General features: G+C 34.7%; 5 protein-coding genes across 5 annotated transcripts; 3 read left to right on the top strand and 2 right to left on the bottom strand.

Annotated features, from left to right (window-relative positions):
- Positions 1–21,426: 21,426 nt before the first annotated feature.
- On the top strand, positions 21,427–31,608 carry LOC133332462 (phosphatidylinositol phosphatase PTPRQ). The gene is made up of 18 exons (XM_061540864.1): positions 21,427–21,556; positions 21,614–21,755; positions 21,815–21,927; positions 22,245–22,520; positions 22,588–22,770; positions 25,890–26,045; positions 26,333–26,617; positions 26,690–27,117; positions 27,354–27,510; positions 27,575–27,892; positions 27,964–28,302; positions 28,368–28,525; positions 28,627–28,879; positions 28,944–29,127; positions 29,195–29,394; positions 30,600–30,670; positions 30,753–30,887; positions 30,958–31,608. Exons 1-18 carry the CDS (start codon positions 21,427–21,429, stop codon positions 31,606–31,608), a joined length of 4,179 nt encoding a protein of 1,392 aa, XP_061396848.1.
- A 4,028-nt stretch (positions 31,609–35,636) lies between these two features.
- On the top strand, positions 35,637–36,764 carry LOC133332461 (splicing factor YJU2). Its single transcript, XM_061540863.1, has 3 exons — positions 35,637–35,660; positions 35,719–36,287; positions 36,350–36,764. Exons 1-3 carry the CDS (start codon positions 35,637–35,639, stop codon positions 36,762–36,764), a joined length of 1,008 nt encoding a protein of 335 aa, XP_061396847.1.
- A 99-nt stretch (positions 36,765–36,863) lies between these two features.
- Positions 36,864–42,810, bottom strand: LOC133332453 (DNA-directed RNA polymerase I subunit RPA1). The gene is made up of 15 exons (XM_061540855.1): positions 42,468–42,810; positions 42,024–42,390; positions 41,609–41,963; positions 41,190–41,548; positions 40,788–41,128; positions 40,502–40,725; positions 40,318–40,401; positions 40,086–40,256; positions 39,693–40,018; positions 39,344–39,629; positions 38,334–39,279; positions 38,056–38,254; positions 37,761–37,987; positions 37,489–37,694; positions 36,864–37,430 (listed from the first exon to the last, which is right to left on the bottom strand). Exons 1-15 carry the CDS (start codon positions 42,808–42,810, stop codon positions 36,870–36,872), a joined length of 4,995 nt encoding a protein of 1,664 aa, XP_061396839.1. The 3' UTR covers positions 36,864–36,869.
- A 1,234-nt stretch (positions 42,811–44,044) lies between these two features.
- LOC133332454 (uridine-cytidine kinase-like 1) lies at positions 44,045–45,896 on the top strand. Its single transcript, XM_061540856.1, has one exon. The coding sequence runs from the start codon at positions 44,076–44,078 to the stop codon at positions 45,768–45,770; it is 1,695 nt and encodes a 564-aa protein (XP_061396840.1). The 5' UTR covers positions 44,045–44,075; the 3' UTR covers positions 45,771–45,896.
- Positions 45,897–55,902: 10,006 nt separating this feature from the next.
- LOC133332460 (pyrethroid hydrolase Ces2e) lies at positions 55,903–58,817 on the bottom strand. Its single transcript, XM_061540862.1, has 4 exons — positions 58,686–58,817; positions 58,533–58,625; positions 58,296–58,463; positions 55,903–57,633 (listed from the first exon to the last, which is right to left on the bottom strand). Exons 1-4 carry the CDS (start codon positions 58,815–58,817, stop codon positions 55,903–55,905), a joined length of 2,124 nt encoding a protein of 707 aa, XP_061396846.1.
- Positions 58,818–72,089: the final 13,272 nt, after the last annotated feature.

The following is a 72,089-nucleotide window of genomic DNA, read 5'->3' as shown; positions in this document are numbered from 1 at the left end:
TCAAAAAAAAATTTTTTGTTTATTCTTCAAACAATAAATTTGACAGTCAATGAAGACTTCGAATTCGCCTTCCTGTTAACCTTTGGTCTGTTCCCGTACTGCAAGAATCTACTCGACGTTACTATTTTCATCGATATCATAAAGGAAAAAAGTGTTTTCGGAGTAAAAAATAGTAGATTCTTGCAGTACGGGAACAGACCACTTATGAATAAACCTTGAGCTATAAGAAAATTGCTCAATAATAAACACATTAAATTCTGAAAAATGCATAAAATATTTATCTGAATCAATGGAATATGGGCCCAATGGTAGGTTTTTGATGCAACAAACATTGGAAGCAGCAAGACCTTTCAAATTTCGTTCGGATGTTTATAATCAAACCTGCAAAGTATGAGAGGAATCGGTTCAGATATAGATATAGCCAGTTCAGTTCGATTTAGAATCAGATACGGAAAATTTGGTCCTGATAGGCTCACATAAATACAGTGTCGGCATAAAAAAAAAGAAAAAACAAGCTTAACAATTATAACATGGCATAATTATACAAGGTAGTCTCATGTAGTCATATGTTACAAAATTTTTTATAAATTTGCCATTAACAGCATTCAGCTTTAAAAATTTAAATGAAAATATCTTCCTTCGAAATGTACGCATATCATATGTTCAGTACGCATATCATATGTTCATATCATATGGTTGTTGAATTTATTGAAAATGTGCCAATCGACACAAATAACATTTTTTCCATATTAAATAGGGTTGCCAATATCAATTTTTCAAATGAAACTACCTTCCATAATTATGCCATGGGTAGGCCCTAGCATGGTATACTTATTACAAGGTAGGGCACATCTACCAACTGATTACAATTTTTTCTCAAGGTGGCTTGTTCAATCAAATCAAAATACGTATTTTGTGTATGTGTGTGTATTGTTTGGAATACAATGTCAAATAAATTCAAAATAAATTGAAATATATTAAAATTTAATTGAAATGAAAATGATATTTTTAACACGTTCGTCTGAAAGTGCTGACTTTGTTATGGATGAAACAAACATTTTATGGTATTCCCTACTGGATTTTGGGAAGAAATTATAACATTTCATTCATTTTTCGCGTTTTTAGTTTTGTGTTGAAAAATGTCAAATAAACACAAACACTTGTTGCGTATATTTATTTTATTTTTGGCATAAGAGGCCACACGTGCATAGTTGCTTTTTTGTTATTCACCTGGAGCTGCCCTACCTTGTATTATTGTACCATGGGCCCTAGCAAATTATAAATTACAATTTTCGTTCATTTTGTGGCTTGTTATGAAAAATTCGTATACAAAATGTATGACTGTGTGTAAAGTTTTAAAAAATATATATTCTAAAATCCATTTGTTTACAGATGAATTTTACAACATTGGTAAAAAGAATTTTATGATTTGTGAATGAATCAATATTTAAATCATATTCCCAACTCGATTTTGAAAAGAAATTTTTTTTCGCATTTTTAAGTAGAATTTTAAATCTATGCCAAATAAACAGAAGGACTTTGCATTTGTTCTTATTTATTCTGACGTTATAGCCCACAACATAGAGGTTATTTTTTCTTTGTTGACAAAAGATATCCTACCTTGTAAAATGTGCCATGGTAGTAGAACTGCGAGATATCTACAGTTGTCCGAAGACGATTTTTAGTACTCAAAGTTCGTTCCTTTTAATATACAAAATATTAGCCAAAATTTACCATAAATAGAACTAGTAGAAATAAATACATTTTTTATTAAACCAAATGGTATCTTTGACGGCTCAGTGTGACATGATGAGGCGTTGCCATGTTGAAATGATTTTATTTTTGAGTGGTCCAAAGTGTGAATATAACTCCTTTATTATTTTATTTAAATATATGACGTCAAAAATTGACATTTTGTCTCAGAAGCCTGTCATTGTTAATATATGATAATTATTTCATGCAAATGTTGGCCGTGATTGCACCTCAAATGGTTCATACCATAGTCCAATGTTTCCATATAAAGTGGATATTCGCCCAAGATTCCAAGAGCACGTTAACCAAAAATGCTGCATTGCAAATTATAAAGGAGTATCAGAGTTATACTGTACTGCCGTTCTCCTTTATTCTTTTACATTTTACAAATGCAACTTAAAAAGCATGCCATAAGTATTTATTGCATAGCGTTAAGGTCCTGTAATAAAAAAATATACAACAATACCACTTTAGGAACAAACTTTATATATATATATATATAAATCCAAATACATAAGAAAATATAACCGTGTTAACCTACGTTACAAGGATTTATTTCACATATTTGCAGTGGAATTGAAAATTTAAACCCATCAGGTTAACGAAATCCAGTACAATGTAAACGTGTTATAACACACATAAACAAATTTGTCTGAAGATGTTTATCTCTACAAAAAATCCTGCACCAAATCGCAAAATGTGTACGACCGACGAGGAATGCTGTATAATAGTTACTTCGGTGGAAAACACGTCTAATACCTTAAAAACTCCTATATAATATGGTAGTTGTCAAAACAAGAACCTTTACTTAAATTTTGTTGCAATGCAGTTTTTCACTCATCAAACCCTGTGAGGCAAATTACAACAACATTGTGTGGAAAACACGCCGTGGAACTAACGGATTAATTAAATCTAGTAGTTCTAAATTTTCAATTCCATTACATATATGTCAAATAAATCCTCATAAGGGAGGTTTAACCGGTCAAAGTACATTAATAGAGCTGGTGGCTATTACAAAATAGGGACCTCTATTCAATAATCAACGTAGGTGGTCTATTTGTCATTCTGCAAACGGAATGACAAATTTATTATACCCTTCACCTCATGTTGGTGTTTTGTCATTCCTGCCCATCCGCATAGTCTTTATTCTATATGTAGTAAAAAATATGAATTTTGTTTTAGAGTATCACATCATCGGCCACTTCCGACATTATCCTAGGAACTATCATTGTTAGTATTTCATTCATACGATCGCCGCAGCACTTTGCAATTTCTCTGTTCCGATATTTTGCCGATGTACTAATCAATTTAGTTACGACTATAATCAATATAATCTTCGAATATGATAACCACTTAAAATAAATCCAGAGCATGTAAAGCTTAACAAAGGGCTCTCGCCACTCTGTGTGTGTGCGTGCTTGTGTGTGAATTTATCTCAGCCGCAAATAAATTGAATTTCTTATCATTATTGTTCTCTTCTATAAATGCAACGATACCATTCGGCAGTTCGGTTGCTCGAACTTTGCTACGTTCATGCGTTGCTTGGTCTCGATTTGTGTTTTACGAATTACTCACCATCATCGACAATCAGTAAAATGGGAGTAGTTATGCAGAGAGATTGACGAAAACAAGAGGGAGCGAACGAGCGAGCGAGCGGAGAGAGAGATACAGAACATGGGCCAAGATTATTTTTTCAAGACCTCATTTCAGTTCGCGGACATTTCTCAACGGATACGGTTGATATAGGTGGCCGGAAAACGCTGACAGAACGAAGGAAACGTAACTACCGTTACATATTGAAATTGAATTTCGAAATCGGAAATCGGTAGATGCAATTGTAATCGCGTGTAAATTAAACGACTACAACAACCAAACACCAACAACAATTTAAAATTACAGTGAAGTGTAAGTGCGGTTGGTAAACAGGCCAAAGAATCGAAGAATAAAATATGGATAAGCACTAAAATTATATTGAGATCAACAACATGTGCGCAATGGGATCAAATATTTGTTGTAAAGAAGAAGAAGTGTAAAAAAACGAATATTTAATTATTTCAAATTTGACGCGTACCTATTTGAGTTTTGCACTAAGTGTGAATAAAATATATACATATGTATTGGAATAAAACGAAGAAGTGCAAAATTTCAAGATCGCTCCAATAGACCCATTGTGATAACAAAAAGAAACCTTGATAGCAAATTTTTGATTTTGATTGATAAGTGACACAACAAGTGTGCGATATGGTGGTGTTGACGATATGTCGGATACTGTCCGTGTTCTCGTGTCGTCTTGTAAGCAATTAAAGTGGAACGACTAAAAAAACAAGAAAAGAAAAAACAACAAATGGATGTAAATATTTGGCTAACAAACAACCACTAAAAACAATTGTTCCTATCTGACATTTCACCAACTTACGAATATCACTTCGATAGCTCTCAATACTATCAATGGAATGGATGTTAATAAATCAAAATTTCGCTTCAACTGTTGAAAGTTTCATTGTTCCTGTAACTACTTTTGAAATGTTTTGTTTTAATCATTGGTACTAAGTTTTCTACCACTTGGAACAGTAGAAAGAGTTATCAACAAATTATAAATTGATAAAAAGAAAATAAACAAAATTATTTAATCGACATGAAGAAGTCGTAACCAGCAATCTGACATTAGTCAATGTTACGCAGTGGCATTTGTCAAATACCAATTTCTCAAAACTCTCAAGTGGCTGATTTGTCAAGTCTACTAGACGATAACAGCGCCATAAACATGGTTTGGTTGCCCCATCTAACATCGAAAATGAGCATTGGTTAACTGATGCGAATAAGAAGAATCGTTCGATGGACTATATGAAAATTGTAAAGGCTTTCAGGATTTCAGACATGGCATGGTTTGTTGACATTGTTTAATTGTTTATAAATTGGCATTTAATACAATGCATTTAAAGAGGCATGCCTGAAATCCTCGTATGTGTTTCCACCTTGAAATTGGAAACGTCGAAAATATCATCGAAAAGAAGGACGAACGACGTCTGATGTATTCAAGGAAATCCAGTTTTTAGTTTTCTATTGCATTCGTAACTCTTCATGTCTCACTTGAGCTGTTTATGAGATGGTCGAAATGATTTCTGTCTGCGAACTCTCTCAAATGATCATTCGAATTGATATTTCAAATATTTTTAATAGGCTATCGAACTAACGGATTTATTAAATCCAGTAGAACTAAATTGTCAATCCCATTACATATATGTCAAATAAATCCTCATAGAGAAGGTAGCCCGGAAAAAAATTCTAATGTAAATGCCATTTAACTTTACATTTGGTCTGTTCCAATACTTTTAGTAAACACTACCTTGTATAGTTATGCCATCAGTCTACCCATGGTCCAATTACAGAAGGTAGTCTCATTTGAGAATTTTATGATGGCAACCCTTTTTAATTTGGAACTCATCTATCAATTTTAAATAATGTGAAAAGTAAATTCCATAAAATTGTATGCCATTAAACAAAATATATTTCGTAAAGCTGAACATTGCTCTCAAGATTTAACCATGGTTGTTACATCTTATATCTACCTTGGCAGGAACAGTTTTCGAGTAAAAAGTTGCAAAACTTGTAAAATTAGTAGATTCTTTTAGGTTCTGGAACGGAACTATTTATGGCAATTATGTCAAAAACGCCAGGCCGGTTCCGGGATTACATACTCCAGTGGTTGTGTTTATTTCACATTTAACTAAAAACGCGAAAAAAATAATGAGAATTTATGATTTCTGCTCATAATCCAGTAGAGAATACCATGAACAGTTATAGTACGTTTACATCAGTGTTGGGCAAAATTAAATTGAGAGCAAGTGTGTGCGAGCGTAACTGAGAATTCACCATTAAAAACGGCTGACGTAAGGAGAAAGAAAGAGAAAATGTGTTTACCCATCGACCCTCAGTTACGGTAGCGTATATGGGTAAGCATGCCTGGTTTACATTGTCCCGGATTTTGTTAAGCCAGTGTGTTTAAATTGCCAATTCCTTTGTATATATGTCAAATAAATCCTTATAAAATAGTTTAACACAGTAAAAAGTTCTAATGTAAATACCGTTTTAGTTTCAACCATAACAAAGTAATTACCGAAAAATAAATCTTCGTTTCAATTAAATGTTAATATATTTCAATTTAATTTCACATAAAAAAAAGGATTACAACAATGGAAAGAACTACAATTGGAAAGTAACAACAAACACGAAAATACGAAAATCTCTATAAATATTTTTTATCTCTTTAAAAACTGGAGGTACGTCCACTCCTCCAGCTAGTCCACCTTTTATTAGAATAGAAGGTATAGGACCACACACCATATGAACGAGATTTTCTTATATTTTTTAGTTTAGTTCGATAAAACACGTGGCAAGTTAAGCGAACACTTAACACAGCACCATTTTGTAGTTTTTAAGCCCGTAGGCGTGATTAACTTTTTAAATACGTATTTCTTTTGAGCCGTCCGAAGACGAACTGTAAATAATTTTTATTTTCCTTTGATATTTCATTTTTGTATTTGACAACCGTTAAATTTAAAAACACACAACATATGAAAACTGTTGTAAATTTTGGTACATTGTGAGAGAGTTGTATTTTTTTCGTACAAAAACCGCATTGCGTCTCATGATTATCATGATTTCGATCATGATTTAAAATAAACCCTGCCGCACGATGATTTGAATTTGTATGATAAATCATGGTAAATTTAGCCTGATTAATTAAATGCTTAGATGTTATATTTAATCCGCTTTTAGGGTGTATTTCTGTAAATATGTACCTATACCTTTATATATACATTAAAACTTTTTACGGGGTGACCCATGGTATAATTATTACAAGTTAGGGCACAGCTACCAACAGATTACAATAGTTTCTCAAGGTGGCTTGTTCCCTCAAATCAAAATGTATGTGTGTGTATTGTTTTAAATACTATGTCAAATAAATTCAAAATAAACTGAAGCAAGGTGTATTTAATAAGGTGTATGCATCAGCTACAACAACTAACATTTTACAAAAACAACATTGCTGTTATAGAAATTAAATTGTCATGTTGACAATTAGTTTTTGGCAAAAATAAACAAAAACAATTATCCATTTATGATTATTAATTTTTGTCAAGAACTATTCTTTGATGAATAATTTGTTTATTCTTGGATTTTTGGCAATTTTAGGTTAGGGAGTAAAGATTAAGACCCGGCCACGAATTATTTTGTAAAGTTTCCAACGTGTAGCCCTTGGTTCCTGGTAATGTTGCTTATATTGTAAATTACAATTTTTTTTCGAAGAATTGCCTTCAAATTTCGCCTCCTTAAAGAAAGTTTGGTGGACATAAATCCCCGGCCAAAGACTACATCAAGGAAGTTGTGTTGCCCTTGTGCAATCTGGATTGATTTTTGGGGATACCAATAGGCAGATTGCAATATAGGCTACGTATGTGTTGCTAGGATTTATAAACAAATTTCAACACGGGATACAAAACATATACTATTTGGATCAAATCAGCAAACGGTTTTAAAACTGATTTAAGCCCTTTTCGTCCGTCTCTATGAACATTTTTTTTCAAAATCCTAAATTTAAAGACAATTTTGTAAATCGTAATTAATTGTTGAAAATGTTTTTGACAATTTACTTATATTCCAATTTTATTGAAATGAAAATGATTTTTTAACACGTCCGTCTGGAAGTAATTACTTTGTTATAGTACGTTTACATTTAACCGGATTTCGTTAACCCTGTGGGTTTCAATTGTCAATTCCTTTGCATATATGTCAAATAAATTCCCATAAATTAGGTTAACCCGGTAAAAAGTTCTAATGTATATGCCGTTTTACAAACGATTTTCTGATATAAACATTTAAACCAATACATGTATATATTTGCCAATTGTATAGTGACAGTCTCGAATTTTTCAAAGACCGTAATCCTGGACAATTTATGACAATTAAAAGCAAAAGAATAAACAAATAGTTTAAAATATAAAAGAATAATAGTACGTTTACATTTAATCGGATTTCGTTAACCCATTGGGTTTCAATTGTCAGTCCATATGCATATATATCAAATAAATCCTCATAAAGTAGGTTAACCCGGTAAAAAGTTCTAACGTATATGCCGTTTAAGCCGAAATGCATTGAACATTAAAGTATAATTCTATTGTCAGAATTATTTTTCAAATTGTCTGAACGACTACGTGACATAGACAATTTTTAATTTTTTTGACAATTAATAATTGAACTCAATTGTTTTCGACTGTCCTGTTGCTTGTAAACAATGTTGCTTGTAACATTTTATAGGAAGCTCTCCTATAGGAAGAAGACAAATAAAATAACAAACATAATAGTACGTTTACATTGTACCGGATTTATTAAATCCGGTAAATCTAAATAGTCAATTTAATTACACACACGTCAAATAAATCCTCAGAAAATAAGTAAATGCCGTTTAAGACTTATATCCGCAATAGTAGTGCAGTTTGTATAATTCCGTACGAATTTTGATTGAATTGTTTTTTGTTTTTAATTTTTATTTGTATTCAGGGAACTTCTTAATATCAGGAAAATTCTATAAATGTTTTCGGGTTAATTTGTGGTTTTATCGTCCACTTCTCTCTTTGTCTAATTGTATACAGTTGTCGTTTATTTGTTATTTTATTTTTTGTCGTTCAGATAAGACAACGTGAAGTGGCGTAAAATCAGGTGTAAACTGATAATTATTTGGCAGTAGGGAAAATAAATTATTGATTGCAATGTGATTGAATGAAGTAAATACATAAATAATAAGAGACAGTATGTAAAGTGATCGAACAAATATAGACAAAATGTTCCGGGAGAAAGGGAGAGGTTCCACAATTATATTGTATTGCATGTGTATGTCGTGGAATGTACTATATATGTGATTGAACCAGACAAACGTCATTATAAATAAAATTTGGTCGAAATTTCATGTCGAAGGGGCAGATATGACATACAGTTCGGCACATTTCATGGTATGCCCTACTGGAGGAAATCATTTTTCACATTTTTAGTTATGACTTGAAAATTTTTCAAAAACACAGTAATAACATACTAGACAGATTTTGAGTTTTTGTATACATGTTTCTACCGCCACCTAATTCTCGACTGTTTCAAGTAAGACTAATAAGTTCCTAAGGTTGAAGGTGGTCTAACAGTATGATCGGCCATAGTTGTGTCTGGTTGCTTTCCCTGTAACATTTACTCAGTACGGTCTATTTCAGAGAGTAATCCGTTTTCTCTTTTGCAAGGACAAAAACTCAAAATATCTTTCAAAAAACGTAACGATAGTAATGTGCACATATATTTTGGTTCGAATAAAAATATCTTTTGTTTATTTATTCTTCAAACAATAAATTTGACAGTCAATGAAGACTTCGAATTCTTCTCCCAGTTAATCTTATGAATAAACCTTGGTTTAAAGAATAGGTTATTTTAAAGAGTGCCAGATGGATTGACTACAGTTTTACATTGTTTTTATAGGTTGAAACTCCATCTTTACTTCCCGTCACATTCCTTGAATATCTAAAGAAGTTTGGTTAGCACCTGCTCCGCTTCGTTTTCAAGTGGTATATTCCAGTACTTTTTTAATAGTAAAGCTAGTAAAAGGGACACATTTTTCGAGTAAAAAGTTTACAAAGAGAACGCCATTTTGTTTTGTGCTCTCCTTGATTCAATTCAATTGATTCAATGTTTTACCAGTTTGGTGGGTTCAGGAACGGGTTTCGAGAAAAAAAGTTGCAAAACTTGTAAAATTAGTAGATTCTTTTAGGTTCTGGAACGGAACTAAGATCGTAATTTGGTAAACCGTCTAGTTCCGCAGATTTATACGTATTGGATAGTTAAATAACCCCTCTGTCTGAGATTAATCCTCCATGCTCGAGAGTGATGCCTCAAGATATTGACCTTGCTCAAGCTTCTGTGTTCATGAACGAATCTAAACAATAAACCATGGTATAATTATAGAAGGTAACAGCAAGTGTTGTTGTGCAACAAACGATACAACAACCGCATTGAAATTTGTTGTTGTAAGTTATATTAGTGTCAACGTCATTTGACAGAAAAATGTAAACAAACAAAATATCAACAAATTTTATTTATTTTCATGGTATAATAATAGAAGGTAACAGCAAGTGTTGTTGTACAAAAAACGATACAACAACCATATGGAAATTTGTTGTTGTAAGTTCTACTAGTGTCAACTCATTTGACAGAAAAATGTAAATAAACAAACAAATTATCATCAAATTATTTTTATTTTGAAAATGAAATATTTTCGAATCCTCAAAATAAAAATTGAAAAACATGAATGAAAATCTATCAAATTTATATTTCTATCTATTCCACATCTTTCCTATAATTGAGCCATTGCCATATATATGTGTAACACATATGAAAATGCTGGGAATAGCGAGTTATTCCTTGAAGAAAGCTTTGCTTCCTCAAACTTTCCCAGCAGGCAGATTGAGTAAATTGAAAACAGGAACACATTTAATACAGAACAATTTCAAATTGTATGGGTTCCCAATTTTCCTGTTGGGTGATTTTTAAAAACATAATTTGTCAAATTCATATTGACACTAGTATTACGTTGGAATCAAATCAGCTGGGATTTGCTGTTACCTTTTATAATTGTACCATGATTTATTTTGAAAATGTAGTATTTTCGATTCCTCAAAATAAAATTGAAAATCTATCAAATTTATATTTCTATCGCTTCCACATATTTTCTATAATTGAGCCATTGCAACTTATATGTGTAACGCATATGAAAATGCTGGAAATTTCGAGTTATTCTGTGAAGAAAGATTTGCTTCCTTAAACTTTCCCAGCAAGCAGATTGAGTAAATTGAATACATTTAATAAAGAACAATTTCGAATTGTATGCGTTCCCAATTTTCCTGTTGGGTGATTTTTAAGAACATAATTTGTCACATTCATATTGACACTAGTATTACGTTGGAATCAAATCAGCTGGGTTTTGCTGTTGCATTTTTTTAATTGTACCATGACAATAAACATTCAATCATAATTTTAGATTATGCACATCAAAATTGTTCTAATAAAACGTGTCAATTCCCCATACTTTTACGTTTTCAGGAAATCAAATCATTTTAGAGTTATGACATTCTTCCATAAATAGTCGTTAAAGTTATAAATATTGTTAGCGTAAATCATTTAATCCAATGAAACTGTCAACAGTATTTAGAGTGACAGCCATAAAACATCAACATCATCAATTAATTTCTGTTATCAATTTCAGTTCAAACACCTTCTTTTAATGTTCAAAGCCTTCAACGACTTTGGTGACACCATCGCTGGGACAATTTATTAACAAATGTATCACTGAATCAAACTAGCGTTGAGTATGTTGATTTATTTTAAATGATTACCCACATAGATATCGTGGAGTTTAACAGTTAACATTGTTGACAATTAAATTCCTACAATGATAATAATGACAATTATTATAAAATGCATTATTACAATAATTTTGAAGTTAATAGGCATTAAATATAAAAACCCCAAGTAATACCCCTTGATGAGTGTGTTTTCTAACCGCATTTTGTGGGTTTAGATAGATGTCAATAAATGGCCCATGGTGGTGGGGAGAATGCTATTAAAGTTATAAATACAAGTTTTTTTGAGAACGTGCTTCTTTCACATGAAAATGAAAGCTATCTGAATATAAATATAAAATTATTTTAAGTACGCATCTTAAAAAAAAATTATTTAAATCACAGAGTTCTCTAGTTTTTTCTTTGTTACATACAAACCGCTAAACAGACTTTTAATTTCAGTTGATTCCGAAGCTCAGATCATTTAGATATTTTTTAAATTAATGTTATGATGGATATATACACATCTTGAAATACATTAATAAGCTAAGGATAAATTTTGCACACAATATGTTCTACGGAAATCAAATTTAAATTATGTATCATAATATTATATGATAATTTTGACGTTAAATACGGCGATATAGACCTAAACTATTTTGTTAAGGATCGATTTTCGGGTTTGACTCAAACCTATAATTTACCCTTAACAGATGGAACGTGTTTTCTAATTATCTTAATTTTATTGAAGTGTAGCTAATAAACCATCAATAAAAAAAATAACAACAACGAGAACAAAACATACCCAATGACGAACGCCATTGATAACAACTAATGAAATAATTATTTATATATCCTAAAATAAATTACAGAATAAATCTCTTTGTTTGCCATGGAGATGGGCATTGGGTTCGGTTGTGTGTATCCTCGTTTTATGTTTCATTACAGTCACATTCGACGATAATTTTATAGGCAGTCAGTCAGGCCGGTCGGTATGTCTGCCTGTCCACAAAACCATCTCATATTGATAAGCGTACAATAAAACTTGCAATTATCTTCATTCGCAGATATAGCATTGAATGACAGGGAGAGAGTGAATGTGATAAAAAAAGTGAAATTCTTACACTGTATTCACACTGAGCGAATTTGCTAGATATAATTTATATTAATTCATGATATAAATTACAACATTGATATGGAACACTGTATTTATGTAACACCATAAATTTACCAACACTATAAATTTATCATACAATTTTTAATTATTTTGTGGCAGGTTTTAATAAAATGTAGCGCCATATATATATATATATATATATATATATTTGGTACAAATTAAAAATGTTGCATTTATACAAACATCATCTGAAATAATTCCAAATACAACACTGTTTTTTGTACTAAATAATACATCACCAGTACCTGTTGAATTTTAGTGCTAACAAATCGTAAAACGCGATTCCGTATCAAATTGTTTTAAGAAAATGGAGAATAACCTAAAGTAATTTGGTTATCTTGATATTGAACTCGAACTTGAGCTTTTCCAGAAAGAAATTTTGATCATATTCTATTTACGACAGTTGCATTAAATCTGTGCACAGAAAATCGTTCTATGGTCACGGAAAAAAAATCGTTGCTAAAAGATCTTTATCCGCGAGATGTTCAAAAATTTGGTTGCCCAATACATATACATATATCAAATTACTCACAAGTGCAACAATCCTATTTTCAGAAATTTCTAAAAATTCCTGAAAATAGAAGAAAAATGCAAAAGAAACAAAATTAATCCATCTTAAAAATATCAGCGACATTTAATGTTATATGTAGATTAATGTTCGAAAAATCAGCAAAATTGACATAATCCTAATTTTTAGGCTTCTATTTTAACTGTGACACAATTGGTAGTATTGCCCATATACATGTAACTTCATTCTTGTATATATTTACATGTTGCTCCTACCTGCAATAAACTCTTTTGGAATTTGTCTATATACATGGATAACGTAATCGAAAATCTGAAAACAGCACGAGAAATGTTAAATTTAGCAAATATTTTTATGTATGTACGTCGTCTGGTTGTTCAACACTAATGACATTCGAATTATAAAAAAAGAATGTCAAAATACTCCATGTACTCGAACTTCGATAAGATAATAACGGTAGTTGATTAAAAATCGAAAACAAGAAATCATAACATTCTTAAATTTCAAATTACCACAGCTCAGCTGGATTGATTCATCGAAGAGTGGCAAGTGAAATTACCCAACGGTCTGGCGTTGTTGGTTCGACGATTTGTTGGTGTATTATTTATTTGGTGTATTGTTTACTAGCATATACCCGCTACTTCGTCAGCGAATGTGGGAAGTATTTAAAACCCAATACCAACCAATATTAACACTTTTAAAACCGTTTAGTACCAATGTTCTCTTATAGTACTCAATATAAATTGTCATAACTTCCTACATTAACATACGAATTTCCAACACTTCCCACATACCCCAATCTTAATTTCAAATTTCAGGATTCTATCGGTTCACCTAAATTCAATTTGTTTCAAATTTAGTACCATTTAATACACATAGGTACAAATTTGCATTACTACCTACATCATGCAATCCAATGAAAATCTTATTACTCAATTTCAAGATTTCAGCTCTATCGGTTAAATTTTAATCCAAACAGTGCCAAATCTAGTGCCATTTAGTACACATTAGTAGACATTTCCAAAACTTCCTACATACCCCATTCGAACCCCCCAACAGTGATCCTAACCACCATTTGGTACCATTTAGTAAACATTATTACGAATGTCCAAAACTTTCTACATAGCCCAATACTACACCCCGACAGTGATCCTAACTTCAAATTTCAAGATTCTATCTCTATCGGTTTACTCAAATCCACATTTGGTACTATTTTGAAACTGTAACCCAAACTGTAACCCTAACTCCAAATTTCAGGATTCCAGCTGTATTGGTGCACCAAATATTTAAATTGTACAAAATTTAGTACACATTTGTACGAATTTTTAAAACTTCCTACATACCCCAATCCTACACCCCCACAATGATGCTAAATCCAAGTTTCAAGATACCATTTCTATCGTTTCGACCACAATTCAAACTATACAAAATTTAGTACAAAGTAATAAAAAATTTCAACACTTCCTACATACCCCGGTCCTACACCCGCACAGTGATGCTAAATCCATGTTTTAGGATTCAAACTCTATCAGTTCACTCACAATTCAAATTGTACCAAATTTAGTACACAGTAGTACTAATTTCCAAACTTCTTGCATACCCCAATCCTACCCCCCACACTGATCCTAAATCCAAGTTTCAGGATTCCAACTCTATTGGTTCACCCACTATTTAAATTGTACCAAATTTAGTACACATTAGTACAAATTTTTAAAGCTCCCTACATATCTCAATCTTACACCTCAACAATGATCCTGACTCCAAATTTCTGATTCTAGCTCCATTGGTCCGCCTAAAATTCAAATTGTACAAAATTTAGTACCATTTAGTACGTATTTCAAAAACGTCCAACTTAACCCAAAGCAACACCCCCACAGTGTTCCAAAATCTAAATTTCAGGATTCGAACTCTATCGGTTCACCCATAATTCAAATTGTACCAAATTTAGTACACAGTTGTACGAATTTCCAAAACTTCGTACTTAACTCAAACCAACACCCCCACAGTGATCCTAAATCCAAGTTTGAGGATTTCAATTCCATTGGTTCACCCACAATTTAAATTGTACCAAATTTAGTACACATTAGTACAAAATTTTAAAACTTCCTACATTTCTCAATCTTACACTCCCACAGTGATCCTAAATCTAAGTTTCAGGATTCCAATTCCATCGGTTCAACCACAATTCAAATTGTACCAAATTTGGTACACATAAGTACAAAATTTTAAAACTTCCTGCATATCTCAATCTTACACCTCGACAGTGATCCTGACTCCAAATTTTATGATTCTAGCTCAATTGGTTCACCTAAAATTCAAATTGCACCAAATTTAGTACCATTTAGTACCCATAAGTAATAATGTCTTAAACTGAGTCCTGATCCCAATCCTACACCCCTAAAATGATCCTAACTCCAAATTTCATTGTTTCAGCTCTATCGGTTCACCCAACTCCAAATTGTACCAATTATAGTACGATTTAGTACTTTTCGTACACATAAGTAAGAAATTTCCAAAACTACGTACATATCACAATCCTATACTCCGACGGTAATGTTACTTTCAATTTTCAGGATTCTAGCTCCATTTGTACCTGCAAATCAAATTTGTACCAAATATAGTACCATATAGTACTTTTCGTACACATGAGTACACGGTTTCAAAACCATCTCCTTATATCGACCCTACTTCCCAACCCTAATTCGCATTCCAAATTTCAAGTTTTTAGCTCTATCCGTTCTCATGCTACAGAATTGTACCAAATTTAGTACATTTTCGTACATTTTGGATAGTTGTAGTTCGAATTTCCAAAAACCCTTTGGTACATCTATCCTACACTCCATAAGTGACCCTCAATCCAAATTTCAGAGTTCTAGCTCTACTGGTTCGCCAAATACAAATGATATCATATTTAGTACTTTTTAGTACTTTTCGTACCCTTCTAGTACGAATTTCCAAAAACCCAGCCTTATCTGTCACATTTGGGCCAAGAGTGACCCTCACCCAAAATTTCAAGATTCTAGCTTCAGCCGTTTCGTCTGGGCGTTGATGAATCGTTAAATCAGTCAGTCAGTCAGTCAATCACTTTACTCTTTTATTAGTATAGATATTTCAACTAAAACAAGTAACGATTATTATTAATATTATTATTGGCACGATCAAATAGAGGGATCGATGGGAATGAAAACTAAATCAAGTATTTATTATCTGATGAAGTATTTACATTACTTGTAATGTAATGATTTTGAAAAAAATTAAAATATTTATAGATTTCTCCAACTATAAATATTTTAAGCAGACCTAATTAGTGTAATATGGGCTGATATTTTATTTCTAAAGATCGCAAGTACTACTACTCATCCATCAACCAGATCCAAATCGGCGTGATTTATACTTGGGCAACCACAAGTTATAAGATATAGCATAAAGTCGAATTGTTTCCTATTTCATTAAGGGACCCCCCCATTCTCGGTGTCAAAAATTGTTATTTGGTATTTCGAATCTATAAATCTCAAGAACTCTTAAAGGTATAGTCGATTTATTGTGACAGCATCAAGTGAAAGCAAGAGTGATTCTCAAACTTCAGTAGTGTTTGGCGGGTTATTTGGGATACCATTTGTATTTTGTTTTTGCAAAATAGTCAGGCTTAATCCCAGTTTGTTGATTTTATAAAAAAACCAACTATTTATTAGTGGGGAATGTATGGCATTGTCCGCCGAGGGGTAAGGCAGGGAAGACTATAGTTTAGACGAGGCACGGTCATACTGTTTGGTTTATTGCTTTAACTAGCAATACCAATAACAACGTTATGTGCATTCGTCACAAAGTGACGACACATAGCAGTGGGAAATGTATTGTAGTTGTCTGTAAATGCCTTGTTGACCACGAAGTCAGGCGCAAACGAAACGAACTTTTCATTAGGGTCGTATCGCTGGTAACGTAAGAACTTCGAATTGTCACAAGAGACATTTGGGTTTGAAAGGTTTTTTGTAAAGAAGCTATTAATAGCTTCTGGTTAGAATATCCCAAGGGAACTGATGAGGATCAGTGGCGAGATCCGAAACTATAGTCTTCCCTGCCTTACCCCTAGGCAGACAATGCCATACATTCCCCACTAATAAATAGTTGGTTTTTTTTATAAAATCAACAAACTGGGGTTAAGCCTGACTATTTTGCAAAAACAAAAAGTGATTCTCAAACTCTAAACGTATTTTTCTCGAAACAGTGTTTTACGAATGGCGGGCACGATAACTCAAAACCTAATAATACAATCAGTTCCAAATTTTGACACGTTTCTCTGAGTGTATAGCTATCGTATGAACTAGGATAAAGCCAATCGATGAAGAATTTCCTTTTTTTAACATAGTTTGTGATCAAACTATGAAAATGAAAATCTTGAAAATGTAAACTCGAAAATGGGGTGGAATTATTTTTACTATTTTTAAAAAATAAAGACCTTTCCAATGTGGCCTTGAAATCATTACACTAATCATCGAATTGTCGCTGTTAATATATTCCGCAAACTCAACATTTTAACGAGGTGCACGAACTAGGAACGTCCGCGGTCTCGGTGCTAACTTTAATCGTAATTCTCGCCCCAGTAGACAGCAAAGTCTATACTATGATACCCTTCACCACTTTGAGTATATACAACAGATGCATTCCAAAAGACATCGCATTTTTTAACTAAAATATGTGATTTTTATCCAAATGTGAACCGACTTAGAACAATCGAAAACATGTCATTCTGCAACCTATACTAAATTTCATTTGGTCAGATATAGAGTCGTTTGCTTACAATGCGGCAAAATTGTGTAAATAGATTTAAAGCAAATCTCAATCGAACATCCATTGATCATTTGGAGCTCAATTAACATGAAGTCGATTGTATATATATATATATATATATATCGACGTCTCCGAACCATAGTATGCTAAGTCGGCTTAACATGATTTAAAGTTCTTTACGTTTTTAGATACTACGGTCCTTAATTTAAATTCTCTGAAATTTTGGTAATCATCGGCCAATCCAAACCAAAGTTATAAGTTATGGAAAAAATAGTCGACTTATAAAGAACGAAAATTTTTACATTTTTACAAATGATATGAGTTCGATTGCGCGAAAAAAGCTGATATTGGCACAAAATATGTCAAAAGGTAATAGTTATTTATATTTAGTTTTATATTATGTTATTAATCTGTTTCGCTTCTAAAAAGGAGCAATAATAACTACAGAGACCATGCTAAGTAACAAAGAAGAAAATAAAGGTCAGCAATTTAAGATGAAATTAGTTCTCGCCTTTGTAAAATATTATATCTTTGTGTATATGTTTGTAACAGGCAAAAGGAAACGAGATAGACACATTACTCATTTTGAGAATATGCATTAAATCACTTTCTGAGTCGATTTATACATGTCCGTCCGTCCATCAAAACGAAATTTCGGTGCCGGTTCCTTAATGGTCTTGGGAGAATTTTATAGCGACGGAATGCTTGATTTGGCATTTCCTAGTTAATTCAATGGAGTACGTTCAAGTCTTTGAAGACAAATTATTGCCATTTTGGGAAAGCAGCTACGATGAAGGACTCGTTTTTCAGCAGGACAACGCGCCATTTCATAAAAGTTGCCATACTTTAGAATGGTTAAAAATATTTAAAAAAAATATTTAAAGTATGAACTGGTCCGCATGTTCTTTCGACCAGAATGTGATCGAGAACATAGGGGGAATCTTAACTCGTCGTATCTATGCGGTAAACCGCCAATACCAGACCGCTTTTAACCTCAAAGAAGTAATAATCAATAAATGGCGATCAATCGACAATGATTTGCAAAAAAATTGATAGAGAGAATGATGAATAGAATTTTTGATCTTATTCAAAATAAGGGAGGCCCTACCCATTATTGATTAATGTTATGCTATTTTATTTAAGGTTTTAAAAATAATTATATCTAATTTTGTAAAAGTTGTGCAACATCAATAAATTTAAGATTGCAGAATTAGGCGAAACCATAAAGAATAAATCAATTATTTTTTGTTGAATAATATGTGTTTTTGGTCATTTTGCTGTGTACAATAACTTGTTTAATAAGTTTGTTCCAATCCAAAACATGCTATGTATACTTAGACGACTAATCAGAGTAGAAAGGTCCGTAACAAAATATGCTAAGTCGACTTAGCCGACTTATTATGAAATGTTTGTCCATGCTAAAGTATTCTAAATCGTTTTTAGCTATAATCTGCTAGAAAAATGTTAAATTTAGACGTGCTACCAAAATTATATTTCAATTTCGTTAAAATCCGTAAAACACTTAATGTTCTACCTCACACCGCTCCCGAGATAACGCCCGTAAACTTTGAGAGCTTCTCCTGAAAAACTCACTTTTCAGACTTAGCATACTATTCTTCGGAGGCGTCGATATATCGTTAGCTAAAATGCAAAAAGGCGTAACTAACAAAAGCATAATTGTGTAGGAGAAGCAAAAAACTGTTTTGAATGAAAACAATAAACATGTCAAATGACGATTTTTCTAAGTTCACTTTTAATACACTGACAGATGTATACCTAAATAAAACAAAATTGTTTTTCAATTATTATATTATTATTATTATAAACCCACTTGTAGTTACGTATTTTTGTTTTTTGTTAATAGAAGCTCCTTTTTTGACCGCAGACGTGTAAAACTTTGTCAACACATGTAGTTTATTGACATTCACAATATTCATTCAAAAAGTCAATTTTAAATTTTTTATTAGTTACGCCTTTTTGCATTTTAGCTAACGATATATATATTAGGTTCTGGTAACTTTAGTACGTTGTGCAAATTTTTGCGGCAATCGGGTCTTTGGTGCACCATTTACATAAAATCGGACGAATCTATATATGGGAGCTATATTTAAATCTGAACCGATTTTTCCCAATTTCAATAGGGTTTGTCCTAAGGCCACATAAATGAGATGTGAAAAATTTCATTTTAACAAGGACAGGCAGACTGACTTACGGGCATGCAGAAATCGACTCAGAAAGTATCCTCAAAAGGAACAATTTGCCTATATCTTTCCCTTTTGCTTGTTACAAACATATGCACAAAGACATAATACCCTGTAGAAAAGTCTGGTAGGGGTATAACAACAACTAAAAAACGACATTTTCCCTACTATCAGGAGCACATACACAAAAAATTTCGGATATTTGATTTTTTTTTGGAAAATCGCCAATTTTTGGCCACAAACGAAGATAAAAAACCAGTAAGGAAAGTAGTAAAGTCGGACGGGGCCGACTATATGATACCCTTCACCACTATGAGTATATATGAAATTGGATAAAATAAAATATGTGATATTTATCTAAATGTGAATCTACTTAGATCTATCCATATACATGTCATTCGATTGTTACAATGGGACAAAAGTATGTAAATCGACTTCAAAGAAATATCAATAGGTCATCAATATGTCTGTACTTCTAGAAAACGCAACTAAGTAAATCTATGCTCAATTTTGTACGTTGTGCAAAATTTGATGTCAATCTGACTAACATGAGGAGTCTGATGTCCAATTTACCTAAAATCGGGCGAAAATATATATGGAAGTTATATCGTCATATGAACCGATTTAAACGAAACTTGTCACAGGTTAGGTAATACTAATTTCAGTACGTTTTGTTCATATCAGCCATATATTGGATCCTTGGTGCGTCAATTACTTAAAATCAATTTTTAATATAACGGAGCTATATCTAAATCTCAACCGATTTTCACGAAACATGGCACACATCAGTCTGGACTAAATTCAGTGCGCTATGCCAAATTTCGTGCAAATCGAAGGCTATTTAGGGACTTTGGTGCACCATTTACCTTAAATCGGACGAAACTATATATGGGAGCTATATCTAAATCTGGACCGATTTTTCCCAATTTCAATAGGGTTCGTCCTTGAGCCAAATGAATCAGCTGTGCCAAATTTCATCCAATTCGAATAATAAATGCGGCCTGTACATTGTTTACAATTTAACATGGACAGACGGACGGACGGACGGACAGACGGACATGTGTAAATCGACTTAGAAAGTATTGGATTTATCCTTGTTCATACGATACCTATATATGTACAGAACAACGTGTTAAAATTTGGAACCGGTTGGATTATAGATTTTGAGTTATCGTGCCCGCCATTCGTAAAAACACAGTTTGGAGAAAAACGCGTTTGAAGATTGAGAATTACTCTAGCCCTCATTTGATGCTAACACAATAAATCGGCTATAACTTCAAGAATTGTAGAGATTTTCACATGGAAACTCATAGGGACTTTCTGGAATTAGTGTTGTTTAGAATTAAATAAAAAAAAAGATTTGGGGGTCCCATTAAATCAAAAACAGTACAAAAAACATAATTCCTAGAAAAAACACAAAAATACTATAGAAAATAAGAAAAATCTTACTGGTTTAAATTTAATGCACTATAATAGCAATTCTGGAACAAAATCCGATAATTATCTAATGTTTTTATTGGCTCTATTGCAGATTTTTCTAAATAATGTTGCAGAATTACAACGTTTAATTTTTGTAGAGTATTGAAAATTGAATATGAAAATATCGATATGACTAAGAAATTTCATTCGAGAAGACGTTGGAAACCACCGTTCCCAACATGGCAGCTTTCCATCATCATCATTTTGTCTAGCTTAGTATTATATATCTCAGCTGAAGGAAGTGGTGAAGATGTTTCAGGTATGATAAACCTGATTTGAAATAATCCAACTTGTGTTTCACTGTTTTTGTTTACAGATAAAATAAAGATAAATGTGGAAAAGACTCCATTTAGTCTAAAATTTTCTATTGTCGATATGGAAAATTATGAGCTGCAAAATGTCACATGTAAAAATAATAAAAACAATGTTGAAATTGTTGCAAATGAGGAATTTGTTTGGTAAATAATGCAATTTTAAGCATCTGATTTTTTATTCAAATATTATTTGTTTAATGCAGTGAAAACTTGGACCCTTGTTCATCATATTTTGCCGTACTTACCGTAAAGCAGCTGAACGAGGAGGCGCAAACATTGGTAGAAATAACCAAAGAGGAAAGTACGGAATACACAGGTAATAATAATAATAGAAATACAAAGGAAATAGAAATACAAATGAGTCGTTTATTTTGAAAGTGATTTAAGTCCATTTTAGGTTCTGATACAAACCTAGAAAAACATTTACAAAACATAATACGTTATATCAACTATCATGTTTACGGGCACATTAATTTGTCAATAAAATGAAAAATGGACTTCAACCACTTTCAAAATAAAGGACTCAAATATAGTTAAGAAAAAATCAAAGGAGTAGTTTTTTATCAATTATCTCTTATAACAACTATTGTACAAATTACGACCAACTAATAATCTTTTTTTTTCTCCTTTCAGAGCCATCTACAAAAATTGAAAACATAGATCCCTCACCGGATTCAATAAATATGACCTGGCATTCGGAACATCGAACGTGTATTTTAAATTTCCTGATCGAAGCCAAATCGCTTGACAATTCGTTAATTTTTAAGTGGACAGTCACGAATGATATTGCCTTCCTAAAAATGGAGGGTTTAAATCCCTGTCAGGACTATGTCATTCAATTGAAGACCTTCGACATCAGTAATAATTTAATTGATACCAGTCCAGCTAATGCCCGTACTGAATATATGGGTTAGTTATAAAAATTTGATTCTATTTTCCCAACTATTAATAAGTATGTATGTGTTTCATCACCTAGAACCGGGCAATGTGTCGTTGTTAATCACCAATAACACCAACGCCGAGACGAAGGTAACATGGGAACTGGAATCTCCAACTACATGCGTAAATTTTTACTACCTCAAATGGACACTGTTGGACTGTGTTCCTGGTGAAGCGGACAACTTGGTTGAAGTTACAACGGTAATTCCAGAAGCTGGTAGTAAGTATGATGAGGAAAAATAAAGTTATTTTAAAATTTATAGAACGTAAATGAATGAAACATTGGGAGATTTTAAAAATGCAAAAAACCATTATGATGATATTGAATAATTTGAACTTGATTCAAATTTCTTTTCGAAAAATGGACGGTACTGCAAAGTAGTTTTTTTTTTGCAAATTACAGACACCCATGTTGAAAATGCGTTTAAATCTTTTAAAATACCGCAAATGTGTTCGGTTATATGGAATACATCTAGGACCATAAAAATAACTAAATACGGAGCTAACTTAATGTGGACATTAGGGCGAGCCAATTTATATAGTGCCGAAAAACGTGATTAAATCCAGCCCCTAGGATGATTCTATGAACAATTCTCAGCAACTTTGTTGAAGGATCCATAGGCTTATCGCGATTTTCGGATATCTCACTTTTCATAAAATGACTTTTTTCCTATAACATAATTTTGATTCAAAATTCAATTTTTTATCAATTTTACCGAAAAACTGTATTTTTTCTCAGAAAAGAGACGAAAAATAGTTAAAATGTGTATGATCAGAGATGAATTTCTCGACCATAATATAACGATGAATAAAGAAATTGAATTTTGAATTAAAATTATGTTATAGGGAAAAATTAATTTTTTGAAAAGTGGGAGACTCGAAAATCGAGATAGACCTATGGTTCCTTCACCAAAGTTGCTTAGAAGTGTCCATAGAATCATCCTAGGGGCTGAATTTAATCGACAAACAAATTGGCCCGCCCTAATAGACATATATGTATAATTTTCTGAAAATATATTTTTGATCCTCCAGCAACTCGAAATACCAAACCCGAAAAATCACTATTGTTTAAAGAGTTAATATAAGAAACCAGTAAGGAATGTAGTAAAGTCGGACTGGGCCGACTATATGATACCCTTCACCCCTTTGGGTATATTCTAAATAGTCTCCTAACAGACGTCGCATTTTTTCAGGAAACTTGGCAGACATCACTCTAGGCTCAATTCAGCACGTTATGCCGAATTCCGTGCAAATCGAAAGATATTTAGGGACTTTGGCGCACCACTTACCTTAAATCGGACGAAAATATATATTGGAGCTATAGCTAAATCTGAAGCAATTTTCACGAAACTTAGCGCAGATCATTATAGACTCAACTCAGTAAGCTATGCCAAATTTCGTGAATATCGAAATGTATTTAAGGTCTTTGGCGCACCATTTACCTTAAATCGGACGAAAATATATATGGGAGCTATATCTAAATCTGAACCAATTTTCGCGAAACTTGACACACACCCTTATAGACTTAATTCAATATACTGTGCCAAATTTCGTGCAAATCGAAAGATATATAGGGACTTTGGTGCACCATTTATCTTAAATCGGACGAAATTATATATGGGAGCTATATCTAAATCTGAACCGATTTTCACGAAACTTAGCACACATCACTCTAGACTTTATTTAGTACGATATGCCAAATTTCGTGCAAATCGAAAGTTAAATAGGTACTTTGGTGCACCATTTACCTTAAATCGGACGAAAATAAATATGGGAGCTATACCTAAATCTGATGCGATTTTCCCAATTTCAATATGGTTCGTCCTTGGGCCAAATAAGTGACTTGTGCCAAGTTTCATCGAAATCGGATCATAAATGCGACATGTACTTTGTTTACAATTTAACATCTACAGACGCACGGACGGATATGCATAAATCGACTCAGAAAGTGATTCAATGCATATTCTCAAAAGGAACCATGTGACTATCTAGTTTCCTTTTGCCTGTTACAAACATATGCACAAAGACATAATAGCCTGTACCACAGTCTGGTGAAGGGTATAAAAAGTTCTGGGAAAATTGATATGTTTTGAATTTTACGTTCTAATATATACTGATTTCTCTTGTTCATTGACATATACTAAAATTTGATGGAGACTACCTTTGTCCTTTATATAATCCTTCTAAAACGACATCTAGTGGGCAAAATTGGTAAAACTCTGATTAAGATCGGGTTTAACACTAAAATGAGTTTTCATATTTTTAAGATTTTTGACGTTTAGGCTTATTTTTGAGTCTATTCTGAGACTCATAGTAAAACTTTATAACGAATATTATAGAATATTCTGGCCTGATATAAACCCGTTTTAAATGGGGGTTCAATCATTTCTGGAAAAGGGGATCGAAAAGACCTCTTTAGAGAGTCGACTGATCTATCTATCATAATTTGTTTGGAATTTCCCGATAATTTTGTTTTTGCAAAATAGTCAGGCTGAATCCCAGTTTGTTGTTTTTATAAAAAACAACTATTTATTAGTGGGGAATGTATGGCATTGTTTGCCGAGGGGTAAGGCAGGGAATCCTCATCAGTTCCCTTAGTTTTTTGTTGGGATATTCTCCCCAGAAGCTATTGCTTCTATACAAAAAACCTTTCATACCCAAATGTCTCTTGTCGCCAACACTACTGAAGTTGTAGACGCAGGCACGGTTAAACTGTTTGGTTTGTTGCTGTACACTAGCAACACCAACAAAGTCGTTGTGTGCATTTGTCGCGATGTGACAACACACAACAGTGGGAAAGGTGTGGTAGTGTTTGTAAATGCCTTGTTAACCTCGAAGTGAGGCTCCAGCGAAATTCTCATGCAGTTTATGTCGTTGGTCAGCTAAGTACTTCGCTTTGTTACAAGAGACATTTGGGTATGAAAGGTTTTTTGTATAGAAGCAATAGCTTCTGGGGAGAATATCCCAACAAAAAACTAAGGGTCAGTGGCGTGATCCGAAACTATAGTCTTCCCTGCCTTACCCCTCGGCAAACAATGCCATACATTCCCCACTAATAAATAGTTGTTTTTTATAAAAACAACAAACTGGGACTCAGCCTGACTATTTTGCAAAAACAAAATACAAATGGTATCCCAAATAAACCGCCAACACTACTGAATTTCCCGATAATTACTTTTTTTGCTTTCCACAGTATTATAAATCCACTAATCGTTTTTAGTTGTGACCACGAACTTTATAAAAATTCCCTAGCGTTTGCAATATGATTAGTTAATTTCAATTCTTTTTTATTTTAATAATCTTCAATTCCAAATAATTACATTACATTTTTGTTTAAAGTTAACAAGTGTGAAGCTGATCAAAATATTACTGATCCAACGGCCAAAGAATTCACAATTACTGGACTTCAGGGTTGCGAACTTTACGATGTTGAGTTTTTCATAAACAATGTGGACACGCCAAAAACTCAAATGCAATTCATGTCATCGGAAAAGGGTATGTAACAAATAACATGCATAAGCATTTTTAATTTCATATTTTATTTTATAATTTTCTTAAGTCCCTGTCCACGCTATCGTAATTTTATGACTTCCTCAGTGAACTCATAATTTCATGTAATTTGTTTCATTAAATTTCTATAGTGTGGACTAAGACTAAGTAAATTTCGAAATATGTACTGATATTTCATCGTTCATCATTGCGTATACGTGACAACAACAATAATACGCATCGATGTTTCATATTATTTTGCAAAAATGTTAAGTATTCGTATTTCATTTTAGTTCCCGGTGCCGTTACAATTAGTTCAACAGATACTGGAAGTACCACTGCCAATCTCTATTGGAATCCTCCGGTACAAAATCCCAAATGTGTAGACTATTATATTGTAGAGTTTATTGGACCAATTGTTCGACCCATATCATATGGACCATTTTATGTTGCCGACACAGTGGCCAATTTTGATGGCCTGGAACCATGTGGAGAATATAATTATACCATTGTGCCCAAGTCTTTAAATGGTTCGCATGGTGAAGAGTTTAGTAAAAACTTTAATACCTTGGAAGGAAGTATGTATGCAATAAATATATTTTATTTAAAAATACCAATTGACTCCCTCTAAATCTGCACGTGCATTCCAGGACCAACTGTTGTACGTAAAAAAGATGTTGTCGCCCATCCATTCTCCTTGGATATCTCCTGGGATCCACCGGAATTTGCCGATTTATGCGTAACTGGCTATCGTTTGTCCGGTTGGGACGATGAGGATAATGAAGTTTCTGCTTTTGATAAGAAAACGACAAATACCAGCATAACCATTGAGGGTTTAAAGGCCTGCGTTACATATACTATTCAGATTATACCCACCACCAAGTCCATGAATGATGGTGAATTATTGCACATTGAATCGGAAACTAAATCGAAGGCAGCCGATGCACCGGAAGTCGATGTATTGGCCGTATATCCTGATCGTTTTGCCATTAGTGCCCGTGAATCGGATAAGAATAATAAATGTGAGACAATTTTTGCACGAATTGTTTGTGAAGCACGTAGTGATGCTCCGATAAAGGTAAGTATTGGCAAATTGTGGAAGTTTTTTATGTCAACGTGGACCTAATTTTATTCTGATCAAGAAATTATAGTGGAATATATAAAAAAGTTGTAACACCGACAATATATAGCTCAGGGTGGCGTATGAAAATAAAACATACGCCACCTTAAACGTAGAATAAACTACACTGAAATGTATTTGAATTATATTATTTTTTATGTTAAAATATACCTATGTACATATATACATTTTAGAAAGCCGAAAAATATGTCAAAGGCCAACTGGTAATACTATTCAATACGGATATCGGTCCACTGTCACCCTACACCGATTATTATTGCAATGCTGCACTTTACAACATTGGTGGTTGGTCGGCAAATAAGACATTTGTCAAGAAAACTGAGGCCTATTGTAAGTATAAATTATTTTCTGTCCTGCTAAGCACGAATCACATTTGAATACCCCCACATTTCAGTTCCTGATAAACCGGAAAATGTAACGGTAACAACCCAAACCAATAGTACATTGAAATTTACATGGAATGCTCCCAGATATCCGAATGGCAACATCAACATGTACATCACCTATTTCAAACGTGTCGAAGCCTCCTACTTCATACCCAAGGATTGTGGCACGACCAGCTCAGATATGGTACCGCGTGAAACATCCCGGCTGGAACTGGCATTCGACGACCTGCAACCGTATACAAGATACAGCATTCAAGTGGCAGCTAAAAATGAGTTCGGCATCAGTGAAACTACCGCGCCCACCATGATTTCCACCATGCCATGGAGTATGTTTGTGACACACACACTATTTAATGCAGGCAATTTTTTCATGTTATTTCATTTCGTCCTCTCCTAGTTTCGGAACGTATTCAAAGGGTAACTGCCACGGCGGAGGGTCCTTTGGAAACCGATTTGGAGTATAAGGCAAAAGCAATGATCTCTTGGAGTTCGCCATGTAAATCGAATGGCGATATTGAATATTTCCTACTGGACTTCACCGGAAAACGTGAGGGTTACGAGAACCAGCATATTGTGCGTGAAATAAAACCGGACTATTCCAATGACGGCCTTATTACTTACAACGAAACTGAGCTAAAGCCCGAATATCGTTATACCGTGAGTGCATCGGTGAAGACATTTGGTGTGGAATATTTAAGTGAAAATGCCTATGCAACATTTGATGCTCCCGCTGGAAGTGAGTTTCATTAGAAATCCACTGGATGGATGTGAATTTTGAATTGAATTGTGTTGATTTTTTAGTTCCTCAACGATTGGATACTGAGGCCATGAGAAAAGCTCGTGTTGAGGCTTATGAAAGCAGTAACCCCTCAAAAATCGCCGTTGTACGTTTTCCAGCTGATATTTTACAATCGGAATATGGAACCATATTATATGTGGCATTACTGCTATCCGAGAAAGTGGGTATTAATTGAATTTTAACCAGGGACCTTGGAAATATATTGGTTCATATCTTTGCAATGCAAAATGATTACAAATTTATTATATCGTTTAATTTCAGGACTGTGATCGTGACTCAATGCAATTAAGATACGGTGCCATGGATACGAGTGTTAACTGGCCTACGGTAAAGACCTGGAGTGAAGTATATGGTGATAAAAATGTCGAATGTATTGCTCAGTATCAAACGACACCGATACGTTGGAAGCCTCCGGATCCCCGAGGACAATCATCAAGTGAAATTGAGTATGTGATTGGGACAGAAGATTGTGTCAGTGAGACGAACCGCTACTGTAATGGACCCCTTAAACCTGGTAGGGAAAATAATTAACGATAGCATTACAAAAATAACTTAGATTTTTGTAAACCTTTTTTCAGATACTGAATACAATTTGATAATACGACTTTTTACCAAATCGGGTTATAACGATGCCGCCCTGCTGGAGTTTAGAACAGAGGCTCTAATTGAACTAACCATAATTTTGGCTGGTGTCTCCAGTTGTTTGCTTTTGGCCTTTATAGCCGGTTTCGTTTATCTTTGGATCACGAAACGTATAAAGTGGTAGGCATTTCATTTGTGGGTAATTCATGAGCTAATTATACAAAACAACAACATTGTTCGGTTACAGGCAACGTGAATCGTGTCATGGCATAGAGGATTCGTTTGGTGATATTGCCTCGAAGAAATTTGCTATGTATTATCGTGAATTATCGAAACCGGATAAAATCGCACGTGAATTTAAAGAATTGACAGCAGTGGCGCTGGATTTAAGTTATTCAGCATCGGAAATGGGTTATAATAAAAATCGATATGCCGACATTTTTCCATGTAAGTATTTTGGAATAACATAAAAAATGAGGTCATGAGTGAAAACAATGTCGAACAATTCTTTGTCAACAACTCATCTTAACGCCCACCACGAACATCGCCTCTACCTAAATAAGCCCTAAGGGCTTGAGAAATCCAATATTTATTCTTCAAAAACCTACCAATTCTCAACGTGTTTAGTTGGTTTGGTTTATAGTCCGTCGGGATCATTGGACCTCAATTTTTCGAAAATGAGATTGGACTATGAAATAATCCGAGAGGCTATCGAATATATAATTCTGGATGTATTGAATAATTTACATTTTTCTTCTTGAATCTTGCGTTTTTATCAAATATGGACCATACGAAATAAGTCCCCAAACAGAACATTAAATATGTTCCCAAATTTGGGACTCTATTTCATTATGTAATAAATTCCCATAAAGTAATATGAAATAACTCCCCCCTCCAAAAAAAAAGAAAATAAGTCACTAAAAGTGGAAAAGTCGGAAAATTAAATAAATCCCCAAATAAATTGTTTTATAGCATATAGTTTTTATTTTATTTTTAAGAAAGAAGTGTCCGTTTTTTATACCCTTCACTTATTTGGCCCAAGGACGAACCATAATGAAATTGGGAAAAATCGGTTCAGATTTAGATATAGCTCCCATATATAGTTTCGGCCGATTTTATGTAAATGGTGCACCAAAGTCCCTATAGATCTTTTAATTTGCACGAAATTTGGCCCATGTCTAAAAAGATGTGTGTTAATTTTCGTGAAAATCGGTTCAGATTTAGATATAGCTCCATTATATATTGTTTCGTCCGATTTTATGTAAATTGTGCAATAAAGTCTCTATATATCCTTGAATTTGCACGAAATTTGGCATAGCGTAATGTGTGCTAAGTTTCGTAGAAATCGGTTCAGATTTAGATATAGTTAATAGGTGCATCAATGTCCCTATATATCTTTCGATTTGCACGCAATTTGGTATAGCGTACAGAATTGAGCCTAGAATGCTGTGTGTTTAATTTCGTGAATATCGGTTCAGATTTAGATATAGGCCCAAAGTTTGTACGATTGACATATAATTTTGTTGAAAACGATTCAGATTTAGATAAAGCTCCCTCCCCATTTGTCTGTTCGTTGTTCTGGATTCCATTCTGTAAATGAGATTTTGTTTTACCTTCTGCATTCAAAAACCATCGAAATTTCTTCTTTGTAGATGATAAAAATCGTGTTATTCTGGATATTGATGCCGATGGTTCTGACTATATTAATGCATCTTTTATTGATGTAAGTATCAAAGGCACCTACATATGAAAATATTTACAAAAAAGTTTTTATAAATTAATTTCAATTATGTTCAAATCCAAAGGGTTATCGCAGACGTAAGGAATATATTGCAACCCAGGGGCCAAAACCAGAAAGTACCACCGATTTTTGGCGTATGGTATTACAGCATAATGTTCGCGTCATTGTTATGGTAACACAATTTCGAGAAGGCGATGTGGTAAGAACTTGTTTTATTTCAAAGCATTGCCCAAAATTCCCTCTTCTTAACATTTGATACTATCCTACAGATCAAATGCCACGAGTATTATCCGTACAAATCGAAGGGCATTAACGTCACCGAAAAGAAAAAGGAAACTTTCGATCTTTACGACCGCACAGAATTGTCCGTTGTCCATGAAATGTTCGGTCTGAAACAGAAAGTGGTACATTTCTATTTTAAGAAATGGCCAGATTATGGTGTACCCACCGATCCCATGCATTTGATAACATTTGTGCGTAAAGTTAAGGCCGAAAAGATTCCCAGCTATTCGCCAATAGTGGTGCATTGCAGCGCCGGAGTGGGCCGTACTGGTACCTTCATTGGTCTAGACATTATCATGCAACGACTTAAGAATGAATCGAAAGTAAATATATACGAAACGGTCAAGAAGTTGCGTTTCCAGCGCATGAAAATGGTTCAGAGTCTGGCCCAATACACATTCCTCTACACATGTACCTATGAGTTGGTCAAACACAAGAATCCGCAACGGACCAATGAAAAGCCTGACACGCGTAGGAGACCCATCACCGAAAGTGATGCAGAAAATGCCAGCAGTACCTCAGCAAATGGCATTAACTCCGTTCGTAATGCTGCCGATATGAGCTCGCTGAGTGATAATCGCCAGCAAACCTTAGATAGGTCATCAAATGTCCATGAAAACAACGAGAGTTTTATGTAGAGAAGTAGTAACTAAATTCAAACTATAGACACATAAGTATTACACACAAGTGATAATGGTATACACACATACATATGTACATACAACCAAACAATAGACCAAATATGAACATGATTATAATAAATATTGTATATAATACCGTATATTTATTGAAATTTATATGAATGGAGTAAAATATATAAATACGAAAAAATTGCAAAGCAAATCTTGCTAATTGATTGTGATACTCACTTTTTAAAAAAAAATGGGCTGGGACATTGAATATAATGAAAGGAACCTAGGTCCCGGAATCTCAAATTACAGTCACTTATATATACTTATTAGAAAAAGTTTTCATACACTTCAATATTCAATTTTGAAGTGCTTATAAAAACACAAAAGTTTGATTATTAATTTAATGCCATCGATTTGTCGGATAATTTACTTTATATTTGATTGTATTTTATTGACCGCAAATCTTGATTAAAAAATAAGTATGTTTGTACATATCAGGTAAATTTATATGCAATTATGAATAGAATTGTCCATCTTAAAATCTGTAGAAATTTTTTTTTGAATATGCCAATAGACATGCATACAATAGCGTGTGACCATGTGCAGTAAGTAGTATCTAACAGTTTACAGTTCCACTTTCCATAAAAAACCCTACGCCCCTATTCTCATAAATTTTCTTCGGAATTTACTTTTCTGTCCATGGCATAATTACAAAAGATACTCTCATTTGAGAAATTAATAATGGCAACCATTTTTAATTTGTAACTCATCTATCAATTTCAAATTGTTTGAAAAACAAAACGGCATATACATTAGAACCTTTTACCGGGTTAACCTACTTTATGAGGATTTATTTGACATATATGCAAAGGAAATGACAATTGAAACCCACTGGGTTAACGAAATCCGGTTAAATGTAAATGTACTCCAAGTTCCGTAAAATTTTATGTATGTCGATTGGCATCCCTGCAAGCATTTGGAAGTAACAACGTTACCCATGGTACAATTATAAAAGGTAACAGCAAATCCCAGCTGATTTGATTCCAACGTAATACTAGTGTCAATATGAATTTGACAAATTATGTTTTTAAAAATCACCCAACAGGAAAATTGGGAACGCATACAATTTGAAATTGTTCTTTATTAAATGTGCTCCTGTATTCAATTTACTCAATCTGCCTGCTGGGAAAGTTTGAGGAAGCAAATCTTTATTCAAGGAATAACTCGCTATTCCCAGCATTTTCATATGTGTTACACATATATATGACAATGGCTCAATTATAGGAAAGATGTGGAAGCCATAGAAATATAAATTTGATAGATTTTCATTCATGTTTTTCAATTTTTATTTTGAGGATTCGAAAATATTTCATTTTCAAAATAAAAATAATTTGTTTATTTGTTTACATTTTTCTGTCAAATGAGTTGACACTAGTAGAACTTACAAAAACAAATTTCCATGTGGTTGTTGTATCGTTTTTTGTACAACAACACTTGCTGTTACCTTCTTTTATTATACCCAAGGTGTATTTAATAAGGTGTATGCATCAGATACAACAACAAATATTTTACAAAAACAACATTGTTGTTATAGAAATTAAATTGTCATGCTGACAATAAGTTTTTGACAAAAATAAACAAAAACAATTATTAATTTATTTTTGTCAAGATCTATTCTTTGAGGAATAATTCATGAATTTGTGTATTCTTGGGTTATTGGCGGTTTTAGGTCACTGAAAAATAAAGTTTAAGACCTAATTAGCCCATAGCTCCTCGTGATGTTTTTTATATTGTGGATTACAATCTATTTTTTCTATGGAGTGGCTTCAAATCTTGCATTCTTAAAGAAAATTGAAGGATATAAATCCCCGGCCAAAGACTAAATCATGGAAATTGTGTTGACCGTATAAAATCTTTCCATAGGCGTATTTAACCTTCGTCGAGAATTGTGACAAGCACCAAGGGGCCGATTCCAATATAGGCTAACATAATTTCCACGATTTTATGAGTAGCCGAGATTTCTGGAGAGATTTCCACACATAACATAAAATATGTGGACCAATCGGCGAACGGGGTTATAACTGAGCCTACGTTTCCTTTTCGCCCCCCTCTATGAATGTAGTTTTCTTGAATTTCTATTTTGAATTTTTATTATAAATTTAAATACCATTTTTGAATTCGAAATGTAATATTAGAAATATTTTTGACAATTTACTTTACAAACAATAAAGAAAAAAGTTTGAAACCATATGATTGTCACTTACACCTTATTAAATACACCTTGATTATACCATGAACGTTACCTAACAGCCTTATAGTAAGTTTACATTTAACCGGATTTCGTTAACCCAGTGGGTTTCAATTGTCATTTCCTTTGCATATATGCAAGTTCAAAAGAGAACGATAAAAATTGACGCAAGTAAACTCGCCTAATATAAATCAGGACTTTCTGCCACCGTTCAGATTCAAATTTATTACAGAAAATATTAACAAATCGTGTTGGGGGGAAAGAAATGTAATCATTTGTTAAATAAGCAATTAAAGCTGTTATAAGTGATTAAATAGCAATTGAAATGACATGACGTGGATCTAACAAAAACCCAGTTTTCAGCTATTTACTACATATAGTATAATAAGAGGCAAGTCAGCTAACTTTTGTGTTAATTTGAAATTTATAAACATTAATTTTTACAGATATGTGCCATCTAAAATTTTCCCAGACGTCGTTGTTGGACTTAAACAAAGTTTGTCTACAACATATTTTACACGCTCGGGATAGAATACAAAAAAAAAACAAGACTGTAAATCAATAAATTTGTTGAAAATTTAACTATTATTACATCTTAAACGTATCTTCTTAGTGAAATATGAAAGTAACTAAGGCGATAATATTTAAGGTAACAAAACAGTGTCATTTTATTAACTTCAAATTTTGACGAAGAAGATACTTTTTAAAGTAACGAGTGCGTGGTTCATTTCTTCCCAAACGGTATAACTTATTTGTTAAAAATACGATATCGTCTACGAGTGTTTTCATCTCCTGGTAGTAACTTTTTGGATATTTTTTGGATAGAAAATGCTTGCTGGGATATTTTCAATAAATTAAAGGGGCCCACACACCATAGAGCATGCATGACAGCATTTGAAGTAGTATTAGTAATTGTGTGCCAGTTTGAGAATGTTTGTGTGAGAATTTCATGCAGTACGAAAATCAAAATAGTTTTACAGCCTGTTTTTGTAAAATTCCAAACGAACGAATTCGAGTGACTTACGACCAAACCTTTATTTATGTTTGAAAATGAACCCCTTTCAATCAGATGAATTTCAGTAATTTTCAAATTTGTCAGAAACAAATTTTGGGGTAAAAAAACAAATAATTGTGATGAAATAAAGTAAAATCAATTTTAATTCGAAAATAAAATTTTGTGAAGGAAAAAAACATGTTTTTGTAATTTTGATTGAAAAGTCGTCTACACACTCTTCAATCACATATGGGTTCATCGGCAGTAGCAGTACGGCAGTTGCAATGTCCCCATCAATTTTTTTGATTTGTATTTTGAATTGAATTTTCATCTTATGGTGGATGGTAGAAAAAGTTTGGCCCGTCCTAATTTCACGTAATTTTTACACATCAAACAGAACTTTTACGTTTGATCATTTATTTAATTGTTTTCCTTTAAATTTTATAGCACTGGCGACTTGAATTTCAAAATTGCATGCAAATAAGCAATTGTATAAACCTGGTCCTATCAGCTGATTTTAATGTCTCTCTAATGCCGTTATACTTCACACACATTCGTAAACACATTGCCTATGTAGCCATTTTGTTTTGGCATTGTTGTTTATCGTCCATTCTCGCCTGCCTCCCCAATTCGTATTATTTGGAGCGGTTTTTAATTTAGTAGGTCGGCTCTGAAATCCAAATGGCATGGTCGACGTTCACTTGACCCATATACATTATTTCTAGTAGTTATTCTCCATCCGATTTTTTGGAAAATCTATTTAAATTTTGAAACTACCAGAACTGTAGCAACATGTCCGAACGTAAAGTTTTAAATGTAAGTCCAAAATAATTCCTTTTTTTTAATTTCCACTAACCCATCATTACCATTGCAGAAATACTATCCCCCGGATTTCGATCCATCGAAAATTCCGCGCATGAAATTGTCCAAAAATAGGCAATACACTGTTCGATTGATGGCTCCATTTAATATGCGTTGTAAGACATGCGGTGAATACATTTACAAGGGAAAGAAGTTCAATGCCCGCAAAGAAGATGTGGAACACGAAACATATCTGGGGATTCGAATTTACCGATTCTACATCAAGTGCACCCGATGTCTGCAGGAAATTTCCTTCAAAACAGATCCGAAAAATACCGACTATGAGATAGAAGCTGGAGCGACCAGAAACTTTATGGCTTTAAAGATGGCCGAGGAGCAAGCTCGCCGTGAAGAGGAAGAGTTACGAGAAGAAGAAGCTAACAATCCTATGAAACTGCTGGAAAATCGCACACAACAGTCCCGAAATGAAATTGAGATGTTGGAATCCTTGGAAGAGTTGCGGGATTTGAATCGTAGACAGGAGACGGTGGACTATGAAACAATGCTGCAACAATACAACACTAAGGAGACAGAAAGGGAACGGCTAGAGCGGCAGGAACGAGAGGATGAAGAATACATAAAGTAAGAATTAAATGATATTTGTTTAAGCGGGAATACCTAACTCATTTTCTCCATATCTCTAGGTCCATTAATTTTAAAAATAAAAACACCGATCTCACAAAAAAGAAAATCGTAGCTGAGGAAATAATTGAGGAGGTTAAAGACGACGATGCCATACCCTCCAAAGTCCAAAAAACTAGTGAATTGACAATTACATTTAAAAAACCTGCAGGGAGTAGTACATCGACATCCAGTAAAGCTGGATTAAGTAACATTGTAAAACGGAAACAACCGTTGGTAGTACTAAAACCAAAATCATCTAACAATCCGGAAAACCAAGCCCAAATTGAGAAAACTTCTCAAACGTCTACCCAACCAGATAGCAGCAGTTCAGCAACTAGCCAAAGAGAAGAAAATAGCACTGCGAAATCCGCAACAGGTGGTAGCGGTTTGTCTCTTTTATCTGCCTACTCAGACAGTTCAGAGGACTCAAATTGACCAACAATAGCGAACATTTATTTTTTATACCTTCGGACATAATAAAATGAACAGTAGTTTTTGTATGAAATTTATTTTCCTTTTTATTTCATTTGATTATTTTTTTCAACATATTTTAGTCAGTAATTCAAAGGCACCTGTACCATTCCGTACTGGAAGACCAACCATTAAACGACTTGAAGGTGAATTTAATTCATCTGCACAACCCATACCAGCGGCATTCTTTAAGAATTGCAAACACGATTCAAATGACATTTGTTGCAGAGGTGATGCTGAGTGTTCCATGCCTTTGCGGGATAACGGTTGGAATGTACCATCGAAAGTCATATAGTCGGCGATTAACGACAAGTGACGACGATCGACAGTAATACCATATACTTTGAACACGTTCGTTACTTCTTGAACAATGACACGGGCGGCAGCTTCAATACCATATGTACGTGCAATGGCGTGTATATCGTTTGAATAGAAACGATTCAGATCGAGGATGGTGTTGTGTTTGAACATCTCCACAATGTTGATACCATCGGTCTTGAGGGTAGGTTCATCGTTGTTGCCCTTGTATATGATGGCACGTTTGATATTGTCCACTTGGTGTACAACTGATTTTTCTGCCAAATCCTTGATGATGGATGAAATATTCGGTTGCTTGTATTTCATATCCAACTGCAATGAAAGAAATGCATTAAAATTTTTGCTTTAATGAAGCGGGGGTTTCACTCACATTGAATGTTAATTTGGCCCACAGATAATGTTTCTTGTCATACACATAATTCTCAACCATGGAGTTCAGCATAACCTTTTCAGTGATATTATCAGACTTTCCAGGCTTTTCGTCCTCCTCGTCATCTTCGGCGTTTTCATTAGTTTTGGCAGCAGAGTTATCTAATGTATCATCTTCGTCATCATTATCGCCATCATCAACGTTGGCTAGAAAAATATAAGCAAGGTTTTAAAATAATTGGCAAAATAGATTTAGAGAATGGGGGAATATACCATCATTTATTTCCTCCGCCTCATCAGGATCATCGTATTCGTTTTCGTCCATTTTACGAGATTTCAGTTTAACTCCGGTCGCGTCATTGTCAACTTCTCCTTGCTCATCATCAGACGAGTCATTATCATTGTTTGCCGAGTCCTTTTGTTTTTGATTCACAGCTTCTCCAGCATCTAATTTATCATCATTAGATGTATCTTCCTTTTGTGTTTCACCAACTTCAATACTGTAATAATGTATTTTTATATGTATGAGGTTTAGAAATTTTTTGTTAATATACCGCCAACAACTTACACTGCAGATTTGGTGGTATTTGATTTTATAATAGCTCGGAACAAAAGTGAAAAATATTTTTTGCTCAAGTATTTGATGATTTGTTTGGGTTTTACACAGAAATCATCGCTGTAGGCCTCTCGTGGCAGGAATTGGAAGGTCAACTCAAACTTTTGTGCCCTTTGGGGTTTGTGAACCAATTGTGTCTTAACATTTACATCTACATCAAGATAGAGAGAGACAAAAAGGAATAACAAATTAACAAATAATTCTAGAAGTAGTAGAAAAATATGTCTTACACTGCAAAACATCAGCCAAGGTCACTCTGTTTAAGGTCAGGCGTAATTTTTCGGCATTCTTTTCCTGATTGGGTTTAATAGGTATGTCCATTGAGGGTGTTTTAATGTTCGCCGAGGCCATCATGAGAATTTCACGCAGACGTGGAATACCCAATGTAACGTTCATTTCACCACGACCAGCAAAGTGAAAAGTGTTGAGTGTCATCTGAGTAGAAGGTTCACCAATTGACTGTGCAGCCAGTAGACCGACAGGTTCGCCAGGTGCAGCTAAAGCTTTGGCATTCTTTACATACATAACATCAGTGACGGCAGCCTTTCGCTCGGGATGTTTTGCCACATAGTCAGCAATGATTTGTTCGACTTTTTCCGAAACCGAGCTGTAGGTGGAGTCCTGACGATAGACAGAATTTGTTGGATCCGGACAACGAGGATATTTCTTTTCATACTGAGCCTTGCTCTCATCATCGGCCTTTCGCCACAGTTTAATTATGGCTTCATCTATCCGCCTTCTGCCAGTTTTGGAATTCAATTTGTTGGGTTTGTTTACTTCAATTTCATTGCGAAGTTCGGCCGAGAAATGTGTAAATGCGGAAATATGTCTTCTGTCGATCTGTGATCCGCTATTATGTTTCTTTAGCCATGAACGGATTTTCTTATTGTGGCGTTGGACTTTGTTGACCTCCTCTTCTACCTTGATGGTGGCCAGTTCTTGTGGTCGCACTACTACAGCAGAATTTTCCGTAAGGAATTCTGTGCAGAATTTGGTATTGAAGAATTTCGATTTCAAAATATCCAAACCGTCTTCGCCATAAAGATATTGTACCACACAATTGTCACTATCACGAACCGTTAAATCATAGTTCACTGATAAACCTTCCAAATGTTTAATTAGACAACGTTGCAGATAGCCGGAACGTGAGGTTTTCACAGCAGTATCAATAAGACCCTATAAGACAAAATAAATTACATTCTACACAAGTTATCAGTTATAATGGGATCATCAAACTTACTTCACGACCAGCCATACAATGGAAAAAGAAATCTTGAGGTTGAATGCCGGTTAAGAAACGTCCATCAATGTAACCACCAGATTTTGGCGATGTTTCAAAGGCAGTGAAGCTGGGTAAAGATTTGCCCGAAATCATAAGTGGTGGACGTTTGCCTTCCAATTCAATTTGACCCAATAAACATGAGATTTGCATTGTGTTGACCATGGAACCCTTGGCACCAGACAATACCATCAATTGCAAATTATTATCGGGGAATTTGGTAATTAAACCATTTGGCAAACAGGTTCTGTAAAATAAACAGTTTGTGTTTTTAAAACATAGCAATTATTTGGGAATAGTGCTAGCTTACTTGTTAATATCATTGGTGTAGTTATCCAACATGGCCTTGTATTTACGATCCAAGATTACACGGAATTTTGGATCTTTTATATAGGCTTCTTCCATTTTCTCAGAAAGTACATCCAGTGAGGGAACTTCTTCCAGGTCCAGAGCTGATGCCAAGGCAGCATTGCCAATTTCACGACTTTCTTGAATAATTTTACGACGCTCGGCATCCGCTTCGGCTGTTACCAAAATATCTCTAACGCCCAATGTAAAACCTTCACGTTGTAGGAAAAACGTAAATACTTTGGTGAAGGCAGTCAGTAAACAAGTCGAAGTATTACCACCATAAAGCTTAGGAATGAATATCAAATATGAGAAAAGGAAATATTTTGCAGCAGGATATTTATTTATAACCTACCTCATACATGCAATGGATGAGACCATATGTGGTGGCACCATATTGTTGTTTATCCAAAACACCAGCTAGAAGTTCACCATTGCGAATAATTACTTGACTTTCGGACATTTCATTTTCGCCTAATTGATCACCACCACCCAAAGCCAAACGATTTTTATTAACATTCCAGTGCTAGAATTAAAAAACATACATTTATCTTTTTGTCTCATGCATGGTCTCACATCATTCACACCTTTGATGCAATTTTTGCCACAGAATTTAACGTAATTGCCGGAAATCCTTCAGGTATCAAATTTATAATAATCGTTGAAAGAACCTACAAATGGATAATAGGGGGAATATTATTATCAACTGATTATACTTTTTGTAATATAAATCAAATCAAATAGATAGAAATAATAATCCAAATCTTGTACCTGTTTTCCAGACCACAGTTTGATTGGCTTTATAATGGTCGGTGGCAGAAGTTGTATGTTGGTCTTGATGTGCGACAATCCCTGATACACCAGCTGTTGGTAGTCTTCACGATTGAAAAATCTACCCCGAATCGAAAGTTTTACACCAGAAATAACGTGATCCTGAATAAGACCACCCAACGGGGTACCATCTTTAGGTACCAAATAATTGCTGGCAACATTAACTGGAAACAAAATAAATATAGTAATTATTTCATAATGTAATCGATTCCATTTGAATACATACCCAAGTTATAGGCCTCAGACCTGGCAACTTCACTTTGTGGCAAATGAGCATTCATTTCATCACCGTCAAAATCAGCATTGTAGGCTTTACAATTTGAGTAATGTAAGCGGAATGTTTTTTCACCTTGTAATATACGAGCTTTATGGGCCATAATTGATGGTCTATGTAGTGACGGCTGACGATTCAACAACAGTATATCACCGTTTAGAACATGACGATGAACAATCTTTATGCCCTTTTCGGGATAGTTGAATAAAAGTTTTGCCATACTTTCACGTTTTGCTGCATTATTGGCTGGTATAACTGTGGTATAGCCTCTTTCATCTTGAATATAATTAGCTCTAAAGATGGAAAATTATTAATTTTGGATCCATATACAGTTACTGTAATATAAGAACATACCCGGGATGAACGTCAGGGCCATTCATAACCATTTTACGTAATTCGGCAACATTCCATGGGGTCACGGGAACTGGATAGGATAATTTTCGAGCAAATATATCGGGTATCCCGATTTCCTCAACATTAATGTTTGGGTCGGGGGTAATGACAGTACGTGCAGCATAATTTACACGTTTACCCATCATGTGTTTTCGGATTAAACCCTCCTTCTTTTCCAACACCTGTTTCAAACCGACTGAATTCTGTGCTTCACGTGACATGCTAACATCGAGTAGTACATTGACCGATGTCTGCAAGGCTTGCCAGGCATTGTAAAGCTTTTCGTAGGCATTAGAACCTTTGGCGCCAACAAAAACATTCTGTAATCAGAAAAACGCCATTATATTTAAAATACTTTTTGAAAATGTAAAGCAACCAACCTGTGCTTCTTCAGACATATCAGCAGAATCTCCTCTAATATGTTTCATGATAACACGTATTACCGAATTGTTTTCAAGAATGTTGCGGTAAAGACCAGTTTGAGGATGTTCAACAATTTGATCGTGTAAAATATTCGAAGGACGTGCTTTGGGTGGGGTTACCGGTATGGTATCCATAAAAAATATATCCACTGGACAGAAATCGTTATCCTTCGTTTTGCTAACCAATTGTAGAACCGGGAAAAATAATCGCAACATTTCAGGGTGATTTTCATAAACTTGACGCAAGAATTTTCTGCACTCATCTGCCAAAATTACTTTATGTTGACCCGATAAACCTTCTTTGTCGCTGAATCTAAAGAGAAAGAAATATTAGAAACCATATCCGAATTCTAATCAATTTCCAAATACATACTTGCTTTTCATTTCGGCAATGCTAATGTAATACACCAGTTTGTGGTGCATATAACGTACAGTCTTCAGGTTCTGATGGCAATGCAGACATTTTTTAGACATGGGCCGCTGCAATGCTGCATTTATGATAGCTGCACGTACTGCCCGAGAGGTTTTGGTGATGTTCACCTGATTGCTATGACCTTTTCCCAAAAGTTGATACATTTCAGCTACTCGAGGATGGACATAGTCACCATATTCCGTTTTTACACGAGTCTCCTCGCTATTATAGACAATTTCAGATTTATACAGTTCCAGTTCTTGGGCTTCTACAACATAACCTGCTTCGATTAGTCGCAATTGCAAAGAAAGCATTTCCATGGTGTGATCTGTAGGGAAACAAAAAAAAAAAAAAAAAAAAAAACATTAAGCACATCGAAATTGAAATAGTTATATTTATACATACCCTTGATTTGCAACTTATTGCAGTTCATGCAGGAAACATTGCATATCTTCTGGACAAACTTCACAAAGAAAGGATTATACACCAGGGCATTGAGTTCAATGTGGCCCATATGACCGGGACATTTTTGTATATCCAAACAGGTGCCACATGGTTCCATGCGTTTACCAAAGGTACCCATCAAACTGTCATACAACCCTCCTGGCAATGGATGACCCAGTGGATCGAACGTAAGCCCAGTTATGACCTTAACAACACTCAGCCGCTTTATTTCATCACCAGTAAAGACAGAGAATTCCAGGTCGGATGGAAACATGTCGATATCGAAGGTTTTCATAGTTCCCATGGTTGTTGTTAATGTCCAAAAGTTTTCTCAAAATGAAAAATTACAAAAACCACAAAATTTAAACTTTGAATGCAGAATTTTTTTCCAAATAGCTCCGAAATACAACTGAACTGTTCAAAAACTTCATTCGAAATGAGCGATTTGATAAACACGTGCAACTGCCTCTAGAGTTGCCAGGTTGTAGAGTTTTATCAAAATATTTGATTTCAAATAATGACTGTATTAGGAACTGCAACGCTTTTAATGATAGTTAAAATTGTCGGAGTTTGATTTGTAATGCCATTCGTAGTTGTATAAATTTATCATAATTATTGTAAATCTTGATATCTCCGTCATAGATATTTGAAATATTTATTAGCTCGTCAATTTTTTTTGAAGACTTGGCATCCCTATTCATTGTTTTTGTCAATTTTCTTTTATTGTTATTTTTTGTTTTTATAATTCTGCTTTGTGATCTATTCGTTAAATTCGATTAACGTTGCCAACTTATTCCAAAAATCGAAAACACAGGGTGGCATATTGAAAATGGTGTTGTCACTTTAAAGTGATTAGCAGGGCAGTGTAATTTCTTTTTAGTGAATACTTTTCTGATCGTGTGCTTCACACCTTCGTAACAGAATTTAAATGAAATTTAAATCGATACAGAATGCAAGTATTTTTGTCAATAATATAAAGGAACATATGTTATCATAGTAAAAAAATAGATTCTTGCAGTACCGGAACATACACAGAGCATAGCGTACTCAATGGTCAAAAGACGACTTTGATGCAAGAATTCGATTAATCGATTAGTCGGCAGTCGACTTACGTATCCCTAAATAAATGTTTCGTCGCGTGTTCAATTATTAAGTTATTTAAATTATTGCATTAATTATTTATTTAATAAAATTTACCATTTTAAAATTACTATTTCTGTATTGTGAAAAACCCTGTGAACCCTGTTTTCGCACATCATCGATAACATCGATAACACAGCAGCTGATATTGTGTTGAGCAAGCCTAATCGGTCGATTTGTTTTGATTCCCCTATTCGGCCCGATTTTCGATCTAAGAGACACTAATACTTACTAATCGTTGTTTGTTTTGATTCTGGCTTTTATCAGTTACGTTTTGACGCAATTTCGTCCAATTCCACAACGCCGTCAAAACTTTAGAAGCGGCACTGTACTTAACTTTTTCATTCGAAAGCACGCCACGCGGACCGAGGAGTTACAAATCTACAAATCTGAAATTATTGCATTAATTGCACGCATTGCACATTGAAAATGTCTTCGGTGGTCAATTCCTCAACACAGTCAAGGCAGATCAAATTTTATAATCCATCCTCGTCAGCCAGTTCTGACAGCGATGACCGTGGCGATTTAACCGAACAGCTGTATATTGATCCCAACTGCGGAATTACGGAATTTTTCGGATGTCCAGCATCACCGACCACTGTACCAGCAAGAACTCCACAATGTTTGGAGTCACCTGCCCGCCCTGGGCCGCCTCGCAGGCGTCAACGTACTACATCTATGAATAATCAGGTGACCACGGCGAATCCATCAGAATGCGTAATTCGCTCGAACAATCGTACTATTTACACGGCTGGCCGTCCACCCTGGTACAATTGTGCCGGTAGTGCAGTGGAACCCTTTGTAATAGGTATTTGTGGTGGCAGTGCATCCGGCAAGACGACGGTTGCTCAGAAAATTATCGAATCTCTAGACGTTCCTTGGGTAACCTTATTGTCGATGGATTGTTTCTATAAGGTGCTGAACGAGAAACAACACGAACAAGCTCTTCTCAATGAATACAACTTTGATCATCCAGATGCTTTCGACATGGACCTGTTATTGGAAGTAATGAAAAAACTGAAGGAGGGTAGGAAGGTAGAGGTGCCAGTGTACAATTTTGTTACACACTCGCGCGAAGCCAATACCAAAACAATGTACGGAGCAAATGTTATTATATTCGAAGGCATCCTCGTATTCCACAGTCCCGAGATTTTAAAATTGATGGATATGAAGATTTTTGTGGATACTGATGCAGATATACGCCTGGCCAGGCGTCTCAGGAGAGATATTTCACAACGTGGACGTGACTTGAGCGGTGTGCTTAAGCAGTATTTGAACATGGTGAAACCATCATATGCCAATTACATTGCTCCGACCATGGCTCATGCTGACATTATTGTACCTCGCGGAGGTGACAATAAAGTGGCCATACAGCTCATAGTGCAACATGTCCATACACAACTCCAATTGCGTGGTTTCAAATTACGCGAGGCCTTGGCCAACTCATACAACGATCAACCAATGCCAAGCTCCTTGCATCTGCTGCCTGCCACACCACAAGTCAAAGGTCTTCACACATTCATACGCAACAAGAATACTTCCAGAGATGAATTCATATTTTACTCGAAGCGCCTTATACGATTGGTCATAGAGTACGCTTTGAGTCTCTTTCCATTCGAGAACACAGTTGTTGAAACTCCCCAATCAGTCTTATACGAAGGCAAGCGTATGGCAACAAATAAAATATGTGGCGTGTCTATTTTGAGAGCTGGTGAGACAATGGAACAGGCCATTTGCGATGTGTGCAAAGATATACGCATTGGAAAGATTCTCATTCAAACCAATAAGGAAACGGAGGAACCAGAACTATACTACTTACGTCTGCCAAAGGACATACGCGAATACAAGGTTATATTGATGGACGCCACAGTTGCCACTGGTGCAGCTGCTATGATGGCCATAAGAGTACTACTTGATCACGATGTCAAGGAAGAAAACATAATGCTTGCCTCGTTGCTAATGGCCGAAATAGGCGTACACAGTATTGCATATGCCTTTCCAAAGGTGAAAATTATCACATCAGCCTTAGATCCAGAAATCAACGATAAATTCTATGTCATACCTGGCATTGGTAATTTTGGTGACCGTTACTTTGGCACCGAACCATCTGAAGATTATTATTAGATAGCAAGTAATTAAAACCAAATCTATAAGATATACGAGAATGATTATCAATATATAAAGTATGCCTATTGATAGCCAAGTGTTTAGTAGTATTAGGATAATAATAATAAAAATATAACGAAAGCTGAGAAAAGAGTAAAATAAATTTATTTATGAAATTTATAAATATGGACAATTATTTTTTTTTCGTTTGGTTGTTGTAAACGGTATCTTATATTCAAGAAAAATATCTCAATCAATTTAATGACAACATATGGAGTAATATGAGTCGTTCATTTTGAAAGTGGTTTAAGTCCATTTTGAAATATGTTAAGGTTTGTGTTTGATTTGTTTCAAAAATATTGTTAAGTTTTTTAAATTTTGTTTGTGTCTTTGAGCCCTTAACCATGTCAGAATATATAATGTAGCATCTTTTGTAATCTTTACCAGAAAAACAAGCTTTGTATCAGAACATAAAATTGACTTAAAGCACTTTCAAAATAAACGACCCATATTGTTGTTCTTAAATATCCTTTGACATGTGATCAGTTTCTGTAAAGTCGAATTTGTGTCGGGTGAGTTTCTATGAACATGTGCAGGTCCAAATCATAAAGAAATAGCAACTCAAAAATTGCCGTTTCTGTGTTTTAGTATAAGGATTTTCTGTTATTGAATTGTTCTGTTCATGCATAATAAGAAAGTATTTTTTTCTATATTAAATACCTACATATTTGTAATTTTAAATCCAGAGTAAATAGCCTTTTTCGTAAATTATTATTGTCTGCAGCGTTTCGACGTCATCAGTCAATAATAAAAAATTGTCTGCGTGTGTTATCTACATAAATACCTCATTCTACGATAAACTCGTGCAATCGATTGTATTACTGTGTGAAAAAATATAGTATGTATTATAAAAATTTTTGTGCGATGAAAATCTACGTATAATGGTTGATAATATCTACTTAATCGAAAAGGAACTTTTATTCTAATGGATGAAATTAGGAAGTCTGAGGGTATATTACCGTTTAGTATTTTAATTACCATCATAATGTTCAACATAATACGTCTACTTTTTAATGTAGGCAATCGAATTAATTTTAACCTGCTGGTGTAAGAAGGCAACATAAAGTCACTATTCCAATGTAAACCTCTCAGTGCAAAAAGTTGAAATTGTTTCTGCAGTGATTCAATTTTATCGATATATATTCTATATTGGGGATCCCATACAACAGAGCCATATTCTAATATGGGTCGCAGAGAGACAATGGAGAGACAATCATCAAACAAATCTACCTGTGATCTATTTCGCAAATAAGATGATATCCATTTAACTAAATTTCTACTGAAACCAATTTGATTTAATTTATATTTTAAAAGTTCATGGTTAACCCTTGGTCTGTTCCCGTACTGCAGGAATCTACTAATTTGTACTATTTTTTCCGATATCATAAAGGAAAAATTGTTATCGTAGTAAAAAATTGCACATTCTTGCAGGTTCTGGAACAGACCACCTGTCAAAAGCTTTACTGAAGTCAGTGTAAATTGTATCGGCTTGATTACGCTGAATAAAACCTTTTATGACGGCTAAGGAAAATTGAATAAGATTGGTAATGGTTGAGATATGGTATTGATATGGACTTAAGACTGGCTGAACTTTATGAGAAATTACATCGGTAATCAATATTTCGAATAATTTTGGAATTGCACTTAATTTAGCAATTCCTCTATAATTCGAAACATTAGTTAAGCTACCAGATTTGTGTAAAGGAACTATATAGGATTTCACCCAGAAGGTAGGAAAATGACTATATTTCAGGGAATAAACAACAAGGTTAAAGGGATAGCCAATGTATCTGAACCGTACTTTAGAATTATGCTAGGAATGCCATCCGGACCTGGACTTTTAATTGATCTTAAATTACGTATATTTTTAGAAACATATTGACTTTGTAAGAAAGGCATAGATATTTGATCTATTGTCGTTAATTTATAACTATTGGTCTGTTCCCGTACTGCAAGAATCTACTACTTTTAACTACGATAACGAATTTTCCTTTATGATATCGAAGAAAATAGTAAAATCGAGTAGATTCTTGCAGTACGGGAACAGACCATATATGTGTCTTTATTTGGACAGGGTGAATACGAATATGTTGTATGCTGAAATTTCAGATTTTTCCTCAAATGTCTGATTATTGAATTTCAAAATGGTGGGCTTTGACGTAGCTTTCCTTTTTATATTAACAAAGTCATAAATAAATTTGCGATTGGTTTTGAAATTATGTTTAATATTGTTTAAAAAAAGATTGTAAAATTTTCGGGACTCTGTCGTATATTTAGACCTTGCGACAGCATAATCTGTAGAGGAGCCTGATTTTTTATATTTTTTAAAAAGTTTATTTTTATAATTTTTTATACTTGAAAGACCAGATGTGACCCATGAATATCGTTCCGAGTTCCTAACTCTAACAGTGGGAACACATTCTAGAATAAATTTATTTAGGATATCATAAAATTTATATACTGATAATTCTAGATCACTATGACTCTTACAAATAAATAATGAGGTCCAATTTACGGTTGAGATAAGTGCGTTTAGATAAGTGCAGATTTAAATGACATTGAAGAATTTTTGGTAGCTAAATTATTATACATCATGGATATGCATAATGTAGGGTATTCTAATTATTTCAAAATGTTGTGTAATTCACAAATGCTAGATCTAGAATTCGATCATAACAATTTATTTATTTTATAAAGATTTATGTCGCTAAATCGATTTACAATTTCAAAAAGTCCCGAGTCTTTTATAATGAGATATCGCTTATAGCGACCAATTTCGCCGGTCCTGTGACAAGATCTATAAGTTCAGCCAGCAAGTGAAAGTCAGCCGCTTTCTGAAGTCTAATGTCAAAAAATTTGGACTTTGTCAATTTACAATAATGGCTTTTGACAGCAAACTTGAGAGACAGCTGATTAGGTTAGGTTTGGGATGTACGGCTGTTGTAACAACCGTCCACTCGGAGACTATGTCCATTGTGATCATCCATTATGTATAGGTGTACCTATAAAGAGAAAGAAGAAAAGATAGTGGAAGAGTAGAGAGAGAGGTAGTCAGAATAGGAGGGAGCGGAAGCGGAAGAGACATTATTTTAGCCAAGTCAATTTTTTGACAAAGCCTAGAATTAGGTTAGGGTCTATTTTGGAGAAGAAGACTAGATTATCAATTTCATAACATCCAAACTGTTTATGTCTTCTGCTGATCAGCGATGGACATTTGCAAAGGATGTGCTCAATTGTTTCCACTTCTTCTTCATCCTCACATAGACGACAGTAATCCTCTCCACTGGAGTCCCACTTAGAAGTGAGAGATCTAACCTTGCAGTGACCAGTAATGATCCCCACAACGATCTTAATCTCCCTCTTGTTGTGATCCAGCAGCGAAGACGTTCTTTTATGAGAGAATTCTGGCCAGATAGATTTAGAGATTCTGCATGCAGGTTCCCTTAGCCATCTGTTGCCGACTACCTCGCAATAGAACGCGCGGATTCTGCCAATGAAATAGCTAATAGGGGGTTTCACAGATCTCTCAATCAGAAGACTGGACGACTGTGACCCTCCTCGAGCAAGCTCGTCGGCTATCTCATTCCCTTCAATATCGTTATGTCCTGGAACCCAGCATAACCCAACTATTTGACGTATATCATTCAGAGCGGTCTTACAATCATGAACTGCTTTCGAGTTTATAGTATGCGACTTCACCGCTTTCAGGGCCGCCTGACTATCTACGTAAATAGTCACCGGTCCTGTAAAGTCTGTATTAAGTGCTTTTACTATCTCGGCCGCTTTCGTGATTGCAAGAATCTCTGCTTGAAAAACGCTACAATCATTGTTGAGTTTATATGAGTTTCGTATACCTAATTCCCTGCAGTAGACGCCTGCGCCAGTGCCTTCTTCCATCTTGGACCCGTCTGTGAAGATTGACAGACCTGGCAGAGGTAGGGAGCCACTAGTCCAGGATTCCCTGTTAGGAAATTCGACTTTAATGTCATTAAAATCCCTGTGGGGGGGAATATAATCACTGATATGACTATCCCCCCTAAAAAGGTCATAACTTGGCGTTATGTTTAGAATGCTGGCATGACCATAGTTCAGCGATTTCAAGGCATCTGTTTCCCGGAGTCTCAGGGCACACCTAGCAGCCTGGAATTTGATCAGAATGTCCAATGGTTGGAGATTCAAGATTGCGTTCAAGGCTGCTTGTGGTGTGCTTCTTAATACTCCAGTGATCAGAATTGAAGCCGATCGCTGTAATAAGCTCAGTCTTGTCAGCAGCTTCTTTTTATTCACCCCCTGCCACCAGACAAGACATCCATAGGTAATTGTCTTTTATAGACATCCCAATCTGTACTGAGCTTTGTCTTACTAGCTCTATTATAAGCTTTCCTTGCAGCCTTCCGCAAGGTTGCAAGGTCCTGTGACCACCATACCGGCTGAGATTTCTTCCCAGGGTATGTCAGGGGACAAGATGCCTCATAGCTCTTCAGAAGAGTGGCCGTGACATTTTTCACAGCTAATTCAACATCCTCAACCGTTTTGAGATCATTACGATCCCGAAAAGAGGCTGCTGTTTTAGCTTTGAATTTGTCCCAGTTCTTCTTCCGAGGATTCCTATAAGGTTTCTGTTTAACTCTAGAGGTAGGAATCTGGAAGGATATGAGTCTATGATCCGAAAAGGAACATTTCTCAGACACCTCCCAGTTTACGACCCCAGAGTCGTCCATATTTGTGAGGGTTATATCGATGACTTCACCTCTCACCCTATTTACAAAAGTTGGTGTATTGCCTCTATTACAAATTCTAAGATTATAGCTAAGTATAAACTCGAAGATGGACTCACCTCTTGTGTTTGTGTTGCTGCTTCCCCAATAGAAGTGATGTGCGTTGGCGTCACATCTAAAGATGAGGTCACCAACTCTGCTCATCTCCTCCAATAGGCGGCATACAACAGTGCCGGGTGGGTCAGGAGCTTCGTAGGGAAGATAGACGGCAGAGACTATCAGTGGCTTCGTGGTACCTCTGTCTAGTCTTGCTGTCGTCATATCTCCATTGCTGAAATTAGAAAGAAGCATTAAATTTAACTCCTTTTTAGCAAGAATACACGTTCTCACCTTCTCTCCATTGGAGGTAGACAAAAGCGTGTATTTGGTGTCGCCCAGTCCAGTCACCTTACCTTTGTACAGGTAAGGTTCCTGGATGAGCGCCACGTCGATGTTTGAGGAAGAAAGGGTGAGTAGCAGTTCAGCAGCTGCTGCTTTACAGTGATGCAGATTTATCTGGATCACGTTAAGCGCTTGCTGCTGCCTGCCTATTGTTTTGGAGTGGTGAGACGGAAACAAAGTTTCCCCATTCCATAAACAAGCTCACCCTTGTTCTTCCTCAAGTACTCCTCTCCCGCAGAATCGGTAGCGAACTTCGCGACTACACCGCCGTTCCTTTCAAACGAGGCGAGGATTCTCCACCTCCTCGTCTGAAGGCCGTCGTTCTGCTTCTCCAATAACCTCAGTGTCTTCTCCAGCCCCTTGAAAGGTTTTGGGATAAACACCGAGGTTACCATACCGCTCGGTATCTCTCGAACCGCTACGGCCGCCAGACGACCACCCTCCCAAAGGGGGTCCAGGCTGTTGATTGTCTTCTTAAGAAAATCTGAAGTCTTCTTAGTGCGACAATCAACAACCTTTACTCCTTTGTAAGAGGAGGTCAGGCCAAACCGCAGGCTCTCTCGATCAACCTCGTCGGACAGGAAGAGGTCCTTCAGATAGCTGTCGACCAGCTCCCATCTCTCCTCACTGATAAACCCGTCAGGGTCAGCTCGGTCGATGATCGCTACCCGCAGATCTTCCGGAACCTCTTTCGGATCAGCAGAGTCGCTTTGCTTAGTTGTAGGTGTCTGGGCTACCTGCTTCGAGACAGCGTGTTTGGTTTTCACCCCACAATCGCTGCTCTTGGCAGGTTTCTCCTTCGACGCTACCACCGAAGCAAAGGAAGCAGAGCTCTGTACGGCCGACGACTGCGTGGGCCTCTTTGCAGCAGGTTGTTGCTCCTCCGAGGACCTCATTCTCTTGACAGCCGTGGGCTGTGGCCGAGATTTGGCACCCGGGGTAGCAGCTACCGCAGAGGTATGCCCAGCAGACGCAGGCACCTGCTTCGCGTCCGCTACCTTCTGCTTGACCACTGACGACTGCCCAATTGTCACCGCCTTGGCTGTCAGCTTTGGCAATTCGGCAGAAGGTGGATTGACAGAGGGCGGTTGTGCCTTATCGGTCTTCTTGGAGGCCTTTTTACGGGCTCTCTTTCGGGCCGACTTCGACAGTCCCCTGCCTTCTGTCTTTGTGGATTCTGATGTCTGAGACGTCTCAGTACTCAGTTTACCCTTTGGGGGTGCTGAGGGCTTAGACGTCTCAGGCATCAGCTTCCTGGATGTACCGGGGCCATCAGCAGGTTTCTCCTTCTTAGAAGGGACTACCGCCGTGGTCTTAGTACTGGGTCGGGGGATCCTGTCAATCAAGAAGTCCCTCTCAATGTCATCAGGATAGTTCCTAGAGAACTTCCTAATGAGTTTGAGGTTCCTCTTGATTAACAGGAACTCCTTACCCGTGATGGAGTCGCTGTCCCGTCCAATGTACCGTTTGCAGAAATTTACTGCTCTCCGATACATTTTCTTGGCAGCGATCTCCTTAGCGTCAGCTTGTCTATCAGATAATGGTACCGATGAATCATCCATCTTAACGATGGGAGCCTCATCGGTGCCAGCATCTGCTTCGACAGCCAACTGCCTGAGAAGCCTCGCGACGTCACTGCAGGCCGTGGAGGTTGAGTCAACGTCTTCAACCTCGCCAGGGTTTGCCTCCTTAGTCAGCCGAGGGGACCCTCCTTGCTTCAGGGGAGACATCATGGTTTCTACCGTGCTTATCACCGTGGTTCTAATAACGGTGGTTTCCATAATGTCGTCCTCGTCCGACAAGAGAGAGTCATCCCAGAGCTGATTTGGGATGCTCTCCTGACTGAGGCGGAAGGAGCCGGTTTCCTCTAGAAGGTCGAGGAGAAGATTCGACTGCCTCTCCAGGCTCGCATTTACGTCATCGAGAGATGGACAGGTGGCTAAAGATAGGTCCAGGGGAATTGCTTGGGTCGTCAACACTTTGGGGGAATCATTGATGTCTGTCCTTGTAGAGTTCGGGACTGAGGGTGCCAAGGCAGCCACACCAACATCAGTCGAAGGTTCGCATTCATTGTTTTGTTTTTTTTTGGGGGGGGGGGGGGGGGTATTAAAAATTGGCTCCATAAAAAGTGCTGTTTGTGAGGATTTGAGGTCGACCATGGCATAGCCTCTTACCATGGCAAGGACTTGGCAACTAAGCCTGAAACACTTGTTGAGGCGCCCAGGTATCAACAAGGCTCCGTTCTAATACAGTCGGTACCCTGACTGCAAACCGTGGAACGCTGATAGGCACGAGGTCGCATGACACCCCAGCGTTAGGGGGACACTTTAAGAAGGTAGTGTCCCAAACCTTGAGATGGATATATGGGAGGGGGCGCCATTCTCGCCTCGTCGACTCGAGACAGCTGATAATCAGCTGGTTTTCCTGGATGACCTTATTATTAGACAGTACCTATAATCACTTTTTAAGTCCATTTTCATATCCATCGTTTACATATCCATCTTTTGTAAACAGCTGATTTCTTAGAAAGAATGAAAAGAAATGCAAAAGGGATTTATTTGAGCATACAAAAGCTGCATGTATAAACCCCGACTTATGAATGACCGTCCTTCTTTCGCCCCTCACCAAGGGGGAGAGTATGCCTTCTGCATGCTCTCCAATTGGTACAGCACTTTGGTGCTGGTGTGCGCATATCCGCCTGTGGCTCAGCCACTGCGAGGTAAGCCTATGGGCAGGTACTTGCACAAAACACTTCAAGATACTGACCGTCCTTCTGTATTTTTTTAAACAATGATACAACACATTCATTTAGCTAAATTTAGTTATTTATTTTAGTTATAGCTCTTATGAATAATTTCGCTCGATTTCAGGTAAACATTGCCAGAAGTGTTGTATTAGGCCTTGAAGCAATCCACTATTTTTAACAGCATTTCTACGAATTGATGTAAACCTTATTTATCCAACTAGATTTAATTCTATGAATGCAACCCTGCAATGCAATTTAAAATGTAACTACAACACTGTAAATAATATAACAAATTTACATATAACATCTAATCATGATTAAGGGCTGAATCAGGGTTTATTTTCTTAATCAGGCTGAATTCACCATGATTTATAATACTAATTTAAATCAACGTGTTGCAGGGTTTATTTTAAATCATGATCGAAATTATGATTCTACTGAGATGCAACGCTGTTTTTGTACGAAAATATTCAACTATCTCACAAGTACCAAAATTTGCAACTGTTTTCACATGTTGTATGTTTTTAAAATTAACGGTTGCCAAATACAAAAATGAAAGATCCAAGGAAAATAAAAATTACATATAGAATTTATGGGTTTTTAGGTGTTTTCTTTTACTTTCCAAACGATCACAGCATTGCAAAAACATTTCCATTGTTGTACTTCTTCTTTTTATTTTCATAATGCAAACAAATATTTTTGACGTAAATTAATAATTTTGCATGTATGTATTCGCATCAGCTGATCGGCATTTAGATCATGATTAATGTTATGTGTAAACAATTTGGGTGTATTTCTGGATTTCGTTAATCGAGTCGATTTAAAATCGTATATATAAATGTACTTTTAGAATGTTATCGATGAAAACACAGGAAGTCACTAATTCCGCAATCTCCATTCAAACACGATACATTGTTGTATCCATCTGATAAGGTTGCGCGGAATAGTAATAAAGTCGGCATTTAAAATTAATAAAGTCGTTTCTCTATTTATGAATAGCTACAAATTGCGAAGCAAGGAATTGCAGTCCAACATAGACAACGCTCCATCGTCACTTGGCGAGATTTCTTCTTTATTGACGCCCAACGAGAGCCTGTTTCAGTGACGCCCTACTAGAGGTGTGTTACATTGGGGCAAAACGTTGGACCTGCTTCATTGACAGTCAAGGAGGACTCTTCTTTATTGACGCCCAACGTGGGGGCTGTTTCAGTAACGCCCTACGAGAGGTGTGTTACATTGGCGCAAAACGTTGGGCCTGCTTCATTGACCTTCAAAGAGGGACTTTCTTTATTGGCGGCCAACGTGGGGCCTGCTTCATTGACAGTCTTTAGCCTTTTTTAAAAACCTATAATCATATTCCGAAGATAAAATAAATTTGAATTTGTGACTCCTAACAAATTCTGACCATTTATTGTACAAAAAGTACCGATTGTTCTTTACAACTTATATAAATATGCCTTGATTAGAATACATCTTGATTAGGAGGCATTTCCTACGGGATACATTTCAATTAAGTCTACCCACATTTGCTATTGTTGTGACATCATTAGACTATACAATTCGAATTTGTATCATTTACCAATATTCTATTGGCAAAAATTGAAAATCGCTTTCCAATATCTGAAATATTTATTTTAAAATATTTAATATTTATATATAATATTGAACATACAATGAAACATTCACTTAAAATCTATTCTTTGGTGTGCAAGATTATGAATAACTTAAATCCTATTAGCGCGAATATGGTAGTTGTTCAAAGTTTTTCACATGTCAACTGATATTGCCAATTTCGAATGCCTGCTGGATCTGTAAAGTGCGGAAGTTGCGACATTTGTTGTGAATTTCCTACCGAATTTTGTTGGGTAACTATTGTTGTTATTGTTTTCAACTTCGATGCTGGCGTGGGTGTATTTTTCACAATTTCAATAGCTTTCGAATCACTTCTAGTCGATTTTCGACGATTGCTGTTTCTTGTTGGTATCTCAATGGATGATGGTTCCCGTTGTCGCTGTTTATAATCGAATGGTTTTGGTGTGGGGTAGTTTGTATGCTTCGGCAAACGTGTTTCTCTGCGCCAATTGTCGGCTGTTCCAGGATGACTGAATTCGTGAGTGACATCAGGATGTGAAAGATGTTTCTTGGAACAGCAATTGAAAATTGTTCGCCGAAGGAACCACTTATGTCATAAATCGCAATCACAGTTAGGTGTCGGATCCAAAGGATCGCGACGCAATAAATAAATGCAAAGCCCCAACAGATTAAGGAGAACAGCAACTAATCCAAGCATTACAAAGAATCCGTGTTTATAACGGGCCGCATCAGCCGAAGCTTCCATATATAGTAAACGTTGGGTGACAATGTCATCGGTGTATTGGCCATTAGGCGTGGTAAATAGTTGTGGCAAAAACACTTGCCAATATCCATAGACACGCTTCAAATGCAACGCATATTCCGTATTGCGCTTTGAATGCGAATTCATAGTTGAATTCGGTGTGGAACGTTTGTCAGAAGGGATTTGGTATGAATTACTGAATTCGTAGCGATTTGGTCGTGGACGCGCCACAATAGTTTTTTCACTATCAATCAGTTGTTCAATTTGTTGGGTATTTTTTGGATCCAAAGTCAAAGTATTATCTTGCTGCGATGTCCACATTTCGCCCAAGTTATAAATGAATTTATTTTGTTGAGTATATGGTAGCCAGCCATCATATGTTCGACCCGGGTTGGGACTACCACTTTTTATGAAACTTATAATTGGAGTTCTCATTTTACGAAACATTTTCTCTTCATCGATGGTAAAACGTCTTCGAGCGATTTGCTGGAACAGAGAAGGACCAAAAATTAAGGGTAAATCAGATGTGTGAGATGCTCCACCGAATAAATTAATTTTGCCCCGCATATCCATAGAATTGGCCAAGTCGAAAACATAGGCATACAAGTCGGTCGATATAGAAGAATTTGTTATTTGATTTAGCAAATGATAAAACGGTATTTCAAATTCATATTCCGATATGAATTTTTGTATTGAACTGAGTAGTTGAACCCGATCACCATCGAGGCCATTACCAAAGTAGCGCCAATTTAAAGCTTCGATAGATTTTTCATAATTTTGATTATGAGTGCTGGAGTAAAGCGGTAGGACTTTTTGCAATAAGGTGTTGTTGATGTAGCTACGCAAACTGGCATAACTTTCTCGAGCCAACTCTAGCCAATAATCCTGCATGAAAGCGCCCTCATTGGATGTAATTCCCATAATGGTATTGGGGAAGTTCTTCATTATGCTAGAGTTTGTTAGTATGTCTTCAAAATTAAAATGTATACTTGGTGCCAGATGATGAGTTCCATTGCCATGATTATAAATACTCTCGAAGGCATTGAGCAAATCACTAACACTCTTTGAGCGCAGACATGATACCACTTGTCGTCCGTTTTCCTCAAATTGACAGCCCAACTTTTCTATGAGAGCTTTAGATGCATCCTGCACAGAAGAAACTGATGCCATTTGTTTATGTAAGTTTCCACTGGACATTAGTAGCATCTGATTGAATAGAGGGTTGGCGTTAGAATAGGACGATTGTTGTCCCAGTATGAAATGCAGGAAGGCACATGTAGCTCCTGTTGTTCCATGACCCAATAATGTTATTTGATTGGTATTTCCACCCAAGCTTTTAACATTCTCCTGTATCCATTCTAAAGCCAGTATTTGATCTTGAAGGCCGTAGTTTCCGCTGAGTTCACTATTATCGGCGGCATTCATCCAACCGAAAATATTTGTACGATATTGTATGGTAATGACGACCAAACCTTCGGCAGCAATGTCTAAACCAGTAACTCTATTTCTCGGCCAATCATAGGACATATCTTCGCCGGTAAGTATAACCAAGACTGGTAAGTTTCCATATCGTAAACCATTCTGTAAAAAGAAACAAACAAATCAATTGTTTATTTAAAGGAAAAGTGGAAATGACTATATAAAAAATATAAACAATAAATTATTGTCATCATAAATAAATTAAATGACGACAATGTCGATCAATCCAAATTTGGTTTTATAAATCTTGAAAAATTCAAATTCTTTAAGAGTAAAAGACTTAAAAGAAGAGTTGAAGTAAAAACACAAACATTAAATCTGTCAGCGTTCTCGAAAAATTGTATCAATTTGTACAATTTATTTGCGAATTGAAGGATCTACTTTGAATTCAATAACACTGTGTATTTAAAAATCAAACTGAAAAAATTAACTTGGTAAATGCTTTTAAAAACCATGGCATAATTGAACAAGGTAGTCTCGTGTACACATACGATTCTATTTTTTATATATTTTATATATGTATTTATCTTTGACAATATTCAGCTTTCAACATTAATTATTTTGAAATTTTATAATATGAATATGAATCTCTCTTACTCTCATAAAATAACATGCTGAGTAATGCTTACTGGAAAAGTACTCAGGCAAACTAAATATTTGAAAATAATTCTTCGATATTATTAACTCTATTGGTTAGACTCGTTCAAATGATAACTATTGATCAACCATGTTTTTTTATTGAGCTTAAAAAAATATACTCTTACCTCAGATACCCAAATATTTAAATACAAGCAATCTTCACTCGTTTCAGCTGGTCTCGCTATTAATTCTTCCGAAGTTTCATCGTATATTGTATTCGACAATTGTGGACATATTGGTTTCATGCTCATGGCTTGTAGGGTTCGATTCCAGCCCATGTGCGGTTTGGGTGGCTGCAAATAACATTTTCAAATTATTTGAATTAAAAACTTTAGAGAGTTTAAATAAAAAATACTACTTACTGCAAATCGCAGTTCACCAATGGGCGCCTGGGCATAGGGTACTCCAAGAAACGCATAAACTGCCGATCGAGCAGAATCTGGAAATACTTTTAACTAGGAAAATTTAAAAATTTTACAATTTACTTTTATTTGAAATCGCTTTTATCAATTTACCCCGACCAAAGTCCCCTGTTTCAATTTGATATGAGTTTGCTGAGCCACAGTTCCAGTATAGAAAATGACCAGTAGCCACACATAAAATCTAAATAATCCATTGACAAGTTTCTGTGGAATTTTGGAATTCATTATGTTCGAGAGTTGATCTTCTTTTCTGCTCTTCTAGTTGCACTAGTAATGGTGTTGTGAATTTTCAATTATTTTCATATTGTGTTCTAGTGGAACGAACCAACGTTACGCTTAATTAAAATCCAATCCAGATACCTCGTTCGTACTAACGCAAGCTTAAATATTCTATGTGTTGATGACGATGATAATGTGCTCGTTCGTATGTTGGGAGTAATGTTGATAGTTTTTTGACAACGGTGGGTGTTGTTGCTTTGGCTACTTTCCATAAACTAAATTCAAAAATTCTGGACAGTGACAGCTGGAGGAAAAACCAAAACAAACAACTGAACTCCCCACACATGACATGATGATATTGGAAAATCATTGAAACCAACGACAGTCGACAATCAGAAATCTCCATTTGCAGAGGGAGGAGCTGTTGGTTGTTGAGTATGCTCGGCCGCGTTGATATTAAATGGAAAATGCATCCATCCATGGAGCGTAATGAAGGCGCGCAAATCTGTTAGTCACGCATACTCATACATTTTCGATTTGTTGATATTCTACTGTTGGTGTGGCTTTATATTAACGGTTTTACAGCGCTCCAAGAGAAGGTAGGTCAGTGGACAAATGGTGAATTTTCATCTGGAGGAATAGCAAATTTGTCAATCAGTTAACTGGAAGAGGGGCTGTGATGTTTTACATGTAGCCCTCCTTCTTTTAATATTAACGTTATATTGTACGGTTTGTAAAGAGGATACAAATAAAAAAACTATTTGGGAACCCATGGAAAACTAAATTGTATACAATTTTACATAACTGTGTTTTTGGACAAAAAGTCAAATCAAATTAAAAGTAGTAAAACTTGATTTGTTATTTGCAGAATAGACCAATATAAAAATCGGATGTTCTCTTCATTGATTAACTCATTGCTATTAAATATTTTCTAACATAACAATTTGCTGCAAAAATGTAGTATTCATTGTATATGAGCATATGTAAGTTCATTCAGTAGTTTCATAACACCATAAACAATTCATAATTGTTTTTATACTTTTCGTGTTGTTTTCACTTTTGTTAGACAATTTGTGTTCGGCTATGTCAGCTTATGAATATCCAAAATAGAATAGAAGTTTCCAGTCAAATACATACTTGTTGGGTTCCAATGTGCACTCTGATCAACAGCTACTCATATGGGAATGTTGAAGTGCTATGATTCCAACCAGAAATATTTTGTGGTGGTGGATTAATGTCATAGTTGGTCTGTTCCCTGATGAAAATCGTTGAAGCGTATTTCCGAATGCGGCAATAAAAGTGGTGGATTTTTATTTAGACCACGATAACAAACATAGAAATACCCACAGTATGTGTGTAGATTTTAGGTAAAATAATGGTATGGAAAAACAAAATGATTGGAATAGAAGAAGATATAATATTGGTTGGTGGAAGGTCAATGGAATTAAATGGAAATTTGTTGGGTTTGGTAACTAAGTATTGGAAATTTGTGTAATTATTATAGAAATGGTAGCATTTTCTCACAAGTGTACAAAAAAGTCGTTTTGCATATATTCCCCAAATTCAATGCCCACTCTTCTTGGAGATCAAAATTTATTTTTAATTTGGGTAAACTGCAAACTCTAGAGTTTAACCCTCACAAGTATTTTTTATAGTTTCATTTTTTGGAATATCTCCCATGCATTTTGTCATGTTAGTTATTTACCCCATAAATCATTTCATAATATTAATTTTTCGGTGTGATCAGAAAATAGAAAAAAACAGCTAGGGTATTTTTTTAGTTGTGTTCTTATATAAAACCAAAATTTAAATATAATTTGCAGTTATTGAACAATCGTTACGAAATGTTGTGTGTAGGTTCGGTCCTGGTGAAAAACGAATCCTATAGTTATTGGTAATGATCGGCTACTATTACGGGGATAAAACCAAATACTTTATTTTAGTCCGTTTTCTAATCGCTATTGAGGCCAACATTCTGATATGGAGATCGCCATTAGTGTGTAGAATTGAGATAAGTGAGAGGTTTTGGAAATTCGTTCTTTAAGTATACTAAGTGTGAATTTCCAAACTTATTAAAATTATGGAATAAAGGGAGTGGTAATAATTGTTATTATAATATTGTATGGAGAAGATGAATGGAGTTAATATCCTGAAATTGATGGTAGGTATATGTAAAGAGGTGAAAGTTTTGGAAATTTGTACAATATTTCAAAATGCTAAATTTAGAATATAATAGTTGCATTCGTTCCTTAAAATTTCAGACACTCAGGTTGGAAAACAGGGGTAGGAACTAAACATTAAACGTGACATTTGTATGAAGGCTATTTTCAACAAATTAAATAATACAATATAATTAATAATATAATATAATTAATAATATAATATAATTAATAATATAATATAATTAATAATATAATATATATTAAATAATTTTAAAAAGATTGTTCATATTCATCAGCGATCCGATGTGTTAAATTATATAATACCAGAAATAGGGGAGGCACCTTTTTATGGGGGTTATATCAAAATATCGACTGATATCGAAAATTATGTAAAAAGATTCCAAGAACTCGCATTGCTAAATTACGTTTTTGGAAAAAAACCTTTAAAATATCAAACCTAAAAATTTACATTGAATTGGGGATGGACATTTATGTGGGGAGTAAAATATATTTTACTCTCCAATGTTCCGGAATGCCAAATTACAGCCACTGCAATGGGAAATATAGACCTATATTAATCATTTTCTGTATATATGTATGTCAACATTCAAGTATCCTCATAATCCTTTATATTAAATAAGAGCTAATTCAGTTGAAAAAAGTGGCAAAAACCTTCAAAATACCGCTTTTTAGGATGGACACCATAGTCCATCCTAAAAAGTGGACCAATGTTGTTTTTGTATGAACATTTTCTACCCAGTAAGACTCCAAAATACAAAATTAAAAATAATTAGATTGAAAAACGAGGCCAAAATCATCAAAATAGCGTTTTCTAAAATATTGAAATTTTCCATTCAAACAAATATTACATGTCGATTCTTAATTTCAAAATTATATATCTACGCATCTACCCACTATCTATTGTAATAACTGTAGTTCAATTTAGTACTTAGAAAACTTTTGTATTTATTAAAATCGACTCTTATTACATACACAATGTAGATCAATTTTCAGAGTTTTTTTCTTTATTCATTCGCCCAAATGACAAAGGTACAATATTTAACACTTTTCGTATACTTTTAATATGATTTGCCGATACTGCTTACTTAAATCAAATATACACGTCAATACTGAGCCAAATACCAAAAAAAGTCAAAATTCTATATTAACAATGATCGACTCCCATAACTAATTTCAATATTCCAGTACAATTCTCATATCAGTTGTACCGATAAGTACGAATTTCTGTACTTTTCGTACCCATATTTCAAAACTATCTCAATCCTACATTCCGACAATAATCTTAGTTGCAACTTTCAGGATTCCAGTTCTACCGGTTCACCAAAGTCCATATTTAGTGCTTTTCGTACTCATAAGTACGAATTTCCAAAACTACCTTCGTCATGCACTCCAGTAATAGTCTTATGTGTACATTTATGGATTCCAGGTCTATTTGTTCACCTACATCCTAATTGTACCAAATTTATATCATTAATTACTTTTCGTAGACTTATGTATGATTTTCCAAAATTTCCTCAATTCTACTCTCCAACAGTAAATTTTAATACCAAATTTCAGGATATCCGCCCTATCATCCAACAATCCAAATTGTACCATATTTAGAAATTTTCGTATCCATAAGTACGAATTTCAATCATGTTTCTAGCAGTAACCTTAATTGAAATTTCAGGATTTCAGCCCTATCCGTTCACACGAAAACACATTATTTGGTACCTTTTAGTACTTTTTGTTTCCATAACTAAAAAGTTTCTAAATTACCTCAATCCTACACAACAACAGCAATTTTAATTTTAAAATTCTCCGTTCACTGAAGTCCAAATTGTACCAAATCTAGTGCCACTTAGTACTTTTCGAATACATAAATATGAATTTCCAAAGCGATCTACATAGCTCAATTCTCAACAGTAATCTTAATTCCAAATTTCATGTTTTCAGCTCTATCCGTTCACCCAAAATCCAAATTGTGATACATTTAGGACCATTTACTAGTTTTCGTACCCATAAGTACGAATATTCCAAACTACCTCAATCCTACACTCCAAAAATCATTTAAATTCCCAATTACAAGACTTCAGCTCTATCTGTTCCATTAAATCAAACATGTACCAAATTTAGTACTTTTCGTAAACAAAAGTACGATTTTTTAAAGGTGTACTCTAAGAGTAATCCTAATTCCTATTTTCAGGATTCAATCCCTATACGCACAACTAAATGCAAATAGAATCAAATTTAGTACCATTTAATACTTTTTATACACATACATAAGTACGAATTTCGAGTTTCCAAAAATCCTGCCTTATCTCACGCCTACACACCAACAACAATCCACACTCAAAATTTCAAGCTTCTAGCCGTTCCGTCTGACCTGTCAGTCGCTCACCTATCACTAAGCTCTTTTATATATTAAGAGGTAGACAATGTATGTAAAAATAAAAAAAAATGTTGTATTATATTGCACTAAAATTAGTTATAGCTATTGTATATAATCGAATAAAGGGACAATTTTATAAATAAAAGTGGGAAACGATTTATATATCGCACCAGTGTATATATTTAAGTATATATTTTGCCTACTTCCATTTCATGGTTTCCTAATAAATTTTTTTGCGGTGATTTTAGTGCCATTTTGTACATGACCTGTATTTTACTATAAACATTAAAACTTATGATAGGTATCAAAAATATAATTTAAGGCAAAATATTTAGGAACATATTTTTCCCCATTTCGAATTTGGAAAACCCAAATAAATACATCTGATATGCAAATTATAAAAATCCGCCTTTCCACTCCGACAAAAATGCATGAAACAACATTGTTAATTTGTTTCTATTTTTTGTGCCGCCGCTGTATACATATGTTGGGACTTAAAAAGGAACAAAATATATTTTTAAGAATTTTTTTATTTAAAAATATTTTTAACGCTGAGAATTCACCAAAAATTTGTAATCGGGTCAGGAACCCAACCATTGCCTAGCTACAAAGCAATATGTGATAACAGCACGAGTTTCAGAATATTAATATCATTTTCGGTATCAGATTTTTTTGGATTCAATTAATGGTCCTTCGCCTTGTCTGACATGTTTTTGTCCAATTATGGTTTTAATAAATTTATATGATATTTAAACAAGTAAAATAGTTATCTTCTTCCATTGACGGACGCACCACGCAGGACGTTCACCAAACGTTAGAGTGTTTGGTGAAAGTTTGAGGGTTAGGGAAAAATGCGTCCTTTAAAGTACACAATACATTTTTCATTATCTATTTTCTATAGTAAAACTAAAATAAATGTACAATAGTCAAATAAGATGTAATAAATATATACCCCTTTTTCCCTTCAGGTTCTTTAAAAAAGGAATATAAATGAATTTAGTTCAAAACTTGACCCAAGCATTCCATATTAGGATTTTAGTGAGCAAAGAACTTTATATTGACTTTTCACCGAGTATGAGAGCATAAAAATCTTTGAAAATAACTATACTTATATACATATACTATACTATACCCTATACTTTAGCTTTATCTATTGCTAACTCTAATAATATGCATGTAAAATCCCATAGCATCCCAGTTGGAAAATGTAATCGATGGTAAACGAACGCGTAATGCACAGCCACTATAACTTGTTGATTTCAGTATGCATTATCCGTAAGAAGGTGCATGTCCAACGATAGACATTGGTGGCCAAAACTAAAGCAACTGAAATTGAAAACTGGATAAATGACCTGTAACTTGAAAAAAATTATAGTGAAAGTTTTTTTTTCAGAAATAAATAAGTAATTCATTCACTTAAAAAATGTAAAAAAAAGTATAAACGCAAAATTTATTTTGAAATATAAACTATTCTATGGAAAACTAAATTGACCAAATTTTTGCTTGGTCAAAACTAAAGCAACTTTTAGAATTTTTCTTATAAATATGTACATTTTGCTAGTAATCGACAGCATAAAGAATGCTTTTATTACTGCAGCACACACACGAGTCATTTGATTTTTGGGTATGCTATTCCTCGCATCCTGAAACTTTGGGAAGAGGTTATTTCTTTTTGTTTGGGATTTTTTTTAATTTTGCTATCTATGATACTTTATTTTTCTATAAAGTGAAGATCTAATGATTGTACTGCCCATTATAAAACGCTGTTTTTGACTCCCGTAACTAATCTTAGACATCGTTTGGTGTATGTTTGGAGTTTATGTCAAGTTGAAACACCCAAACGAGCGGTATATTTTCTTCAGCGCAGGGAACCATTGCGATTTCCCACACATTTGTATACACAATCTGATCCATTACTTCATAAATGTTGTAAATATATCGAACACCATAGAAAGAAAAACAGCACAATATACGGTCACTACTGATCTAGTTACCGACTTTTACAAAATTACATCTTTATTTGTGCGCGACACAGACAAAACTGAAAAATTTATACTCGGCAGATAGCGGAACATCAAAAATGTGCATGTCGTTACCGTGTGCATTTTTTGTCAACTGAAATTACCCTCTCGTTACTTTGGGATATATAAGGTATCTTCTATCAATCTTTTCAATTACATCTTCTTTTCAATTACATTATTTTTATAAATCGATTCTCAATGTAATGTGTTCTAGATTTTCCCAATGGGATATTAAAATATGGCTCCGGTATATTCTACAAATAAATAATAACAAAAGTTTAAAATTACATTATCATAAATATTTAATGCATAAAAGTATCTACTTATTTTTCGATACACTCTAATACACATAACTTTTGAATCGAGACATACGATATGTTTGTGTAGGTGGCAAAAAGTTCCAACAAAATTAAAATGCATGTAAGTACTTGCAATTCCGTAAATATTTCATAAAATATGGAATTTCAAATGTAATTCTGGAATAGTTGTTAGTCGAAAAGGGGTATGTAATTTTTAAGTTATTCATTTAGAGTCTTAACATGTTTCATAATTTAATTTTATTTGAGGATTACAAATTTGTATGTTTAAGAAATATAATACAATGGAAATTATATGTAAAAACCCTTATGAATCAAATTTTCCATACATTGATTTTGGTTGTACATATGTGATATTTCGCATGCGAATTTAAAAAATGTAGTACGTCGTATTGCATTACTTTTTAAACTATATAAGACCCGTTATTCGAGTCCTATCTTTTTATCTGCTTATTTCAGGTGGTCATATTTATTAGTAGGAGAGAAACAGTAATAATTCTACGTGAATCTTATACAATACAAACATGTACGTATGTACATGCAACTACTACTAGATGCAACAGTGTTTTAAAAACTTATAGCTGAAGAAAAAACGACAACAAAAATTTATAGTTTTATCTGTGTATATGTAAGGTACAATCTGACAGGCCAAATTTCCATCACAAAATGACCTAGCCAACGTATTAGCTGCAGAATAGATGGTGCAACTCTCAAACACTCACAGAGCTCCCTCTACTGCTTGCGCAAGTACCCATGCTTCTGATTCATACAGCAGCAAAGGTAGTATCAGCGTCATGTAGAGTGTGAGTTTGGTCTGGCGAGAGGCGTCCTTTTTTCTAAATTGCTTACATAGATCATAGTAGCATCTGTTGGCCAACACTATTCTTCTCTGAATTTTTAAAACTGATATTATTTTTATTTATGGTGGTACCGAGGTAGCTGTAGTTTTCAAGTTCCCCAGTAGTCCGAGCCTACTAGACGTCTTGCGTGTTGATACCATCAGCTTGGTCTTCTCGCCATTTACTCTCTCTGAGAATTTTATGATGACAACCAGGGATGGAAAATTCAGTACAAAGTACTTTTTCCAGTACCTTTTTACCCAAAAAAGTACCGTAGTACCCCCGTGGCCATTTCAGTACCATTCCAATCATCCATTAAACCATGATATATATACATTTTTTGGATTAGAATTTGTTATGGATTTGACTGGCAAAAGTATTGCAGATAAAGATATTGATGTGATTGCAATTTTTTTTTTAAAAATGAATGGGTTTACGACTGATAACTTTTCAGTTATGATTATAATTACAAACATTAAATTAATTTATTCATTCCAATCTTTTTTAACCGAATATGTTTATCAGATACTCAATTTGACGTACTCTGTGCTATCTCCTGAGGTGGGCAAATTGATGACATAGTCGTCGTGATTACTTCAATAATTTCAAGAGCACTTTGGAACTGAAATTCATGTTAGTTTGGGGTATATTGACTTTCGAGAAAGAGGTAGTGAAATTAAAATAAGTCAATAGCATGATCCAATAAACAGGTCGTGTCAGAAGCAATCGTTATAGACAATTTTGGAGTAAAATCCCCCATACTGTCAAATATTTAGTTTACGTTTTCACACAATTTAGTCAGAATCGAAAAAAAATTGACAGCTCGGGTGAAATCATCTGGCCTTATCGGACGACCTTCTTATTGGATCATGGTCAATAGCATACATATTCAAATGCAATCGAAAGAAGCAAGAATCCCCATATTATTACCATCAGAAAGATAGACTAAGTGATGATATCTTGAAAATCGATCTTTATGAAACTGAATAATTTTTTTTATTTTCTTAAAAAAGTACTCTTTTGGTACCTTTTCACATGTTTCATTTTCCATCCCTGATGACAACCCTTTTTAATTTGGAACTCATCTATCAATTTGAAATAATACGAATAATAAATTCCATATTGGCATATTTTCAATAAATTAAACAAAATATATTTTCTAAAGCTGAACATTGCTCTGAAGATTTAACTATGGTTGTTACATCTTATATTTATAGGTTTTAGAGGCAGGGAACTTCAAAAAAATTTATAAATATAAATGTTTTAGCAATTCTTGCCACTAAACACATGATATGCGTACATTTCGAAGGAAGTTATTTTCATTTAAATTTTGAAAGCTGAATACTGTCAAAAGTAAATTTATGAAAAAATTAGAAAGATATTACTGCATGAGACTACCTTGTATAATTATGCCATGTATTTCATAGTAAAAAGGTTATAAGTTTATACGGCATTTTGTTTGTGTTCTCTTTCAACAAAATGAATGTTTTGTGGGTAAAGGAACGAATTTGGAGTAAAAAATTGCAAACCATGTACAAGTAGAAGATTTTCAAGGTGCTAGAATTGGAAGATTCCATATATTAAGAATCCTGAAGGGCACATTTGCCATAGGTCAAGTTTTTAATTATGTCCTGATGCATTTTTGCTAGTAAATCTAAAGTTCCAACCCACAGATTATGAGCTCCAGTTTGTGCAATAGTGTAATAGAGGCTTAAATAGAAAAACCGGGTATATAATTATATTTTCTTCTTGTTTTTAATTATTTATTCAATACGGAATATGATTGGGTCGTCTTTGTAAATTTCCATAAGATTACCTTGTCTGTAGTTTAAAATTATTTATTAACCACTGTATTAGAACCCTACATGAATGCAAGTATTTAGCGAATTGTTCGAAATGCGAAAGAGTATACAACGTTGCAGAGGCATGCATATACGTACGTACATACATGTCTTGTATATGTACACGTTTATACACATGACCACAATTTAATTAGATTTTTCAAAAAGCAAACAAAACGTTGGTGGTGGTGATGCCGATGTTAGTTGATGGTTAGGAGCTTAACAATTTCTGCGGGTCTATTGTTTTGTTTCAGCAATTTGTAGAATTTTAAACAATGGCCAATGAGGGCAATGACTCCAACGGAATGCTGTGAATAGGTTAAGAGGATAACAAACGTAGGAACGTGGCATGTTAATCAAATTGTAATTACTTGTTATGAAATTCGTTGTTGTATTAATTGACTTGAAGTCATGAAATACAAATGTAGGATAAAAATATTGATTAATAATTTTATGAATTTCATTAATTTTGCCTTATCTTGGAAAAAATAAAGTATTTTTCTTAAAATACAGGAACTCTTTAAGAATGTTTCAGGGGTTTTATGGCGGCAGGCAATTGAGAAATGTTGTATATCAAACACCTGCAACTTAATATAATACTTCAATGGCCATTAAATGCGATGTAGTGAATCCATGAAAAGTACTAAATGTTACAAAATAAAGTACAATAAATCTTCAAACAAGGTATGTTGGGCGTTGTTTTTTTTAAGGCCCGTACCTACATTAAGTGCGTTCCGTACTAAAATACCCACCTTCTCACCTTTATAAGGTTTGTTGAACGTCCGCATTACCCAAATACGCAAGGACCTTATATACTTGTGTATCAATAAAAACGGCGAAAATGGATGAAAACATTTTTTTAAGTTACCGAAAAAAGTTTCTATTTTCAAAAAATACAACTTTATATTTTTATACACAATGCGTATTTGGGTGACATTCATTGAAATACATGCATTTAACTTTTGAGGTGAATAAAATCGTAGGCATGCACATGAATTTAGGTACGGCCCTAAGGGTTGCGAAAAACAGGCCATTTTTGGAAATCCGAACTAAAAGTTTAATAAGAGCTGTAAATTGTACTAAATTTAATATTGGTAAATTTGTAAAGATAAGATTTATAGTAAATTTAATATTTGGTGAATTAATATAACTTGGACCTTAAATATACCTATAGGTATATTTAATAAAAATATATTTACCATTTACAGCTTTTAGCAGCCATGTAGTTCGAATTTCCAAAAATAGCCTGTTTATGTCAACCCTAAATAGAAACAACGTCCTACATTCTTCATTTGAAGAATCCATTTTAATTCAATCTATTTATTGTACTATATTTTGTACCACAAAACATGTATCAAATGCCTCCCGTCTGACTTAATATTATACTTCATTGTGTCTTTAAACGATATATTGTGGCTAGGAACCGAAACAGACTAATAATAATCCACATTTAGATTTTTCTGCGAAAAAGTTATTAGCACCCATGGAATGATGGAACATGATGATAAAACTTTCAAAATACTGAAACAATATATGGGCAATATTGCCAATTTTTTAACATAGCGGAAGCCGAGGTTCTCCCCTTTATTACTCGGGAATTGCATAAGTATATTAAAAAAGTGAATAGTTGGGTTAACTGATCGGTCATTGCAAACTTTTCATGATATTGATCTCCAAACGTTATTTGGGTGGAAGCTGTGTCTACATTAATGTAAAAAAATGTGTAAAAACAGGTTGAGGCGAACCACTTTTGTATGTTCTCTATTGATTTGTGAGCTACGATTGATTTGTAAGCTACTCATTTCATGGTCTTCGTGTCAATATAAAATTAGAAGGCAACAAAATGGGGACAACAACGTCTATTATGTATCATTTTTAAAAATTTTAACTGCATCTACCTTTAAATAATGCTGACATTTTGAAGCTTGATTTTGAATGTTTTTTTATTTTACTTCTAGCTTTAATGCGCAAACAGGAATTTCTAAAAATCGATTATAAGATTATTATAGTCGCGATTCTGAATAATTTGATATATATTTTGTGTATGTAGTATGCACAGCTTCAGGGTAATACTCACCCGAAGTTGGAAATTTTGTGCGATCAAATTTCCAAAAAACCTATTTTTCGGGCCAAATTTTTAGATCTGTCAACTGAATGATATGGGTAACCGCGATCAGTAAGGTTTTTTACTTTTCGGATGATATAAAATCTTGTTCGTTAAAATCCATCTACTAGAACGGCGGGAACTGGGCTTCCAAAAACACGAAATTTGGCAACAAATTTTTTTTTGAAAATATCGCGGATTTAATTGTATTTTCTGTGGATCATTTCCGCTTCAATAAATGACCTGATACGGATTTTGGTCTTTTTCGAAAACAGAACCTTAAAAACTTCAGCCGAAAGAGAGATGTACCCAATTTATCTCAACAATTGTGTAAGCTGGGTCATCCATGGTTCTTAATGGACCACATTGAAATCGGTACAGATCGATGTATATATTTTTTTTTTGGTTGTACACAGAAATCGGATGCGCGTTAATGGCATATGGCATTTTCGGAAATTTTTCGCGTTTTACGAGTTTTTGGGAACTTCAATGCAACGTGTAGTTCATCTTAGCCGTCAAATGATAATTCGCAAAATATACCAGGATTGGAAGATAAACTTCAGTTCTTCCTGGAAACCGCATGCGCATCAAATTATTTTGAGGATTACGGGATTTAGCAGCAATTTAAAATGTATATTTCATAATATAGTTTTATTTTAAGATTTATTCCTATTTATAGAACCCTACGATTTATCGTTTGATCGCGAACGGTTTCGGATTCAGAACATTTTTTCTATATGTCTACCAAAAATCATTGATGTACCACGAAAACAAAAAAGGCGACTTTTTGTAAATGGAATATTAAAAATTTGGCAATATTGCCCATATATGGATCTATGTAGCGGAAATGGTCCGACATTTTGAATGCTTAGAAAGAATTTTTTTTTGTGAAAAGAAATTTTTTTAACTTATTTTTTTATATTTTTTTTTACATTATTTACAATCATACAAAACGTTGTTATTATTTGTTTTCGGTGGGAGGGCTCTCGAGTTTCCCTTTTTGAAAAATAAGAACGCAGACAAAATGTTCGAAAAAGAGTAAATGTTTACTCTAAGAGTGAAATCGACTGGAAATATAAAATTTATTTTTCCCGATTTGTGTGTTCGTTTATGTTTCTAGAGCAGGCATGCTTACCCATATACGCTACCGTAACTGAGGGTCGATGGGTAAACACATGATCTCTTTCTTTCTCTTTACGTCAGTCGTTTTTAATGGTGAATTCTCAGTTACGCTCGCACACACTTGCTCTCAATTTATTTTTGCCCAACACTATTCTAGAGTAGCAAACGGGTTTCGATGTTGTTGTACTGATCTGGTTATAACAATAATAATACAAAAAAATATTTCATATGGAAATCGCAAATACTGTATACTTTGTTGTACTATAGTTCTGAATTCCACCTCTGTTTCTACCTCTAATATCAAGTTTATTACCATTTAGTACTCTTCACACACATAAGTACTACTTTCCGAAATCAATTTTTTTTATTTTATTACACAGATTAAAAATAGATGAGATTTTAGCAAATACGTACAAGTTCCACATATAGTTTCATTTAGCACTTTTCGAACACATAAGTACACATTTTGAAGACTACCTC

Source organism: Musca vetustissima, unplaced genomic scaffold, assembly GCF_032173495.1.
Source record: "Musca vetustissima isolate MV318-11 ecotype Yass unplaced genomic scaffold, APGP_CSIRO_Mvet_v1 utg9226, whole genome shotgun sequence".
NCBI lineage: Eukaryota > Metazoa > Arthropoda > Insecta > Diptera > Muscidae > Musca > Musca vetustissima.
Note: the sequence above shows the minus strand (reverse complement) of the source record. Positions and strands in the feature narration are given on the sequence as shown.

Bases quoted from the DNA above. Each gene is read 5' to 3' on its own strand.
- LOC133332460 (XM_061540862.1), bottom strand. From the start codon at position 58,817: ATGAATTCCAAAATTCCACAGAAACTTGTCAATGGATTATTTAGATTT. The intron at 58,626-58,685 runs GTAAATTGATAA...AAATTTTCCTAG, and splicing joins AACAGGGGACTTTGGTCGGG to TTAAAAGTATTTCCAGATTC. The intron at 57,634-58,295 runs GTAAGAGTATAT...TTCTTTTTACAG, and splicing joins TAAATATTTGGGTATCTGAG to AATGGTTTACGATATGGAAA.
- LOC133332453 (XM_061540855.1), bottom strand. From the start codon at position 42,810: ATGGGAACTATGAAAACCTTCGATATCGACATGTTTCCATCCGACCTG. The intron at 41,549-41,608 runs GTTGGTTGCTTT...TTCTGATTACAG, and splicing joins ATATGTCTGAAGAAGCACAG to AATGTTTTTGTTGGCGCCAA. The intron at 40,019-40,085 runs GTAGGTTATAAA...TTCATTCCTAAG, and splicing joins TCATCCATTGCATGTATGAG to CTTTATGGTGGTAATACTTC.
- LOC133332454 (XM_061540856.1), top strand. From the start codon at position 44,076: ATGTCTTCGGTGGTCAATTCCTCAACACAGTCAAGGCAGATCAAATTT.
- LOC133332461 (XM_061540863.1), top strand. From the start codon at position 35,637: ATGTCCGAACGTAAAGTTTTAAAT. The intron at 35,661-35,718 runs GTAAGTCCAAAA...TTACCATTGCAG, and splicing joins CCGAACGTAAAGTTTTAAAT to AAATACTATCCCCCGGATTT. The intron at 36,288-36,349 runs GTAAGAATTAAA...CCATATCTCTAG, and splicing joins GAGGATGAAGAATACATAAA to GTCCATTAATTTTAAAAATA.
- LOC133332462 (XM_061540864.1), top strand. From the start codon at position 21,427: ATGACTAAGAAATTTCATTCGAGAAGACGTTGGAAACCACCGTTCCCA. The intron at 21,756-21,814 runs GTAAATAATGCA...TGTTTAATGCAG, and splicing joins GCAAATGAGGAATTTGTTTG to TGAAAACTTGGACCCTTGTT. The intron at 30,671-30,752 runs GTAAGTATCAAA...TCAAATCCAAAG, and splicing joins TTAATGCATCTTTTATTGAT to GGTTATCGCAGACGTAAGGA.